Source organism: Polyodon spathula, chromosome 37, assembly GCF_017654505.1.
Source record: "Polyodon spathula isolate WHYD16114869_AA chromosome 37, ASM1765450v1, whole genome shotgun sequence".
NCBI classification, from domain to species: Eukaryota; Metazoa; Chordata; class Actinopteri; order Acipenseriformes; family Polyodontidae; genus Polyodon; species Polyodon spathula.
Window position 1 is genome coordinate 844,476 of NC_054570.1, and position 62,086 is coordinate 906,561.

Consider the following 62,086-nt stretch of genomic DNA (forward strand, 5'->3'; position numbering starts at 1 on the left):
TGGGAGATACGTGGCTGGCTTCTTGTGCTGGGGAATCCATGCTTGCGGAACAAGCTTTTCCAGAGGAGTTGAGGTAGAGTTAAAAGTTCTGTATTAGAGGGTCAAAGTACCTGTTCATCATGGTTCCTATGCTCCCAATAGCCTGGACAAGAGCCTGCCGCATCTCTAGCTCTTCATTCTGCTTGCTAGCAATGGCACCCAGGAAGGCACTCTGTTTTTGCTCCACTCTCCAGCACTTGGAAGATTGCATGCAGTTCTTGCAGTCAAGCCTCTTGGATGGCGTCCATCATATAATTCCACTCCAGAAGACAGCCTTGCCCCACCGCAGATCCAGGGTCATTTTGGCGGGGTTAAGGGCTTGACCTCTTTGCTCCCACAGCCCCCATACCCCTCCTGGCTCTCACTTGAGCTTTTGTTGGCTAACTGTTGCTTGCGCAGATTGAGGTCTTGCTGCAGAAGGCGGGTTGTGTGAAATAGCTGGTGTGTTTCTGGAGCACTTCTTATTGCCTGTGGTTGGCCTTTTAAGTTCCAAGCTGGTGTTTTGTGTTCCTCTACTTGTGGTAGGTGTTGACTGGGGGGATATGGCTCGTGCATTAGCTCCTCATTGCACAGACATGGAGCCAGCATTCTGCGTGCTCCTAGTGTCCTACCGCTACATGCGTTTGTCTGACTGTTTTGTCTTGAACAGCTTGGCAGTGATTTCAAACTAGTCTATCTGGAGAAGAAGAAAACGTGTCTAAATATCACTTCAAACATACAGACTTTGGAAATGAGTAATAGTGAAATCCAACAAACAGCGATGCAATATCCACAGGACTGATCAATGTCTTTGGAAACTGATGCCTCCTTTCCGCCATATCCTGTCATTTCAACAATCACTGTATCATCAGACTGATCTCAATACAACTGTATTTATAATTCAGGGGGTACATGATATTAATCGCATGGAAACACAATCACCAAACCCCTCGACGTCTGTTTAAAGTGTTCATGCTTTTGCAGCCTCTTACATATTAAAACTATGAGAATTGCACAACTGGAATTTAGTAAAAGATGACGGCACAATTGCCTGGTTAACAGTTCAAAAGCGATTCCTGGATAGTAAAAAAAATCTGGGCGGGTTTTACAATGTTGCTGTACATAGCTTTACAGTTTCTAACGACTTAGCGCCCTCTAGCATGCAAAAGACGTAATGGCTGGTTAGTTAACGGCATTCGAACCAAACTATTGAACTATTGTGCTGCTAATTGTGACGAATGATATCGCGTCACTGCGGTCGGAACGTGCGGTTCAGCACTGTAGCCCCAGTTATTGCTCCACTGCTTTGAAACAGTTCTGATTAGCCTTTCTGTAGAGATCTGTCAGTAATGAATGATATTATATCCTGAAATTGTGGATTTTAATTAAGATCGAAGTAACAGGTGAGTTATATATTATTTGAACAACAAATAATGCGACACATTAATGAATGGAGAGGCCAATGTGACGCACGTCTCGACTAGGTGAACGGGACGCGTTCACAATGTGTATTGATTTTTTGAAGTTATTGTTGTTCTTTGCAACATGGCACAGATTGCCTCTCTCACATCTCCACTGATAATGTCATTTGCTTGCAAACCAACAAGAATTAATTTAGGATTGCAGATTGTTTTAAACAAGAACGAGACTTCTTCCAAATGCATTGGTCTTGATTTTTAAACTGCAGCACCTAAAGGCAATGCAGACTAAAGGGCAGTCGGGTTGAGTTCACTTGTCTTATGATGAGTGTGGTGTTGTGCAATAAGATATACACTCAGTTAAACACAAACATGTGTTCGGAGCAAACTTATAATCTGAGTTTTAATAATATTTAACAGTAAATGTTCATTATCTAATGTTCTGTTAATACATTCGTTATGTAAAAGATGATATGACATTTTTATTTCCTTATTTGCAGCTCTTGTGAGTTTGCTTATGTTTGAAGACTAAAAAACAAAAACCGAAAAACAGAACTAGCAGCTATGTTGGTCAAAGGAATGTTCTTCATTTCAATGACAGCTCTTCTTGTTGTGCCAGGTAAGAATGTATTATTATTATTATTATTATTATTATTTATTATTATTATTATTATTGTTGTTGTTGTTGTTGTTGTTTACCCTCTGTAGTTTTAAAGGTTCCGAAACATATCGCGTTACCTGTCCCCACATGTTGCTGTTTAAATAACATACCTGTAATCATGCTTTTATTGTCATCCTGACAACTTTTTACATGTATAACTTTAAACTCGGTTTTGAAGCTCTTTTTAAAATGTCCGTTCCAGTGCACTGACAGTGTGAGGGTTATTGCTCACATTGTCAAACAGGTCACACAGCAATAACGATCCATGATGTGGCACAGAACAGAAAAGCCAGAGCACTTGTTGTTGTGTTTCTTTTATTTTATTTAATCGCTCTTCCTGCAGTGGTTTAGAGGACCGATCTCAAACCTCAGTGCACTGGAGCTGCCCCTTTGAAAAGAGCTTGAAACAGATTTTAAAGTTAAAGGTGTAAAATGTTCTCAGGATGTTGAGAGTAAAAAGACAAATTACGTCCACGTTAATTAAACAGTTGCAGCAACACGTGGGGATGTATAACCTGATATGTCTTTTCCTAATCACACTGCTTACGCTTTAACCTTCCTATCGTTCAATATCAGTAAACACCCTTAAACAGCACACTCGGTCTGGGTTCACTCAGCTTGTAGCCATCTCTGTATTAATTAGCTTTCCTCTTTCTTACCCATAAACTCGCTGCTTAATCTCTACATATCTGTCAGTTTAGCTCCACCTAGTGGCTTTGCCTTGCACGCTAACGCAATACTACACCATCTTTCTCCATGGATCAGAAATGTGTGTGCAGTACTTGATAGCTGTGACATTTAAAACCCTATCTGATTGCTTGATCTTTTCCAGCTGTTCAGGAGTTGGAGTTTAAAGTCCATTACTCCTGTGATCAGATCTGTGCATTGAGAGGAAGCTCTGTGGTCATGCCGTGCTCATATTATTATCCCGAGCACAGTGGGAACACAGAAGTAACTATCCAAACTGTCAAGTGGTTTTGGTTGCCTGACACTGGTCCCATATCTACTGATTCATCCATATATGTGTACCATAGTACTGAGAGCCTTGTGAGTCCTCCATTCAAACACCGGACAGAGTATCTGGGGAACAAAGTCAGGAACTGCAGGTTAAAGATGCGGGATCTGCAAAGCAGTGACACTGGAAGATATTATTTTAGATTTGAAACACATCCCCCTCAAACTAAATTTACTGGCACTCCTGGAGTGGACCTTTCTGTAACTGGTGAGTTCTAGCAGCACACAGGTACTGATGGCACCACTTGTTTTACTTGTATTTTAATCATCATTGAACAGCTTTGTAACACACACACACACACACACAAACACACACACACACATAGACACACACACACACATAGACACACACAAACAAACAAACACACACACACACATAGACACACACACACACACACACACAAACACACACACACACACACACACACACACACACACACACACACACACACATCACACAACACACACACACAACACAAACCAGACACACACACACACACACACACACACACACACACACACACACACACACACACACACACACACACACACACACACACACACACACACACACACACACACACACACACAAACAAACACACACACACACACACAAACAAACACACACACACACAAACAAACACACACACACACACACACACACACACACACACACACATACAGATTTTCTGGTGTTTGTTTATTAACTAACATGCCTTTTTATTTCATGAAGAGCCAAAGGTTATCCTGGACCCTCCAGTTCTATATAATACTGTGAAAGAAGGATCTTTTGTTTCTCTGACCTGTGGCTTTGACCGCTGCCCCCTGAGTGAGAGTAGCTTTGTCTGGTACAGGGAGGAACAACCAATCCGGAACACAACATCAAACAAACTTCAGTTCAATGTTTCTTCTAAACATTCTGGAAACTATTACTGTGCTACACATGAGAACAGCAATATCAAATCTAAAGCATTCAAGTTGAATGTGAAATGTGAGTATAGTGAACAAGGACTGATCTATTTTAATGAACAGTATTATCTACTTTCAATACAAAGACACTTTTTCAGGAATCACAGATTGAAACTGGTTCCAAGAAACTGGGAGACCAAGTGTGAGGCAGCTTTGCTGTATCAAACCCCTAGTCTCCCCTGGTGTGCCATGCAGTGGCATAAAACCTAGTCTCCTGAAACCAAGTTCCAAGCCACAAATTGCATTCATGTTCCCTCAGCTTTTCATAAAGATCTGCTCATTCTCTGCTGACTTCCAGACCTTCCAAGGAACACCTCGGTCTCAGTCAGTCCTCCTGGTGAAATAGTGCCTGGGAGTCCAGTGACTCTGACCTGCAGCAGCAATGCAAACCCACCAGTCAGCAGCTACACCTGGTTTAAGACGAGTAGAAACCATGTGGTGAAGTCAGGTCCTGAACAGAGTCTCATCTTTGAAAACATAAGCCTCCATGATAGTGGAGAGTACTACTGTGAATCCATCAATGAGATTGGAAGAAGTGTATCTCTGGTAGTGCCATTAATTGTAAACTGTAAGTACTGCCTGTCTGGCTGGAATGGGCAGCCTAGTCATGTTATTGATGATGAATCATATATCACATGGATCCTTTAGGACCGACTTGAGAAAAGTTTTGAGATCAATTAGCAACTCCTAGGAACTGGACAAGCAGAGATCTTGTGTTTCTATATTCTTCATTAACACTGGTACTGATTGCTTGTGAGTTTTTTTCTAACCAAGTCACATTAAGGGATACATTCATGATCAATCCCTTTCACTGCAGATGGTCCAAGGTACTCATCAGCCTCTATCTACCCTGGTGACTGTAATGCATCAGTTACTGTAATCTAATGCAGTCTAGCTAGATAGATGCTTTATATACAGGAGCGCACTCACTTGGGAAGTGACTCAACAAATGCATCTGATTTTTTGGCTCCCTCTTCTGGAACAAAAAATGTAAATGTGACCAAGATACCATATTTCACAAGAACAAAACCAGCCAGGTTAGAATAAAGGGTTCAGCTCAAAGAACTGATGATTTACGAGATCCTTGTGATCAGCATGAGCTACAGAACCTTTTGACAAGTGTTGTGAATCCCTGCAGAGCAGCTGGACAGGACAAATGCTCTTTGTTTTGTAATGGTGACTACCAGGACAGCAAACACATATTGTGTGTTGGAAATGTGTGTAACGGTGCATTTATCACTGGTCCCTTACTTTTTAATGCATGCATTTAAGACTGGAGAATGTACAGATACTAAAGTATTTTTTCTGTCTCATTTTCTTTTATTTCAGCTACAATGAAAACTATAGTAATTATAATAATGGGACTAATAGCAGCTGCCACTATTGTCATCCTAGTTCAGTATCAATTACAGTTTTTCATGTCAATTCAAGTACAGTTTTATATAGTATATATATAATCCCCCCCTATATATATTAGATATATATATATATATATATATATATATATATATATATATATATATATATATAATATATATAATCTTATGTCATCACATCTTACATAGACTTGTGGAGTTCTAAACAGTAAATAACTCGAAATATATCTATATATATATAGTATATATCTATAATATATATATATATATAATATATTGCAGATCATATGTACACTGTCACTGACCTTACCTTCTGGATTTCGACTTGAGTGGTAGATGAAGATTTGTAATTTTGTTTATATATAGACGTAAATGATAAATGAAAACATGTATAGAGAGAGGAGAGAGAGAGAAGAGAGTAGTCTCTCTCATATATATATATATATATATATATATATATATATATATATATATATATATATATATACACACACACACAGTAACATTGCAAATATGTATTCATTTTCTTATTTTACTTTCCAGGTAAAACATTGACCAGGAAAGCTTACATGACCTGTGCTCTCTAGCTATTTAGTGTCAGAAGGAAATCTGCGTTCAGCTGTATTATCACTTCTGTATTAAACAGATGGATTGCGTGTGCCGGTTTGGTCTCCTTCATGTATCTGCTTCTCATCTCTTCACACTCGTTTATGTCACTTTGAAAGAGTCAGAGAAAACGATTAGACAGGCCTGCATATCTTTACATAGTTTTTAATACCAGTTTCGTCACTTTGGGTTTCAATCAGATTGTCTGCATTGACTTGCTAATGAAGAGTCTAGAAGTTTCCATTTATAGATAATAGTGAACTTTAGAAGAGATTGAGAAGAATGGCTAAGATACCATGCTTTTATAATGATACAGATTATGAAAGAGTTGCATTTATAAAGTTATAACTTTATAAAGAAATGTAAAAATTAGTTTTTCTGAATAAAATACCAAACTAAAGCAAGTGGGTTACATCACAAGATACAATCCATATCGGACATCACTAAAAGCAACACACAGAAGAATGCGCTCTAGATGAAAGTGCATTCAATAGCATGTCAGTAAAACTAAAAGAAACGAGTGGCAATTCAGGGCTGCTGATGACGTCAGGGTGGAAATATTTGTTTGGCTTGGCTTCTTTTAGTCTCTGAAGTGTGAAGGGCTGCATCGCTTTGTTGTTCGAAACGGGGTCCCGTGTGCGCCTCAGCGCTTTACAGCAGCGTACTCAGTGGAACGGTCGCGGTCAGCCACAGCTCTGGTGGGGGCTCTGCTCTGCAGCTCCAGCGCTGCGTACACGATGCTTTCACTGACCTGATCATTTCCGCCCCGCATCCTGACAGGCGAGTAAACAATCTCCCCATCACCTCGCTCCTGCTTTGAGTTACTTTGCGGTTTCCTATCTTTTTGTTTTTTGTACTGGATGGTAGTGTAATGTAGGTCATCTCCACACTGTGACTGGAAATAAATAAATGCATGCATGCATAGATAGGTAAATTAATACATTCTTCTTATATAAAATGATATATAATAGGCCAACAAATTAAAACTTTATCAGGAATGGAGCTGATATAAATCACAGAAATTCAGAAATGTATCGCAGGCTTTTAACGATTATTAACATGAAATAGCAGTTTATAGAAATACTAAAAGAAACCGAATACATTCAACGACTTTGAATGCATGAAGTTTATTTTATTATTTCTGAATTGAGCGGTTTGCGTGCACAATGGTTATAGATAGTTTAATACAGTCACGTGTAATGGATGTATTATATGGCGTGTTAAAAAACAAGTATAACAACGTATTTGGAATGCCTTAGCTTAAAATAACTTTAGAAACAATACAGTTCTTTCAAAACGAATAGTAACATATTCTTATAACACATATGGTTTATAGCACATTCAGAGATGCATTATCGATTGAGTGTAACATATCAATAAACTACTGAGATGGCATTATTGATTGTGTATGCATAAATATTAAAAAGTCTTCTTATTCTAGATATCTACTTGTAATTGTGGTTACAATAAACATATATTTTAGAAACATGTATAGATTTCTATTTTATACTGTAGTAGATCTCCCCTTACCTTCCCATCTCCATTGTCGTTTCTTCTATGGGTTTTCTGATCTGCTTTAAAAGACAGAGGTGTTTATTTATTACAAAGTTTAAAGTAAGATCAGTCTTGTTCTTATTGAACCACACGCGCCATTTAAAATAAAAAATAAACACCCCAAACAAGCAATTACCTGGCAGGTGTTGGGGTTTTCTGCACCAGCGTTTCAGACCGCATGCCACCAGAGGCACCACGAACACGAGTCCAATCAGGGAGCAGTAATACCATTTGCCATGGTTACCTGAGCGAATATAAAATAGTGCAGAATGGTTCTAAAATCAAATCTCTGGTAGATTGAAAACAGCATGAAAAACTTTGAGTTTTTACATCCTTGACTTAATTAAACACTCTAGAACAGTTTCATTAATCTCTGAACTCGCTGAAGTAATTTTGAGTATTTGTCAGTTAGCAGTATTGCATTGGTTAATTCTATTCTCATAACATTTCTGTCCCTCTTTCCCTGTAAATTATGGCTCAGCGTCTAAAATATTTCGGTAGCTGTCAAACCTTCCTTAACTGGGACCCCGTATAAACACTGCTAACGGAATGTAATCTGGTATTGCGCCAGATTATAAAGCGTCACTTTATGAATCGCAGTATATATTTCAAATAACAACAATACATTGCTAACTTTTTACAGATCTAATTGTACAGAATCAAAGATCGTAAATAATAAAAAGAAAATCTGTTTCACCGTCATCGATGATTGTCTCGTCGTTTAGCCTCGGCTTCAGCACACACGCAACCTCAAAGTCTTCGTCCCAGCGAGACTGTTCAACCTGCAGGCTGGTGCTTGTATTGTAAATGCCGTCCTGGATTAACAAGGGGGGTCCCTGTTGTGAAGAGGGGGGTCCCCCAGGAGGTGAATCCCAGGACAGGGTCACGCGTGGAGGGTAGGGACTCAGAGCGCTGCAGGTGAGAGTCACAGAATCACTCCTCTCCGCCTCGGAGCTCACTGTGAGGATATGAGTACGATGGAATAAACAGATATGAAATAACTGCACACGAGCGAAAAATAAATACATACCTAAATAATAAATATTTTTTCGTATATATTATTTAACTTGTAGGTGTGAAACGCATTGATTTGAAGACAGTGATTTGAAGAGTGGCGTATACAAAGTATCCTGTGTGTCTCTGTTTTAATATTTTGTGCTGCAGCAAGTATTACTTCTGAGCAATGAATGTAATCAAAACTAAGACGCTGAAACGCGTTTCAGAGTCAGTATCACAGGCGCACTCCTCTCACGTTTCAGAGTCAGTATCACAGGCGCACTCCTCTCGCGTTTCAGAGTCAGTATCACAGGCGCACTCCTCTCGCGTTTCAGAGTCAGTATCACAGGCGCACTCCTCTCGCGTTTCAGAGTCAGTATCACAGGCGCACTCCTCTCGCGTTTCAGAGTCAGTATCACAGGCGCACTCCTCTCGCGTTTCAGAGTCAGTATCACAGGCGCACTCCTCTCGCGTTTCAGAGTCAGTATCACAGGCGCACTCCTCTCGCGTTTCAGAGTCAGTATCACAGGCGCACTCCTCTCGCGTTTCAGAGTCAGTATCACAGGCGCACTCCTCTCGCGTTTCAGAGTCAGTATCACAGGCGCACTCCTCTCGCGTTTCAGAGTCAGTATCACAGGCGCACTCCTCTCGCGTTTCAGAGTCAGTATCACAGGCGCACTCCTCTCGCGTTTCAGAGTCAGTATCACAGGCGCACTCCTCTCGCGTTTCAGAGTCAGTATCACAGGCGCACTCCTCTCGCGTTTCAGAGTCAGTATCTATCACAGGCGCACTCCTCTCGCGTTTCAGAGTCAGTATCACAGGCGCACTCCTCTCGCGTTTCAGAGTCAGTATCACAGGCGCACTCCTCTCGCGTTTCAGAGTCAGTATCACAGGCGCACTCCTCTCGCGTTTCAGAGTCAGTATCACAGGCGCACTCCTCTCGCGTTTCAGAGTCAGTATCACAGGCGCACTCCTCTCGCGTTTCAGAGTCAGTATCACAGGCGCACTCCTCTCGCGTTTCAGAGTCAGTATCACAGGCGCACTCCTCTCGCGTTTCAGAGTCAGTATCACAGGCGCACTCCTCTCGCGTTTCAGAGTCAGTATCACAGGCGCACTCCTCTCGCGTTTCAGAGTCAGTATCACAGGCGCACTCCTCTCGCGTTTCAGAGTCAGTATCACAGGCGCACTCCTCTCGCGTTTCAGAGTCAGTATCACAGGCACACTCCTCTCGCGTTTCAGAGTCAGTATCACAGGCGCACTCCTCTCGCGTTTCAGAGTCAGTATAGTCATCCTCATTTTCAGAGTCAGTATCTCATTTTTTTCGCGTATTGTTCTTCTGTTTCAGGAGCTGCTCTTCAGCTCAGACATAAAACATGAATTGATTTAAACCACTCCGAATATTTGAAACAAAATGAAGTAATCACAAAACCTTGAGACTCGTTATCAGCATTACGAGCCTCTTGATTTAAGTATTGGGTCATGTTAGCCGCGCTGCAGCATGCTTTTCTGAGGTAAACTTTGGGAGATTACTGTTGATATTTCGGATAATACTTAACAACCTATTTCACGTTATCGGGGTATATTTTTTAAAGACTTTATTTCTGTTTTTTAATTATTTCCTGTTTTTGTGAACCGTCAATTAAATGACTTAGATATAAAGTCAATCAGTGGCGCACTTTTCCTTTCAGAAAATCAATGAGTTCCTTAAAGACTGGAGCGAATTCTTCGAAAATAAGCACCGTTATAGGTGTTCTGTGTGGGCCACTGGTTAAAGAAACGGGTTTATGAAGCCCTTATAGGGTGGTTGTGTCGGGCCACTGGTTAAGGACACGGGTTTAGAACCTGGAGCTGATGCATGGCTCACACACCCTAGTGTTTCAGTATTCTTGTAAAGTCATTTTTTTATTATTGTTCTTCTGTTTCATGGTGCTCCACTCAGACATAAAACATGAATTGATTTAAACCACTCCGAATATTTGAAACAAAATGAAGTAATCACAAAACCTTGAGACTCGTTATCAGCATTACGAGCCTCTTGATTTAAGTATTGGGTCATGTTAGCCGCGCTGCAGCATGCTTTTCTGAGGTAAACTTTGGGAGATTACTGTTGATATTTCGGATAATACTTAACAACCTATTTTACTTATCGGGGTATATTTTTTAAAGACTTTATTTCTGTTTTTTAATTATTTCCTGTTTTTGTGAACCGTCAATTAAATGACTTAGATATAAAGTCAATCAGTGTTTTTTCCTTTCAGAAAAAATGAGTTAATTAAAGACTGGAGCGAATGAAAATAAGCACCGTTCACACACCCTAGAGCGATGCATCTTGTATCTTGTAAAGCGCTTTTTGATGGTGGTCCACTATGAAAGGCGCTAGATATAAACGGGTTTAGAACCTGGAGCTGATGCATGGCTCACACACCCTGAAAGTGCTTTATGATGGTGATCCACTATGAAAGGCGCTAGATATAAACGGGTTTAGAACCTGCATGGCTCACACACCCTAGTCTCGTATCTTGTAAAGTGCTTTATGATGGTGATCCACTATGAAAGGCGCTAGATATAAACGGGTTTAGAACCTGGAACTGATGCATGGCTCACACACCCTAGTCTCGTATCTTGTAAAGCGCTTTGTGATGGTGATCCACTATGAAAGGCACTAGATATTGTAAAGTGCTTTGTGATGGTGATCCACTATGAAAGGCGCTAGATATAAACGGGTTTAGAACCTGGAGCTGATGCATGGCTCACACACCCTAGTCTTGTATTGTAAAGTGCTTTGTGATGGTGCTCCACTATGAAAGGCGCTATATAAAGTAAATCTTGGACCTCGACTACGTACCGAAGTGTGTGGGATCAGAGCAATAGAACATTTCACGAAATCTCACTACCACTAGGTGATACTTTTGGATCTATATTTGCCCAGATCTATACCTGGAGCTGATGCATTCACACACCCTAGTCTCGTATCTTGTAAAGTGCTTTATGATGGTGATCCACTATGAAAGGCGCTAGATATAAACGGGTTTAGAACCTGGAGCTGATGCATGGCTCACACACCCTAGTCTCGTATCTTGTAAAGTGCTTTATGATGGTGATCCACTATGAAAGGCGCTAGATATAAACGGGTTTAGAACCTGGAGCTGATGCATGGTTCACACACCCTAGTCTCGTATCTTGTAAAGTGCTTTATGATGGTGATCCACTATGAAAGGCGCTAGATATAAATATATGTATATGTAATCTGCTGTAGTCGACAAAATCGTTCCTACCTGCATAGCTGATTCTTGTGTGACTCACTAGACATGTGATTTCAGTGCCAGTGTTCCACACTCCGTTTTCAAACTGCAGGCTGGAGTTCTTGCTATAGGTCCCATCCGAATTCAGCATGAATGATCCTTGTTTCTCAATTACTGGTTCCCGGGATGGGGAGTAAACCCAGGACAGGTTCAGATCAGAAGGGTAAAAACCCATGGCGCTGCAAATCAGGGATCGTCCACGCTGCTTCACTGAGCGAGCGAGGAGTCGGATTTCTGGGGTAGCTGATAAGAATTTATACAACATCAATACAGCATATTGGTCAATAATAAATAATGAGGATGTAATTTTAATGTAGGAAATGCAGCTCCACTCGGAATATATCAGCATTTTAATTCTACGTGCCTTTTTTGCCATCTCAAAGTCTTATCTACCAATTATCTAATGTCTGTGTGTGTGTCTGTGTCTGTATGTCTCTGTGTGTGTGCTGTGTCTGTGTGTCTCTGTGTGTGTGCTGTGTTTGTTTAAAATGCATGGCAGGTATTTAAATGAACAGTATTTTGATGGGTTTGGGTTTGATGGCAAGGGTTAGTTGCAAAGGGAAAGACTGTACTAAGTTTTTGTTAACATGGTTATGTGACAGTGATCCCCAAATATCTGTTCAATAAACCATGTCTGGTTAATAAAGTCAAATAACATTTTTAGGTGTATTTATATGTCTGTAGATCATTTAATTCACTAGAAGTAATATTTACACTGCGATAGAATTGCAATGGGGCTATAGTGTTAAATAATAATGTTTGTTGTTGTCGATGTCAGTTATTGTACTCTTGAAAATACTGTACAAACAGACACTGACAAATAAACATGAAGAAAAAACACCACTGATAAAGCAGTTGTGTTTTAAACAGATAGATATTTACCTTTCACAAAAAGTAATATTTTGTTCACAATCTGGTCTTTCGCAGCTCTGTAAAAATGTACATGACAGCTATACTCTCCTTCATCGTACGCGCTGACATTACGGATGGTGAGGATTTCGTAGCTGTGATTTTCACTCTGGAAAATAGATATTCTGCTGTTTTCTTCGAGGGGCTCTTCTTTGAAAGATCTCTTCTCCTGGTGTGCTGATTTCATGTACCAGTGGTATACAAACACCGGCAATCCAGTCTGGTTCTTCAGAGCGCAAGTAATGTTCACAGTCTGTCCTGGAGCGACTGTAAGAGACTCCGGGTACTGAAGAAATTGTACCGCGATACACACTGGAGCATCTGTTAATAATAATAATAATAATAATAATAATAATAATAATAATAAAAATACAAGACGAATATATTGATTTTCAATATTTTCTGATAAACAAACCAATAATAAAAAAAAAACTAAATATTGTATTAATTCAAAGAAATATTTAGAATAACAAGAGCCTACAACTAGAAATATGAAATAATAATACTAATAATAAAATGAATCGATATCGATGTTATTTTGATGATTAATAACAAAACATGACCATGACATTGATTTCTGTGATTATATATGAATAAGGTTTATGCTGAACATTAATATAAGTGCGCTGTGCTGGTTTAAAATCTGCAGATAAGAAAAGGGTCAATTTGATGCACGTTTATAAATGAACACTAATGATGTGTGATCAACGGGTTTGGTCATAATAAACCATTACTAATAAAATGCAAAATGCGTATGCCGTAAATGCGTATTAATAGAATCTGAAACAAAAGTCTATTCATGATTTATAAATTATTAATCCTGGTTTAATGTTATTTAAGTAGCTACATTAATAAACAATACAGTTATGAATTAAGTTATTGTCTTTTTTTAAGGCAATCATTATATATATATATATATATATATATATATATATATATATATATATATATATATATATATTCTATATTCTAGGCTAGTCAGTTATCGATAAACCAGCTTCAGGATCAGAGTATAAATTGTAAACGCATACTGAAAGTGTCATTAAGCTTGTTATAAGATGTCACAAAGCTGTCCACTAATAATATATCTTTTAAATTGCATTGTAAAGGACAGAAATACCTAATTAATATTAATCAACAATTTTAAAACATTTTGCAAATCCTAAAGGTCATTTTATAAAGCAAATGCTGAATTATATAAAAAAAAAAAGTTTGTCTACTTTATCATAGAGTAGTGTGTAAATTTATTCGAACAACCTGTTGCTTCTGGAGTTTATCAGACTCTTTTCTTGACAAAGTAGCAATTGTACAAAAGCAAGTCTGTGGATGCAACTTCAAGAAAAATTGAAAAATTGAATCAAATTACACAGACGGTTTTGAGAAAGCACACAGGCACAATGCCAAGAAGATGCCAAGCTGTTACTGATGTCAAAAAGGCCCATACCAAATATTAACATTAAACAACTTTTCGGACATTGCTGTGTTTTTAGTTTTTAACTCACTTCGTGTAAGATGTGCTTGCAATAATGAGTAATTTCGTGTGAAAAGCTCAATAAATGACAAATCTTGAGGTGTTCAAATACATTTTACACTACTGTATAGATATATAATGCACGCAATAGAAACACAACATAAAGGCTATGTATCTGCATAACACACACACACGATACTCACTTAGCCAGATGAACATGAAAAATAAGGTTTCCGCTTTGTAGCGTTCCATTGCTGTGAACCAAGGGTTGCACTATTTTCGTTGTAAACTAAAATTAGAATCTCCTCTGAGTCGTATAAAAAAAGCCTTTAGCCACTGTTTAATGAATTAGGGTGGTCTTCCGGTAAGGCGCGGCTTACATTTAGATTCATATCAAATGTGAAAATAAAACGTGGTCTCATCAAACGATCTAGAACAGCGGTAGATCTAAATACCAGCGTCCGGTAACTAATCAAATACCACCTGTCTAGCGTTCACATGTTTGTACATACAAAACGAACCCTAAAAGACTTTGTAATTTCAATTTCAGATAAAAGGAACTGACCTTTGTATTTGTGTGTGTTTCGTTTCAGCAAACAGAAGTTACGATTAGGAACTTTTTTTCTTTTGTAGATTAGGTTTTAGCATCAGGCTTCGTGAAAAAGATGGATCTGAAGTTTAGAGAGTTTTTTTATGTGGTCTGTTAATTGCATTGGAGATGCTTCTCTTCCCCTGTAATTTTGTACAGCTACCTATTATCTCCTGAAAATGCTTGTGCAGCTAATTCTTCTGCAGTGCCACATTGCTGATATGGGCACAGGCTCTGAAAGGGACAGCAAACCTCCCTGGTTCTTCTAGCGTTGCCATTGTTTGACTGCAGCACTACATGAGTTGCTGGCTGGTGCCCCAGTCACCTTAGTTCCATTGGATAGTCGCCCCCCGCCCTTTGTCAGTGTGTGGATCTCCAGTGAATCTGCCCTCCGCCAGTGTGTGGATCTGCCAGTGAATCTGCCCTCTGCCAGTGTGTGGATCTGCCAGTGAATCTGCCCTCTGCCAGTGTGTGGATCTGCCAGTGAATCTGCCCTCTGTCAGTGTGTGGATCTGCCCTCTGTCAGTGTGTGGATCTGCCAGTGGATCTGCCCTCTGCCAGTGTTTGGATCTGTGAGCATGTGAGCATTCCAGGGCCTTTGACAGAACTCTGGCCTCTGCTTATGTTTCACAATCAGTCACATGACCTACTGTAAGAAACACGGGTCCTGGTACAATGTGTTAAACACAACCTGCCTGGATAGAAACACGGGTCCTGGTACAGTGTATTAAACACAACCTGCCTGGATAGAAACACAGAAACCGTTTGGACAAACCTACTTAAAATACATGTTTTGGATTGAGGAAGAGGAAATGTCATGTAGGCTGCTGGTGCAGTCACCAGCAACAGCATTGCCACTGTCACACCTAGTCTTTAATTCAGCACCCGATTATGTGAATATCTGAATAGGTCAATGCATCAAATATCCTGGCGCTTAGACACAGTACAGGATATACCATGCATGTTTTTATTGCAGAGCAGCTGCGCAGTCTCTACAATAGCAGGGTCCAGGTCCCCGGGTCGCTCACCTCCTGCGTGTTTTCTTGTAGTATCACAAAGACCAAGAATAAAGCAGCGTTTGTAAGTTCCAATCCGCCCTGCTGAACCCTTTCCCCTTCCTGCAGTGCCAGGAGCCCCGCTCCGCCCGCCCCGCTCTGCCCTACTCCTCTGCTAAACTTGACTTGGAGGGGATCCATAACGGGACTGAATTACAGAAACAGCTGCTCTTGACACAGGCGCACTCATAACATACAAACAACGAAAATATATAATAAGTGGGCTGCGAACAAGGAAGGAAACAGTCTATAGCTTTTTTCGTTTCCAATCTCATAGAAAGGGGGATCGTATTTTTAGGTAAGTAGTTTTTTTATGCCCAGCAAACTTCTATTTTCTTTTTTGAAGTTTTTTTTTCACTCCCACCCACACACACACACACACGCAGAGGTCAATTGTGTAGCAGCTGTTTATCTGTCTGGGTTGCTTGCTTTTTTCAGTACCGTTATAAACGCGACAAGGGCAATTACAAACATGTCGTGTCTTTTAAAACGTAAAGCTATATATAACACAAGCTACTATGCACTGATTATTTACTTTTATGTCAAAGTTGAAATGTTGCATGTTAATATTTTTCATGTATTAAACAATACGCATATACACGAATAATCAATAAATAAATAAATAAATAAATAAATACATGAATAGTGTTGGGAGTTAGGAGAATCATATCATTGTACCCGACGGTTGGGATGACTCCACCCTGTAAATAAAAGAGCTCTAACTTTTCCTTTCACTTGCTTCCCGTGACGTGTATGTCTATTTCCAAAAACAACCTAAATTTAAACCAGCTGTGCGTGTAACCGAGCTGTACCCCATGCTTCCCATAGAGTGATCTTTCAACTGTTCACTACGCACACTTTTCTGGTCTGAGGCGGCAGTGTGTGTCAAGTCTCTAGAAACTTAACTTTGGCTTTACCCGTGCATTGACATGAGATGCATTTTTTCCCTAAACTTTTTTTCTAAAATAAATAAATAAATAAATAAATAGACAGGCATAGTGTTTATTTAAACTTCCAATGTTGTGAACTGTGAATTACCAGAATGCGTTTGTGAACATTCTTTCCACCTCATTCTGAATTGCATTGCTAGTTTTCCACTCGTCACAAAGTTTGTACTCATACATTTTTTAAATGTTTTTTTTCAAAGTCAGTGAATTCATTCTATTCAGTTTGATGTTAATAAAATGACTGGGGTGTTGTGGGAATCTCTCACAACAGTCTAGAAAAGTTGAGTGCATTTAATTATTTTTAAAGCCGTGTGAATAGGGATCGATGTTTTAAAGTATGGATTTGACTTCTGAGAGGTACGTCCAGAGACATTACAGATACATTCCTGTCCCGTTGTTTTGAACCTGGGCTGTGTTTCTGTTCTCTAGGGCCATGGACCTCCCACTTCTGCTGGCGATCTGCAGCTTTGGAGCCTCAGCTCTGGGTGAGTCACTGCCTGTTACAAATGTTAGAGAACTAGTGGAAATAAGAGAGATCTGTTAGAGCATTTTACAGCAACCGGGAACCCCTTGAATTACATAAAACACTTATTTTTAGTGGCAGCCCTTGTGATTCTCCAGTACTGTAAAACGCTCCAACATTTTTTTTAAAGAAAAAGGACAGTCCCCTAAAAAATTAAATGCTATTACATACAGGTTATGCCATCTCTTATGGTAAAAGTACAGTGGGAATCTGATTTTATGTAACTTGCATTTGAGACACAGCACATCAGATAGATTGACATTGGGATTGTGGCAGCCGCTCTTGTATCCCAGGCTGCTGTGTCTGGAAAGTTATTCCTCCATTTCTACCCCTGAGCTTCCCTGAAGAAATCAGAGGCTGATTGAAGAATCTTCAATAATTCAGAATCTTCAACAATTCAGACTCTTCAACAATTCCACCAGAACACTGTAGAGACAGATTCTGAACCAGTGCAGCACTAATGTGTTTTTTAAACCCAGAGCAGACACGTTACAGTTAACTTAATATATGTTAGTGCAATGGGCCTCAGTCCTAAACCAATCCATACATCAACTAAACAATCTGACTTCCTTAACATCTACAAGTATACACTCTAAATATATGTACTTGAGTTCATGTGAAGATGGGACGGTGATTAATACACAGTTTTTTTTTCTTACTCAGTTAGCAGTGCTGCAGACCTGGAAGGAGGTAAGATAAAGGTTTCTGTGCATTTAATGAAACCACACATTATCTAGCTCCTGTAAAGAATTCCCTTGTATTTTCTACAGGCATCTCTTTTATTTACTGATATGTTTTCCCGTGATATGTTGTACCCTTGAAGAGTGTTCAGAAATTGTCCCACAATGTTTATGTGTACCATTAAGAAAAATGAAATGAACCTCTAAATAATTCAAAGGTATTTTAACGCATGTTGTTGTTGTTTGTTTTTCTCTCTTCAGACCAGTCATTGAAGGAAGATGACCCTTTTTATTATAGTGAGTTAAGCACACATATTCAAAGTATAAGAAACCTGCTGATTAATGTTACGTTAACATATTTAATTACATGCTGCTTTGTAGTTTGCCCATATCCTTAACAAAAAAAAAAAAACAGTCAAAATTAGAACAATTTGACATTTCAAAATCTAACATGAAATGCTACTAGTATTATGGCTTCCGATAGACTTTTGCAATTTTGTAGTTTCTTTCATTACATGATGTTAAATAAAAAAATCTAAATGATGTTCATATAGTTGTTTTTTAAATTATGTCTCAATCCTAAAATTCTAGGTGGTGCAAAACTTTTTGCCAGAGCTGTGTTTTAGAATATTAACTGTCCACAGTTATTGATTTTGCATCACTAGAAGTATAAAGATGTAAGAGGAAGTCAGGAAGTATAATAATGAGTAACAATAATGATCTGCTGTGTTTCAGATTACAAGACCCTATGGATTGGGGGGCTGGTCTTCGCTGTGGTCTTGTTCCTAATGGGAATCATCCTCATCCTCAGTAAGTGAACTGACCCCTGAAAGAGGATCTGGATACAATCTAAATGAATGTGCTGCCATAGCCATTATATAGCAAAGCTATGGAGGCTCCATGAACTTTAATTTAATTCAGGGGACTGAATGACACATAATTCCAATGTTATTATGCATAATTACAATGTACTTCATGTGGAAATAAACTCAAGATCATTGAGCTCTGGAGGGATAATGAGTGCTCTAATCTCATTGGCTGGGAGGTTTACAATGCACTTCAATGGTAATAAGCTACAAACTGTAGCAGGAATGCACGCTGGATCTTAAAGCTTTGTAAGCACACCTTTCATTCTGAACAGATTCTCTGTGTTTTCATTGCAGGCAGAAAGTGTCGTTGCAAGTTCAACCAGCAGCAGCCGTAAGTGACTTCCCTCAGGTTCCTAATCGTCTTTCTTTAACATCCTGTCAGAATATCAGCATTGTCAGTTTAATAAATAAATATGCATGTACTTAGTGTTACTATATTGTCTGTTCAACCTTAAACATTTCAACTCCCCCCCAGCAGTGCCCTTGGTACCAAGGTCTATTTAATGAAAGTTGAATAACATTTTATTTTCATCTCATTTTTAGAACTGGTGAACCTGACGAAGAGGTGGGCAGTCTGAGAGCATCGATCAGACGTGAGTGTCGTGAGTAAAGCATATATTGTAAACAGGAGTGTCTGATAGAGATGCTTTATTGCTACAGGCTTGTGTCATTGGTACAGTGATATTGTAAAGAGATGCTTTATTACTACAGGCTTGTCCCCTGTCCTCTCAAACAAGACACATGGTTTGCTTCCTGGGAGCTGGGAGAGCTTACACATATAAACTATAACCTCCTGCTGCTGGAAGTGGTCGCGGGAACTTGTCTATTAGTCTCATACTTGGCCTTGGACACAGACCCTGTCTAACACTAACATTGAACTGTATATATTTTACCCAGAGTAACACTAGGCAGTCCAACATTAGTGTGAAAACAGATGGTGGTGGCTTGTGTTAAGACTGACTTTGCATGATGTTAACGGACTTTATTATGGTCTCTTTTAAATGCTTGTTCTTCCAACCTTGCCTCCCTTGTCATTGATAGGAATGTCTTCTAGGAGGCAGTAAATACTGGACAGGTCTCAGGTGAGTCAAATAGGCTGCATGGTCATTGCTGTGAGTCATATCCTGTGTTGCCACCCTCCTAAATCCTTCATGCAGACTTTAAGGAGGAGAGAGACTGAGTTAGATTATTATCTTAAAAACTGCTTGTCCTATTCTGATTCCACTCACTGTGGACTTAACTGGGAATTACTGATCCCTGAAGTGTGCAAAGGAGCTACTCAGAATTACCCGACTGCCTTTTGTGCTTTGTCGTGCTACCTGTATCATCCAGCAGGGGGCAGTGGTGCTTCACAATTTGACAATCTGAACGACAGAGTGGTCATACAGTTCACCTGCTCTGTTCCTAGCATGCTGCTTCTAGTTATGCTTTAGCCTGACCTCCCGTCTCTCTTTTGTGTTTCAGAAGGAGTCCCTGAGATTTAAGATGTCCCAAACAGTACACTACCTATACAGGGTGCCAGGGACAGAAGACTGCACTCAAGCAGATAGTAAATAATTGTGCTCAGCAGCCTGAATATCGACCTAACCAGCTTCAAAACTTTTTATGTGGTGCTTAAGAATGTAAAAAAAGGAAATATTTTTGTTTGTTTTTGTTTTAATATAGCGTTCCTGCAGTGACAGGCAATAAAGTTTTCAATCACGTCTATACCTGTTATTTATTAATTTGTTGATTTATTGATTTATATGTATCAATTACTTCATACAGAGTAAGGGGCTCATGATGCTTATGGATTTTGAACGCAGGATTCCCAAACCAAATCGGAATTGTTTGATTGTCCTTCAATACTGGTTAACAAGGCATATCAGCTTGGTATTACTGGAGTTTTAGCGCTGCCAAAGCTTTTACAATGTTACAGATTTGTTTGCTCTGCAAATCCACCCCTGGCACTCATTCTGTAATATTCAGAAGCTGCATCTGTCTGCTGTAAATCAGTACTGTCTGTCACTTGGACCGGGCTTAACTGAGTCCCGCACAAAAGATTAATTCTCAAACTGAACGCAGTTCGAATTCAAGGAAACACATGTACATGGATTAGGGCATGGTTAACATGTAGAAAACAGAAAGTACTGATTAGAGGAAAAACCTCAGAATGGAGTGTGGTACCACAGGGATCAATATTAGGTCCTCTGCTATTCCTAATCTACATTAATGATTTAGATTCTGGTATAGTAAGCAAACTTGTTAAATTTGCAGACGACACAAAAGTAGGAGTGGCAAACACTGTTGTAGCAGCAAAGGTCATTCAAAATGATCTAGACAAGATTCAGAACTGGACAGACACATGGCAAATGACATTTAATAGAGAAAAGTGTACTGCACGCAGGAAATAAAAATGTACATTATAAATATCATATGGGAGATACTGAAATTGGAGAAGGAATCTATGAAAAAGACCTAGGAGTTTTTGTTGACTCAGAAATGTCTTCATCTAGACAATGTGGGGAAGCTATAAAAAAGGCTAACAAGATGCTCGGATACATTGTGAAAAATGTTGAATTTAAATCAAGGGAAGTAATGTTAAAACTGTACAATGCACTAGTAAGACCTCATCTTGAATATTGTGTGCAGTTATGGTCACCTCGCTATAAAAAAGATATTGCTGCTCTAGAAAGAGTGCAAAGAAGAGCGACCAGAATTATTCCGGGTTTAAAAGGCATGTCATATGCAGACAGGCTAAAATAATTGAATCTGTTCAGTCTTGAATAAAGAAGACTACATGGCGACCTAATTCAAGCATTCAAAATTCTAAAAGGTATTGACAGTGTCGACCCAAGGGACTTTTTCAGCCTGAATAAAGAAACAAGGACTAGGGGTCACAAATGGAGATTAGACAAAGGGGCATTCAGAACAGAAAATAGGAGGCATTTTTTTACACAGAGAATTGTAAGGGTCTGGAATCAACTCCTCAGTAATGTTGTTGAAGCTGACACCCTGGGATCCTTCTAGAAGCTGCTTGATGAGATTTTGGGATCAATAAGCTACTAACAACCAAATGAGCAAGATGGGCTGAATGGCCTCCTCTCGTTTGTAGACTTTCTTATGTTCTTATGAGTGACTGGCCTCATGCCAACACGCTTTTAAAGTAAGCTGGTGTCGTACATTGTTCCATGTAAAGTACGTTGTGTGTTAGAATAGGAGGATTGTGATGTTGTAATCTTTTATCCCAGTAGTGTAGTAACGACTAGCCAGTAGACAGACTGACACGCAGACAGACAGCGTCTTCTCCAGACCTACCCGTCACTTTTCACGCATTGCATAATTTATTTTCAAAATCACACTAACATAAAATATGAATTAATTATGACCAGTCCTATACACAGTGTGCTGCGCTGTGCTATAGTGAAGAAACGGGAGAGCCATCCTCCGCGCTTCCAATGCAGGTGGCTTTGTTCAAACCATGCCATAAATTATTAAACTGAACTAACTAAACTCCTGATCAGGCCATTCAAGCATTTAATCATACCACTGTTAATCCTCCAGAGCTAGAGATACAGTGTGTGCCCCCTGGTCAAAATCTAGCCAGTCTATACAGCTACCGTGCTGTATCTCGTTTACTGCAAAATAAATCGGGGTTTTTCCATTTTTATAAGGCTTTAACTGCAGTGCACGCAGTGCTGCGCCGCGTCGCTTTGTCTTCAACCCCGCCTCGTGCCGCAAGACCCCAGCACTGCAAAGTATTGTCTAGGCTTTCCAGGATTTGTAGCAAAGCGAGGATTCCCCTTGCTAGCAGAAAGCTAGCTGGTTTCTCATCAATTCTACCCGGTGTGATGTGTCCCGCCGCAGCAGCTCAAAAACACATTTTGACAGGATTTAAATAATGGATTTGAAGGGGAGGGGCTGCCGAGGTGGTGATTGGCCAGTAGGGGCTCCCCACGGCCCATGCTTCGTAAACTGCAGATTCTCTTTTTTTTTTTTATCTAAAGAAAATCTAGCTCACAAGATTTCTCCATCTCTGCAGCGCGCTAGAGAAGACTGAAGAGCGAAAACTAGAAACTCCCTTCGTACCGCAGCCATGGCGACAACTGGAGGTAAGCAGCTGAAAAAAAATAAATAAAATAAAAATCTTTTTTAATAGATGTGTTTCACCGAAAAATAATTAATATATCTATTTATGCGTTCCTTATTTCTTAAATGAATAAATTCTTCTATATTCTTCTTTTATATATATATATATATATATATATATATATATATATATATATATATATATATATATATATATATATATATGTGTGTGTGTGTGTGTATATATATATATATATATATATATATATATATATATATAGATATTCGTCTTCATCCCCTCACATGTTACCTCCTTTTTTCTGCTTTAAGTTTTCTGACATCTCTGTCAGTGCCGCACCTTACTTTCCACTTTCTATTTCACAAAAGAAAAGAATACTCTTCCTTTTAAACCCGGTACAGGTACAGAAATGAAGCAACCTCACCCAGCTTCAGTCTACATGGACCAGCCGGCAAATGCGGGGTTAACATCATCGGTGTGCAATTCTGGGCTAGATCTCATTTATAGCTTATACATTGGAGAAATTATATATATATATATAATATTATATATATATATATATATATATATATATATATATATATATATATATATATATATATATATATATATATATATATATATATATATGTGTGTGTGTGTGTGTGTGTATATATATATATATATATATATATATATATATATATATATATATATACTATTATATGTTGTTGAAAAAAATTTACACATAAAGATGTACTTTCTAGAATCATGAGTCATTCTTATCCATACATAGTAAAAAATATGAAAGGATATGGGTGACAAGTTAATTTTTCAACTACGCAACTGCATGCAATTAAAGTTGACGCTGTTGACAGTAGTTTTTATGCTGGGAATGCGGAGGGGTAGGGGAACTACCACTTTCCACCTCCCATCCCCCACTCCCCCATCCCCAGGATCTAGTATCACACAATAATGGCTCGTTTCACACACCCCGATCAAAGTAGTGTCTGGCACTATCCAAAATTATTTTAGGCAAGGTAATCCTAATCGGGGTTTCTGAAACCTGAAAACTGCTTTTCCTGATTTCCCTGCAATACGACACTGCTGAATAATTCTGTGTGTGTGTGTGTGTGTAGAGGTTTACTGATTTGTCAATAATACGTATGCATGACAAAAGAAAGTGTCGATACAATTAGCTTTCCTTTACAATAAGATTCCCTGATACGGTACTATGAGAACAGTTACAATTTAATAAACAGATTTTTCTTCACTGTGAAGTTCTTACACGCAATTAATGATGCTGGCGAGCGACAGATCGGTGCAGAATTAAATTGTCAGAATGAGGTTGCCTGTACAGATGTGCTGAGCCAGACGCCATGCCGGTGCTGTTAACAGAACCATATCCTGCCTCCGGGAGGAGAGAGATGAAGAACTCTTGAAAGATTGGTGCCGGCGTGCTGTGAAAAGAGATCGCTTTGATGTATGATACCTATGAATAATGCATAGCCATTGCTTTCAGTAAATACTCGTCTTCATCATCGATCAGATTTGCTTGCTTAAGTACAGGGGTTCATTTTTTTTAATTTCAGTCTGCAACATACAGAACAGCCTGCATTAAAACCTGCTCACGCTGCTCTGCTATGGGTGACAGAAAAAGAGCGCCCCCTAGTGGTGGGTAATGATAGGGCGGTATGGTAACCCCGCCTCTGAGAAGACGTGTCTGTGTGATCCGATCTACCTGAATGGGTCAGTGTCTCTCACACTCTCAAGTTGCCTCTTGTCTCTCTTACAGAAGTGATAACTCACGACCAAAGCCGGTTTGAATATGGTGAGTTTGATCAACCCTAACCGTAAGGGAAGTCTAGTGATTTCCCTTTAGTTCCTTGATGCTTCTTACTGTTTCTTGACCAGTTCAGCTCTGCTGCTTATGCGTTTTAATGTTGAATTTTATTTATTTATTTACTTTTTATTTTTATTTTTTTACTAAAAACAAAAAGTGACATTAAAAAATAAGTAAAAAAACCAACAACAAAAAACACTGCCAACCGTGGCGGAAAGTGGTAATGCAAGCATACTTTTTCATCACTTTTTAAGTTTTGTTATAAAAAAAAAAAAAAGTGAAAAAAAAGGTAAAATTCAACATTGTCAATTTGCCCTGAAATATGGTTTGTTTAGCTCTGCAGACTCCTCACAAGGGACGGCCTGTGAGACCAAAGAGACAGGGAGTAACCTGTACAGACACGTCTCTCAAGTCAATCTTTAGTTAAATCTCCTCAAAGCACTTTACCGATAGAGAAATAATAATACTATACAAAACAATTTAGAGAAAATATCTATTTAAACAAATAAAATACCCGTTTAAATGAAAGTAATCTTGTGCCTCGTCCTTTCTCAGACTACGACACGCTCAGGACAACCGGCGTGATTCTAGCAGTCGTCATGTTTGTAGGAGGGATCCTCATTGCTCTGAGTAAGTACGAGGCAGGGTCCGACTCTCTCTGCTTCAGTCGAGCAGTAATGATTCACACTGAGTAAATGCAGGCAAGCGTATCTGCTTTGTCAAGTTTTAACATTTAACAAAAAAGTGCAACTGTGAGACCAATAAAATGTGAGTAAAAAGATGGAATGCCACTTCTTTTCTTTCTTTCTTTCTTTCTTTCTTTCTTACACAAAGTACTCCGGTTTTATTTGGCTTTTCATTTTTGCAATGCGAACGATTATTAAATTTTTTTTTTTTTTCTAACAGGTAAAAAAATGAAATGTAGGAAATCTTCAAAGTAAGAGCGCCTCCTTTCCTTTCTGCGCATGCGCACGCCGAATGCATGGTCTCTCAGAATGATACCGTGCGCGAGCACAGTGATGCACTGTCCCCTTTGCACACTACAGCACTACCATTAGCCATCCAGACTAACAAAACAACGACCCCTGGTTGTGGAGCTTGGAATGGAGCATCAGCAGAGGAATAATAGGTCGGCTTTTACACTGTGGGCAGATTGCTCACGTCATATATCTGCTGTCTGGGCCTTTTGCCTGCAAGTTGCCCTTCGTGGAACATAAAGACCAATTGGTACATTGAGTCAATGGCATGCTGCTTGTCAACGATATTATCCCTTCAACACTTACTTCTAAACCCTGTAACACATCCTTGGACAAAAGGTATTTTTTCACTATTGTTATTTTGTTCTTTTTCGCTGCTCTTAGGAGAGCTGCGCACTCATTCCAATTGCATCGTGTCGTTTTACCCCCATGAAAGTAAATCAACAGCTTTCGGTAGATAGTGCGCATCCCCTGAATTTGTTGCATGTAAAAAAAGAAGGACTTGAGAGGAAGGATACATAGACAGCAGTTACATACTGTAATAATTAACAGAAAAATTACATATATAAAAAGCGTGTGCATGAGCTGCAACTTTGTGTGGACCTGTCTGAGTATGTCACTGTTACGAAGCTCCATTCCTGAGGAGGTTTCACTTGTTTCTCTGCTATAAAATGTATTTTCTGTTGCAGCGGCAGTCCAGTGGAGGACAGGCAGGCTGCAAAGACAGAAGGTGAGTCACTGAGCTGAAAAAACATGCACATGTTAATATGGGCCGATGTATAAAGGGATCTTCACACAGGAGTGATAGCATATTCACAGCAAACACTGTCCACCAAGTGTAAGCTAGCTATTGTACAGTCAATGTTTGTATTATATTAACAGAAAACATTGCATAACAAGTGTAAGCTAGCTATTGTACAGTCAATCTTTGTACTATATTAACAGAAAACATTGCATAACAAGTGTAAGCTAGCTATTGTACAGTCAATGTTTGTGTCACATGTTACCTCCTTTTTTCTGCTTTAAGTTTGCTGACATCTCTGTCAGTGCCACACCTTACTTTCCACTTTCTATTTCACAAAAGAAAAGAATACTCTTCCTTTTTTCTATGCTTTCCCGTTGCTTGTTTTCAGTTCCACCTCAGACTGTATAGGCAATGGGAGGAGAGCTAGCCGGCCCGCTGGTGCACAAGAGACAGAGAGAGAGGCGCGGGACGGCTATGAAAAACTGAATCAGCGCAATGTTCTATCAGATCTTAATTGGACCTGCTCACAGGAGCACCTTCAAAGTGTTGACTTTCTCTGAAAATGCTTCCTTTGTGAGAGAATAAAATCAACATACTAATTCGGCATGTGAAAAAATGTAGAGCTTGGTGTTTGAGATGTATTGAAAACTAAGAAGTTGCCTGTCCCATCGTTCATGGCAACTACATCTACAAACTGAAAAAAAGAAATGTCTTTGTACCGAACAGAAATAAAATCTTCAATGATTACACATGTGCTTTTTCTGTGTAGATTTTGTAAGTGACAGGGAATGCCACACTTCTCAATCAACACAACGTTACTGTGTTTTCTGAACAATGAGATGCCCAATGACTCAGCTAGGAGTCGGCCACATTCAAACCTTCAAAGAAAACATCTTACTCACTACCGACATGAATCATGCAGGCGTTCAGGTAAGCCCCCCAAAGCACAGCATGCTTGGCATTGAGGTGAATCTTCTCTTTGTATGTCTAAATCGCATAGTTTATCAGTCATGCATTTCAATAAGGACAGTGAGGACCAGCAGAGCCCGTCTATCTTTACTCTTCTCAGAACTGGTCACATTTATCAAATGATAATCCCCAATTTGATTAAATAACAGCATGTGCCAGACATGAGTCAGTTTGTAGCACCCTCAAAAAAAACAAGTTACTCATCAGTGATGTTTGTTTTAAAGTTTACTCCTACAGACAGCTTTTAACAGTAGGAAAGGGACCTTTATTGTAAAAAACACAATTGATTTTCCTAATAGAATTACCTAACAATGTGTAGTGTGAGTCACGGAGGCGTCGGACATAATAGACATGAAACTGACATTGTTGTGTCTCCCAAGAAGCCACTGCTCCTGAAAAGAGGGCTTTGTGTTCCCTCTGCTTTAACTCTGCTCTTCTGATCCACAGTGTAGAGGTAAAGCAAGTCTACAACAGTTCCCATCACACCCCCAAAAATATCTCTATACAACAAATTGACTTAAATGTTAGATTTTAATGCTTACAGTGGAGAACAAGCAATCCATTAATATTTGCACAGAAAGTTTACATTCAGTTCGATGAGTACAGCAGTTTTGACCGTCACCTTTACTGATAACTGTACTCCCGTAGGACCTTGCACAATCGTAGATATAATGACATACACTCGCAGTACAACTTGTACAGTTATGATGTAGTTCAGTTTTTTGGATATTGAGTACATCTGTTACATGTAATAAATGTGTGACACAACTCTTAGACATTCCTAGTCTTAGCCCTTTAACCTTTAACCTTTAACCCTGTTGAATGTGATTTTTGTTGACTTAAATTGAGTGCAACATAAAGTTAAATTGAGTCCAAGTAAAGGAACTGGATTGAAATATGTTAACATTGTTCAAATAGACTTACACTATACTGGATTGAAATATGTTAACATTGTTCAAATAGACATACACTTTACTGGATTGAAATATGTTAGCATTGTTCAAATAGACATACACTTTACTGGATTGAAATATGTTAGCATTGTTCAAATAGACATACACTTTACTGGATTGAAATATGTTAACATTGTTCAAATAGACTTACACGTTACTGGATTGAAATATGTTAACATTGTTCAAATAGACATACACTTTACTGGATTGAAATATGTTAACATTGTTCAAATAGACATACACTTTACTGGATTGAAATATGTTAACATTGTTCAAATAGACATACACTTTACTGGATTGAAATATGTTAACATTGTTCAAATAGACATACACTTTACTGGATTGAAATATGTTAACATTGTTCAAATAGACATACACTTTACTGGATTGAAATATGTTAACATTGTTCAAATAGACATACACTTTATTGTAAGTAACATTAAACTAACATACGATATGCTGCTCAACTTTTGAATCCCTTTTGATGAAGATTAGAAGTTTGCATTTGTTCTGTACTAGTGATGATGATGCTTTAGCGATAGAAATGTAGTTACTATGTAATTAAACAGCAATTGAAACTTAACCTGTAACATCTCTTTGGAAACAAGGAGGCTGTATAGAAGGAAACATAAGACAGCTCCCTAAATATTAGGGATCATCTATGAAAAATTCTGTAATAAGTTCTGCCAAATTAGTGGAGGAAACACTCATAGCAAATCAGGTAAATCTGTATGTGCCCCTTTTAAAAAATAGATGAGATCTGAAAATATAAAGATGACTCCCTAAGCATTAGGGATCATCAATTAAATGTCATAAAATAAATTAAACATTTTAGAATCCAGAACTGCTTCTTTAAATTACAGATGCAATTTCTGACTGATTCCCTAAATCACCTACAATATAGCAGATGGCTCTACAAAGCCTTTAGACTACTGCTTAAAGGAATGAGGGGTCTTTTCAAAGACACTGGGACTGTAGACTTTTATGTAACACACTGTATAAAGTTCAGGGTCACAGCCTAGTTTTGGATGGTGAGAGAGTTATCAGTTGGTTATTTTTTAGAAGACTGGACTAAAATTAAAAAGTGACATACAAATTGCTCATCACGATTTTAACAATTTGCATGAATGAACACTTCTGGCAACCCTCTGTTCATGCATGAATGCACACCTGACACATGTGATCAACATCATTTGTTACAAAGAAACATGGAATGAATGCAGGTAATTAAATCCACATGAATTAACAGGGGGCTGAATTCAAAATGAATGACTGCAGAACTCAGAGGAAGTGCAGAAGATATTCAGGTGTTATTCCTGTGGGATTCATTAGGGATTCACAGATGAAGTGACATCAGATTACAAACCAACAAAAACAACTAATACAATAAATAAGATTAAAATAAGAAAACACAAAGTCCTATTTGAAGCTTAACCCCTATCACCGCACTGATACAGTTACATGAATCACTCCCATCATGACCAACATGGTCCTAGCAGGGAGGGGAATTTGGGGTTTTGATTAAGATAGTTATTTATTTACTTGATTCTTTTTCACAAATAAGTCACTGTCTTGATGTCACACCAAGTTGCTGTAATGAAACGATTTCACAGAAATCAGATCTGTTCTGGTGAGGGGGGAAGTCCTCATGGTTAGGAATATATACCTGTGTAGTCTGGCATGCAAACCTTGGGGGTCACATACTGATTCGTAGGGGCTTTAAACTGCCTGGGAATATCAGATTTCTCCAGTAGGGGCACTGTGGAGAGAGCCTTCTAACAGCGAGAGCTCTCCAGGCATTACTTACACATAAATATTAATACTAGCAACATTTTTTTAGTGGATCTCTCTTCATCCAATCCAGTAGTATCTCCCCCTCCTCTGTTTCCTAATGGTGAAGCTATTTTACTACAATGCAGAGATAATGAGCACACTGAAGGCCAGTTTTTAAAGAAGTGAGATAGCTGGTGTGTATTGTATTTAGTGAAGTCAATAAGGAGAGCAATACAGGGAATACAGGGATAACCTCCACACGTCCCTTATATCCCACTTAGATCATTATTTGCCAGGCTTACTAACTATTCCAGAAAAAAAAACATGCTTCTTAAAAGACTCCTCAAGTGAGGTGCAGGAGAAGCATATTAGCATTCTGTTGGGCAACAAAGCCAGGATGTGAAGACCATGCTTCCCCATGTCACCTTCTCATAATCAGATAGTATAGTTGGCAAGTTTGGCAAATGATGATCTGAGCAGAATTGTACAGAAGAGAATCGTACTGAATGCTCACAATAGGATAGTAAACCGATAGGAAATATTTGGAAACAGTATCATCATTGTACCTTCAGTGTGTTCTAACTATCAGCCTGTTTGCAGAATAACTCCACCATGGAAGAGGTCTTGTAAAAAACATCAAACTCAGCAGTACTGTAATCACCAATCATCTCTCTGCAAGCCAGCTTGTATTAGAAAATGCAAATCCTTCTCTAATGCTTCGCCGGGTTTGTGTAAAAGCAACTGTTTTGGACGCGGTACAATACATGAAGATTCCTTTCCAACAGACGCTGTTAACATTTAAAACCAGCTTTCTAATAAAAGCAAATGGAATAAACCTGACGATAAAAAAAACCCACAAATATTAAATAGCATAACTTACTAACTTGTACATAAGCAGTTTAATAAATAAGAAGATATTACTATTTGAATTCTGAAGCTCTCGTTGGGAGATACGGTACATTCTTCCAGGAGATGCCGGAAAATACGTCGGGGACTGAAAATAGTCCGGGTCAATGTCTGTCCTATAAGGAGACGATTCTGCGACGAGAGGATGACATCACTCTGCCCTTTTTCAGGATGTGCTTGAGCTAGAAGGGAGGGAAGCACAATCAATCTCACCCACCCCTTCAATATAAACCACCCCTTCAATATCAAACCCATTCAATATCAACCACCCCTTCAATATCACACCCCTTCACTATTAACCATCCCCTCACAAACTCACAGTTTCTGTTAATGTCAGATGATGAAGGCACATGTTTGACCACTCTGGGGTGAGCCACAGTTGGGCTTAATAAGAGGATTTCCAGGACCAGTAAATTCAACTGGATTCATCAACCACTTATTATTAGGTGCACCCCTTGGGCAAGCATGCATAGATGGTCATTGTGTGACTGCATGATTACAGTACTGTGTGTGTGTTCTCTGTTCTCACTCTGTGACTGCATGTGTACAGCACTGGGTTTCTGTGTGTGTTTTCAGACTCACCTGCTCCCCCCTCTCTCCAGGCTGCAGCAGGTGGGCTGCCTGGTCATTCTCCAGGTTGCGGATGCTGGGATCGGCCCCTCGGCTCAGCAGCAGGCGCACAATATCCTCCTGGTAGCAGTGACCATGGAGCCCAGCCGCCATGTGCAGTGCAGTGTTGCCATGGGCCTGAAGAGGGAGACAACGAGTCAGAGCTGAGCCAGTGAAGAGAATGCACCTGAGCCTGCACTGAGCTGTAACCCCACAAACCTGAACCTGCACTGAGCTGTAACCCCACAAACCTGAACCTGCACTGAGCTGTAACCCCATAAACAGGGTTAGAACAGAACTGTTGCATTCCTTTATACCTCCAAACACCAGTTAAAACAAGCACAGTTATAACATGGTGAAGCGCATGATAAGTCCCCTGTATAAGCATAAGGAAAACTACAGAACACACTGTTCAAATGTGCCATGGTAAACTTGTATTGGGCTACCTGTATCTATAGTGCCCACTCTGAAGAACCTCTGTATCTAAGGTTAAATCACCTGGTACATATAAAGGGTGCCCTGACTCTTTTTTTTTAACTGGGGTCATCAGTACTGGAAGTAAACCATTACAACTCAGCAGCAGCTAGAACAGCGCACGTTCTGCCCTGGAAGTATCTTCATGCCTGATTGTATCCCCCATGATTGAGAGGTCTGTAGGGAGCGGAGGGGCCCTCTGCATACCTTCATGTTGACAAAGTTGTACATTTCCGGATAGTTGAGCTCCAAGAGGAATTGAACCAGAGGCAGGTTCCCCTCCTTCACAGCCAAGTGAAGCACAGTCTTGTTGCTCTTTATATCCTGACATGACAGAGAGAGAGAGAGAGCCATAAGAAGCACAGTTAGATATGGTAAGGAACACACAACAGTCTTTAAATAAATATGATGTCAACTTTAGGAATTTGGAATTTCCATTTTTTGCAACCCCTAGTCAACAGTTATCCTTGAATTATGACATGAATTTGGGTTGAGATGCTGTCAGTTTGGCCTGTGGTTTGAAAGACAGAAATTTTGTCAAATAGAAGAGGAAAATTAGGAACATTAAAAAGGAAAGAAGATCATAAGAAAGGTTTTTGAATAAGAAGAGGCTATCTGGCCCTAATTGCCCTTACTAAGGGGATCTAATATAGCAGTACAGAATGTAACAGTGAGGGATATCCAGATTGCATCGCTCTCCTCACCTGGCTGATGGGTGAAGCTCCGTGCTGCAGGAGCAGGTGAATGCAGCTCAGCTTGTCCTGGGCCTGGCTCTGCATATCTGGCTGGGAAGCCAGGCTTTTCAGGGTGGAGCTGTGGGAGATGACAGCACAGTGCAGCGGGGTCAGGCCTGGCCAGGGACACAGAGAGACACACAAAGGGGTTATCCCAGAACTTACACTTACTACTCACTGACATGCAGAGTGTACGCGGGACTGTTTCTGAGATCATTATTAAGGTGCAGAGTGAGAGCACTGGAAAGCAGAGAATGGAGTGTCTCATCTAGTGCCCATATTGAGGTGCAGGGTAATGACTGTACTCAAAAACTGAGAATTGAGTTTTTAGACTAATGTCATTATTAACACACAGAGATGGAGATTTGGTTCTGGAGCATATTATTTAGTTCCAAACCTACCTTCAAAGTTGCGAATCTCCAGATCAACGGGCATGCTTAGTCCTCCATACAGAACAGCCTGAAAAGAAATGCTGGTCAGTATTTGGTAAAAACCTGGTGACACACGGCATCGGCAGCAGTGTTTATTCTTGGTACTGTCGCAGTGTTGGGATATCTCACCCGCATGACGGAAGGGAAGCCATACGTCGCCGCGAGGTGGAGAGCCGTCTGCCCCTTGATATCACAGGCATTGACATCAGCGCCCAGAGAAATCAGGTCCTGAACGATTGCAGGCTGATTGGCTGTGACCGCTACCAGCAGAGGAGTCTGGGATAGAAGAGGACAACGACAATGCTGAACGGAAATGTATGTGTGTATGTGCCCACAGGATAAATCAAAGCTTACGTTGTTGCTTCTTGACTACAAAAAAAATAATCAGTTACTTTGTTGACACTTTGTCAGTGTTTAACAGATGATATAAATTGCACTGATATTAAAGAATAAGCCGTATGAACTTTGGTCACTGAGAGTATAAGAAACCTGATAACATGCAAATTCAAGCTGAGCAGCAAAGCAGCTGAGAGTATTCATTACGCATCATACATCATTCATGTTTCTTTCAATGCTGACTGAGACGACTGCAAACCCTTTCAAATCTCCATTCTCTTCCAGTGCTATTTTGCAGACTCCTGTATTCAGCCCATTCTCACCTTCCCCTTGTGCTCTTTAGAGTCCAGCTTTCCCAGCTCACGGAGGTGCTCCGCAGCTGCATACGCAAACTCTCTCAAGCCCTTTGCTGTGTAGATGTGCAGGATCCTGCAGGTCAAAGATAAAAATACATTGAGCTTTACCTGACACAGAACACAGCGTGCATCATTAGAAACATGACGGGGGCAATGTTACTGAAAAACTGGGCTGACAATCACGCTGCAAATCAGGAAAAGCAGCGTCCCTGACTAAACATACTTGAGCAGTTTTTGAAAATGGACGTCTTTAGCAATGTCACACAAAGTCTTCTGCTACTGATCAATACTCAAAATGACTGACACCAGAGGGCGCCAAACTAACGTTCACCGTCCGTTTCTAAATACAGCCGTCACGTTTTCTTGTACATACTTTAAATATCTTCAAGCCAAATGTAAAGGTATCCACTCACGTGTCTCCGTCCTCGTCCTGCCACACCTTCTTGCTGATGTCCAATCTCTGGATGAACATCCTGGCCGCCTCCAGCTGCCCACTGTCCATCTGCATCGCAGATGCCCCGAAGAGGTGGATCCCTGCGGTCCCCTGGCACTGCCCTCCTGTCTGCTGCGGCCAGTGGAAACTGGAGGCTTGAGGCAAAGCCATAGCCACCAATGGAGAAGACACATGTTCATCCTGGAACCGAGAAAAGCAAGAAGCAACACACTGGTCAACTGGTGATCTACAATAACGTGTAATTGTCTGTTATCATCTTAATAGTAGAGGATCAAAATACCATTTAGATTACTCAAACAGGACTCTCTCCCATACCATGTTTGTATAAATACATTAAAATCTCTAATAAGCCATTATATGCATCGAATCTCCTTACAAAATTATGCAATTCAGGGGGCGTCTGCACAGGACTGTAGCTGCTGCTCATGGGCGGGTACGCTCCGGGGATGGGGGGGCTGTAATGGAAATATTCTTCCTGGGGGTAGTAGTTGTGCTGGGTGGGAGGGGATGGCTGGGACTGTTGCCATTCATTAAACCCAGTCTGGGGGACAGGACCAGCGGCACCCATGCTCTCCGGGAAGCTACTCTGACCTGAAATGTTCAAGGAAATACAGTCAGTACAAGCACACAACACTGAGGACTGCTGCAGCAACTGGCTACTAATAATAATATAAGCAGGGCATTGCAAACTGAGGAGATGCTTTAAACTGCTCATCTGCAAGATGGATTTAGTTAATCAACACAGGGTTTAACAAATGTATTCTCACCTGGTTCGATACCTTGAACTGGTGTTGGCACCTGTAGACAGACAATGAAAAAAATGAATGAATAAGTAATACTGACACCACATTAAGTGTATCTTAAAAATGAAAATGGTGCTTTTCAGAATGCTGTATATCTCATGTTGTTTAAACAGTTCCTCCCAGCAACACTTGGACTCACTGAGGGGCTGGCAGCGGGGGTCCCAGTGCTTGCAGAGATGGTCTCTCGCTTGCGCTTCTGCTCCAGCAGTTTCTTTACAGTGGGCGGAGGGTAACACAGCTTCTCCTTTGGCGCTGAGAGAGACAGAGACAGAGTCAGCCTTTTCCTCTTTCACACAAAGAACACTTTCATAGATGTAAGCAGTCTGTAAAGCCCCAGAAAATGTTAAATGTTGATAAACTAAAGTGTGACTGTTGAATAAATGAGTGTTGTACATTTTGAAGAATCCTGTGTTCTGTGCTGTTTTCAGACTCGCTCGCTCAGCCCCTCACAGCGGACAGGGAATTCATCTAGTCTGGCTCTGGGGTATTCAGAGGAACAGCCTTGTGACTGTATGCAGGTCTAACTCTTAGCAAAGTGGAGCGAATATCAAGGTAATAAAACAACTCTTCACCTGGAGTGCATTTTCCTCCCAGTCACTCCCTCCATGCTCTCTATCTCGCTCTTTCCCTTCCAGTAAAATAGAGACAGTGGAGATTTCCTAGCACCAACCAAAGAGGTAGTAGCGGGGAAGGGGGGAGGTTTCTCAGAAAAAAGACTTGAAATTTCCACCCGAGAAAAAAAATACAAAAAGAACTTGAAAGAGAAAAAGTGTGCGAAACGCATTCCATATGGAAACAGGTGGCAGTACCTGTGATTATCTAGAAAGCCGTCTATGTGGAGTGATAATGTTTTTCTGTGACGCTCTCAATCTTCCTTCCTGCTGCTGTCACGCTGTGCAGCGCGCTGGCTGTGTTATCGACTTCCTGTGAGAAACACGCTTCCTTTCAACGACTCACCGCACTACTACACAGAAACCAGAAAATAGACAACAGGCTTCTCTTTCATTGCTAGGCAAGTCTTTCCCATAGTGAAAGAAATACAGATGTTCAGTATGACGCCTAGAGTTATTTGAAGTTAGGACAGACGAATGCACTCAGAACTGCATTTCCATTTTACCCAATTCAGACCCTAACAAGAGTTCTCCATAGTAACAAGTTAAAGTGTGATAAAACACAGGTAAGCTCTGTACAGCACAGGGAGGTATGGCAAAAAGAACATGGCAAATCATGCAAATGCAAAGTATAACCATGAGAAAGCACAGGAAGATTCAGAACTACTGTGCAGATTTACTGTTGTAAGCGTTCAAAAGGTACCCATTAAACAGCTTGCCTGATCACAAACCGGCAGTACAATTTGTCTCGATACGTCATGTGTGATATATCATGTGTTAGAAGCTTTTTTTAAAGCCCAGTTTAACTCAGTGGTATTGCTTTCAAATTATTATCAATATGTGGCTTTCGCTCTCCATTCAAATTGTCAGAAAGGGAAGCTGAAGCTGCAGGTCTTTCTACAGCAGGGGATTCACAGGGTTCCACTAGGCTCTCCCTTTCTGTTTCCTCTTCTTACAATTAGAAATACATTTATTATTTTACAATTTCTCTGCCTGTCATCAGGCTAGAACCCCCCACCCCCGTCTACAACACTGAAGGAAACCCAGACATCTTCGAAATTCTGCCGACACCTGCTAACAGAAACCAAAGTCTGGACACGGGGAGCACTTTCAAGAACTCCTCCTGGCTATTTCAGGGTCATATATATTCATTATCATGACTGTAACAAAATGAGAGCTATTGGTGTCACAAAAATCAGAGCACTATGACCAACAGTGCAAGTGTGAGGCAGGCAGACAAACACACACACACACACAGCCTGTCAATCTCCATGCAGTACAGCACCCCCACTTGTGCAAAAGAATGTCGTTGGCAAGTTTCGTCTCAATTGAACTGACGCTTCTCTAGATATACGCAGAGCTCTGAGGAGCGACAAACACGTGCCCCGACAGACACACGTGTTCAATCTACCCCCCATCACTGTATGCGAATTGAGGGGATAATGAAAACCAAACATCATTCTAAAGCATTGCAGGACTGATGAATGTTCAGCCCAAGCCTCATCACAATACAATGACCAGCCCAGAAGATTGAAAGTTTGCACAATGGTTTTCAGGAAAGCTTTAGCAGGGAGCCGCTGGTCTAACTGCATTGACGTGTTCAATTTCACTTCCCTTACCGCAACCCAGCAACCCGAGTGTGGGGGTGAAGAGATTTCCATAGGGAAAACCTTTCTGAGCAAGCCTGCTGGTAGCCATAGGCAACACACCTGACATTGTGAAGCATGCAAATGATCAAACAGTGGTCTGTTCATTCTATTCTGTTCCACTACCCTTCGTGACACTCGGCAAGGCCAGACCAATCATTTTTATAGCCCTATTTATGAATGACTCCATGAGATCAGGCCCTTTTTTTAAAGGGACACTTTAACTTGTATTATCCTAACATGTCAGCAAATGGTTTTCATGTATGCATTTACTACAAAGCAGAATTGCTCCCCTGTTAGTAAGGTAGTGGTTAGCAGGTGTGAAGTGAGAGCCATTAGGACACACGCGTAAAGGAACTTTTGCTTGCTTCCCTACATAAGTACGGTTCTCCTGTTATTTCTCAGCCTGAGAAATGAAACACACTCGGTGCAATGCAGCTAGCCTGTAAATGCCCAATAGTGTATGGGTATATGAACAACTGCAAAAAACACAGGACCCTAATACTTACTGATTGAGAGTACAACATATATTGGGAAATAAAAATGAAAATAAAAGCACACACACACACGCATGCACACATGCACGCACGCACGCGCATAAAACTTAATCTGGGCTTTTCTGAAGAAAATCAATAGATGAATTGTTTTTCATTTATTTTTGTATTTTTTTGTGTCAAGTTTAAAGTACTGAATCGGTTAAGTGATGTCATTGTTTGGATGATTTTCGATCCCTTTAGTCAAAACGGGACACAAAACAGAATGAGTTTGGGGGAGGCTAATTTTGACCGAGTATAACTAATGGGGGGGGGGGGGGGGGGGGAGTTTTTGTTATGAAATACCAATAAACACGCCCACGCATGCTTACAGTATTCTCTTAGTCACTCCATTGACACAGACGCTATCTCTGTCACGACAAAGGATCACATTGATTTAAGAAGCTTCTGCGTCAGTGCATGTCTTCTACAGTGTTACCATACACCACAGAGGTATGATGGGGGTCTCAAGTGTTGTGTGGTCAAACAACATGACAAAATGCAATAAAGAGCCATTTCTTTCTATTTTGAATTCACTTTAGAAACACAAATATAAATAAATAAATAAATAAATACACAAATACATACATACATACATGTTGCACAGTTATCAAAATGATTTTCCAGGGTCAGGTAACTGCTATAGAAGCTGACGTTTAATAAAAACCACAACAGTAAAAAAAAAGTCCATCTCACCTTGAAAGCACAAGACGGAGTTTTGGCGATGACTGTATATTGGTATTAAAGGAGAATTAAAACATAGACGAATGGGTGATTTCACAGTGAAAGGTTATCTATTCCACTCATTCCTGGAATTCCAGGATACAATTAACAGTCACAATTCCATATAATTAATTGATCTATATAATATATATATATATATATATATATATATATATATATATATATATATATATATATATATATATATATATATATATATATACACACACACACACACACACACACACACAAGTGACATTTTATTGTTAGCTTATTTGTACATTATGACGTCTGGACACGCAAAAGCTTGGCTTTGACATTCATCGTTTAAAAAAGCGTACAGAATGTATCTGTGGGTTTGAACGGTGCGATAAACTTTATAAAGCAAAGGAGATCGCTAGCAATGTTGCAGCGACCCAGCGGTCACCCAAATACCGAGAGTGGGACGGAAAACCCTGGCGCTCGGTGACTCGTTTGCGCGTGGGAGGTGGGGATTCCAGCAGCGACCTTTCCAGTTCAAAGCAGAACACTTGAGACAGAACTTCTCAAAAAAGGGGGGTCGGGTGGGCCTCATAAAGGGGTTCCCCGTTTCCCTGTGGTTACTTTTACCCCCCTTTGGGACCCACCTACACACAGACCCCACCCTCCCTTCAAAAAAGAGGAACAGATACTGGCGACAGCTGCAGGTCTGCCAGGGTTTCCCCACATATGTCTCAGTGTTTTTGTTTGGCCGTACAGCCCTTTAATTAAGGATACAGTATTTAGAAGAAAAAACAAAAAACAAAAAACAACGTAATAATTTCAATGACAAAGGTGTGTGCAAACCCTGGACTAGCTGGAGAACAACAGCACTGAGAAAATATTCCTGGTGGAAACGTTTGCCATGAACATGTCGTTAGGTTTCATTCAGTATTTAGAAATCGAGCACCGTTGCGCGTTTAGTAGCTATGGATGCTGTCTCTATACATTTATAAAACAAATACACACCGACCTGTTTCTTCACACACACATAACTATCTTAACTGAAATTTAGATGTATTTTATTAAAAAAAAAAACATCAATATTGCTGCCAAAGTACAGGTGTCTGTCAATTCAGTCGTCTGTCATAACTAGTATTTCTCAATCTGCTTGAAGCAGCAAACCTATACAATATTTGTCCTATGATATTTAATTATATCTAAGTGCCAGACTACTGTTTATCAGTGTATTCATCTATTCAAATACCTGTACAAAACAACAACAATAATAATATAGATATTTCTTATACACTCACGTTTCTGCCAGTGCATGTCAGACTCCGCAGCAATCTCAGTATCCCTGGAACACTGTCACTTGATAAATATGAATCTGTCCTTTATTTTTTCGTTCTTCTGTATGGTACGCTTGGAGCCTTGCCCTGTGGGCGCCGCGCTGGACAGCTTTGACGCTTTGTTTCACTCTTTCCCCTTCCTGCTCTTATAGAGAGGAGACACACTGTCGCTTGCCCCGTTGCTGCTGCTCGTACCTCCTCTTGTTTATTGTGTCGTCTGAAGCACACGTGCACTGAACTGACTTGACTTTCCTCCACAACTCTCCGCCCTCCACTCAAGTTCTAAGCCACGCCCCCAACTCGTCTAATCACTCAAGATCTGAGGGAACGAGAAGATTCGGGGGACATGTGCACATTCATTTGAGGATTATTAAGAAGGAATATGTTTATTGAAACAGCTTCCCATAGATAAGAATGATTGATGCTGTGCTGAGAAGTGCGATGAGATCAGCGCACACGTACCCGGGGCCTGACTGTTCAAACTCCTGGGTTGGTTTCAACAGTATACCAGGGCAGTTCTGAAACCCGTATTGGGTGCTGCGGGGCTTGTGCGAGTGGTAATCTCTGGGTGTATTTGGTCTGTATGAAGAAAAAAAAAACATGAAAACTAATTCCAGATTCCCACTGCTGGCTCCCAGTCCTCAGCTCAACCCATTAGATCACACGGTTTTACAATAAAGCCATTCAATGTTCTGTAATTAAATGGACAGGAATCTTCCTTTCTTTTGCAGTTTGTTCTCAATGGACAAAGACGTTTTTCCGCAAATCCATTGCACAGCCGAATGCACAGACAGGTTAAGGAGCTGTCATAGTTAAAAAAGACTTTGACACGTGTCCGTTGCCATGCCGACAGAAAGGGAAAGGTCTGCTGAGGTCTGCTCCCATTCTTTCGGTTTTCTCATTGGCGGTCAAATAAGAAGGCTGTGGTATCACCCAATCAGAGACCAGTTATCACTGCCTGTCCCTCCCCTCCACTCACGTATAAGCCGGCAGGGCTAAAACACGGAGATACACATCTTTACCTCAGTGGCAAGACTTTAAAGCAAAGAAAGACAAGCTTTTACTGCGTATTCCTTCCAGTCCTCCGTAATCTTTTTTTTCTTGTGGGGGCTTCAAAAGCATGTTTTTCCAAGAGTAAGTTGATGTGAGGTGGAGGATGTTCTGTACCTGCTTAGCTACATTATCAAAACTTCGAACAAAGTGTTAAAAGCACCCATCACTGTCAGTGAAGCTAGAGCACGGGACTGAAATGTGTTCAGATGTATGCGGACAAGTCACGTGTCATGCTGTAAGGTCTCTCATTTACAGAACCTCAAATTCGTTTCTACAGTGTGACTCACTACACCTAGAGCTGTGCGCAACTATTCAGCAACCGTGACGAGAATGCTGAAGGTTCTCAGTGACTACACAAGGGGCAGGATAGTGGGTCATGACGGATCAAGTGTGCTATAGTGGCTTAAATCAGACCGACACGCCGCTGAGTACATGTAATAAATCGCATCTCTGAGTAAAAAAAATACATTCATGTTACACTACTGCCGCCGTGAGGTGAAGCAACGCTTTCTCACATGTTTTCTGAGGGTTTAAGTTTATCAGTGGGTTTGGTGCCACCTGCTGGATAGATGTGGCATTGCATTCTTTCAGAAGAACTGACAGATCCGAGTGCCTGAATCTGAGTTCTTAGAACAGTAAGTGATGGGATGTTGTTTCTAAACATGGAACACAGAGAAACTGTATGAAAAATTATATTTCTGAAATCCTATTTGGACACACACAACTCACAAATATTTTATTAACTAATATTACTGATGCATTAAAACATATTATACGTGTAACATAATTTACACACGCTTTATAAATACATACACGTTATACGTGGGGTCACATTATATCTAGTTATAACACGTTAACCTGATATTGTACCAAATGTGATGATGCATTCCAATGAAAACGTGTACTTCTTTCTAAACACATTCGAGACCGACAATATTTTGTAAGCGGAGCTGTGTGACAGGTGAGATTCAAAGAATATCTTTGCTATCTTCAATCACCAATCATTGATATTGAAATCTTTTCCGTCCACTGATCATGACCCGGTCGCCCGTAGGCGGCGTGCCTCTGAAAGTAGTGTAGGTGTAGACAGACAGGTCCTGTTCCACACGGCTTGGTTTCTACAGGCAGGTATCGTTCGATCTTACTGCAGAAAAGGAGGAGGAGAACCAGCGATATGGGCCGAGACTTGCAAGGATGTTTGCATTCAGCTTGTGTTGCCGTATGACAAGTTCATATGCAAGACATATCGATAGGATTCCGCAATGTCCGAATATACAGTAGTGATCTATGTGTGCATATAACAATGGCCACTTCATTAGCCAGACTGGCTTTTTGTGTACCTCCGGTACCTATAGAAATAGAGCACAAAAAACAAAACCAGATTGTGAATAATTGTACTGGTTTTAGTATTGCTGTATTCTGTATGCTGCGCCTGTGGTATAATCCAATTCCATGCGTTGTGTGTAGGGAGTCTCTTATTGTATATCACCTGCTGCAGTTTGGTCAAGGTGGCAGGTTCTGACTACTCAAACTGTGCAACGTGCTGCAACAAGAGAGTAATCCCAGAGTGTCACTGATAAATTTATATTTTAAAACCTTGACCCTTTTTTTTATCATAGAATAGGCTTGCTATAGTATAATCTGGTTGACTGTTGATTTTGTTATATATTTAAGTGTCTCTTAGAACAAAACCTCATTTTGCACAGCTTTTTGCTTTGTGTTGATGTCATCTCCCTTCTCTATCTAGCAGGTGTTGTTGTGGTCACACAGCTCAACCTCTCTCTGCTCAAATCTTTGGTGAGCGGAAATTACTGTGGGCTAAACATTACATTAAAATCCAACGAAGAGCGTAGAAAGATCTCTCTGGAAAGTTTTAGAGCAGAGAGAGAGAGAGAGAGAGAGAGAGAGAGAGAGGAGAGAGAGAGGAGAGGAGAGAGAGGGAGAGAGAGAGATGAGAGAGAGAGAGGAGAGAGAGAGAGAGAGAGAGAGGAGAGAGAGGAGAGAGAGAGGAGAGGAGAGAGAGGGGAGAGAGAGAGAGAGAGGGGTGCAAAATGCAACATTAAAATGACGTTTTGATGGAATGTATTACTCATTTTTGAATTTTTTTTTGGTTTTGTTAAGAGCTTCCCGGTTTGTTTTTAGTTTGTAATTTGGAAAGTTGGCTCGAATTGCTGAGAAGCAAAACCCCATGCACTTGACGGAACGTGCACTGAAAAAAAGTAAAGCCCCAAATGAACCCGACACAGTCGGTCTTGCTTCCACGGTAAAAAAGAATTTATGCATGTCTATATTTCATGAAAAGATAGTTACAGGGGGGTTCAGCTCTGTGGTTTAAGCTGCTATTCACTGGGGAGCAGTTGAGATGTTCTGAATATTAATTAACAATGTGTTTCAGGAAGTATTCAGCTTGTGAAATAAACAGACATAGCACAATGCCAGTCTGGTAATGTGAAGAATGGTGCATGGTGCAGGCAGGCCGTTGAGGTTAAGGTGGGATTTCCACCGCTGAGACTCACTCGAGATGAGGGGGAACAGGACAGACGTCAGTAGTCAAGATTCTGAGTCCTGATCTGGTGCTGCTTTTACAGCTTCCCTTTGAAGACCAGGCTGCAGTGTCCAACAGAGACTCTACAGAAGGTAAGACTCGTCAGTCAGATTGCTTTGTTTTATTATAAATACATTCTTGAGCATTTACTTTAATGAAAGCAAGTTGGATAGGAAAGCAGTGTGTCCTGTTCTTTCTTTCTTTCTTTCTTTCTTTCTTTCTTTCTTTCTTTCTTTCTTTCTTTCTTTCTTTCTTTGTGGGGGTTTCCCTTATAAATGTCTGCACTGTAAACGTGCAGTTTATCAGGATTTAAATACAACAAAAATGCATTATTCATTCTGCACATAGTTATTAAACAACAGCAATACCCAAACAGAGACAACCATGAATAGGTGTGGACTGTATCATGAAACAAGGTTTATTTCATACAGAACAGATGCAAAGTAATCTACTACTGTACGTAGTTACTATGTAATTACATGCTTATCAATGATGCTAATAGTCTGCTGCCAGCAGGTTTAGTGTTTGTAAACTTTCTCGATGTGTTGTTTAAACGTTTCTGATGCTTTGCCTCTTACGTTCTCAGTGTGAGATCAATACTCTCAGTGCAGACAGGACTTGTAATATTAATATACACTGTATATATATATATATATATATATATATATATATATATATATATATATATACTATATAGCATTATAATGTTGCAAACTGTGAGCCATTAACTGTAAAATATTAATGCTACACTGCTGGTACCATTTCGATAACAGTTTGGGTTCAGCATTTGTACTTGGGGTATGGGGGGGGTAAAACGGGGGGGACAGGTAAAACGACATGATGAGCGACTTCAGGTCTGATGGAGGTGTAATTGGTTCAATTAAACAATTTAGAACAGGATTGGAAAAAAAGACCAGGCGTGGAAGAGTTAACTTTGGCCACGCCTACTATAGCAACTTACATAGGCTGTGGGGGACACACATGATCCCTCTCTGGTTCAGTTTGTTCCCCAAAGCTGTAGGAACACAACAGCCCCCCCCCCCCCCCCCACACTCCTCCCTTTTGTAATACTGGAACATCACCGGCAACTTGTCATATGAGTCTGGTGCTGCTTGCTGTCGTGGTGTAGGAGGCTATAAATGACACGGCTCAGGAAGAGAGATAGAAACTAGAAAAAGGGGATTTGTTCCAGCTTGATATTACAGGAAATGTATACAGCTCTGAACTCAGGCTTCGAAAGGTAACAGCCTTCAGTCTAGTATTTATCTATCTTTCTGTCGATATATCCACAGGTTCTATATGTCTACCTATGTAGCTCTACCTGTCTCTCCACTGAATGTATCTAATAACCTGTATTTGGACAGGTGGAGAGCGTTGAACAGGAAATGGCAGACAGGGTGATATTCTCGGTCCTCGCTGTGCTGCTCTGCTTCTCTGGTAAGTGTTCGGTCGTAGAAGCCTCCGCAGCTTATCTGTCCGGCAAGCGACCAGAACCACTCCGCTCCCTCCTGTGGGCTTCTCTCCACACACTGCCTAGTGTCTTTCAATTACTAATAAACGGGCTGCTAGGACAGTAAGGCTCTGAACCTTGCACACGCCCCAGTGTCTGATTTTGAGTTTATTGGTTAACAACATAGCATATGTTTGATCTAGTTAAATGTTAAATTTGTACTTTCATTGAGGATACTTAAAAAAAAAAAAAAAAAAAAAAGTTTTAGGCTTTTGCTGCAATGCAAGGGTGTAATTGCAATCGTTTCTTGTTGAATGAACAAACAAACAGATAAATAAGTAAGAATTTTATCTGCTTGGCTAAGACTTTTGTTAAGGGTTCCATTACATTTTCACTCATTGAAACCTGGTGATTGGAGTAAATGGCTTTGAGAGTGTAGCCCATACTGTTGGCTACACTTACTTATAGGAACACCATACTTAAGATATTTCTCTTGTACAGTTCCAGTACAGTACCTGATTGTTAATGATTTCACATGTCTTTCTCAGGTGCAGTGCTTGGACAACAACAGCCAGGTATTATTGTCTTTATTGAGTAATCAGCATGGCATCCACAGATATTTAGAAAGTTGCCCACAGTTTCAGTAACAGGTTTAGTGAATTGAGGTTTGTGAAAAGAAAAATCTATTTTGGTACGGTGATATTAAGATGATTAAAATGGACCCCTGTGTATTCTTTAGACTGCAGTCACTGCTATAAGATCGAACCCAGGGTCATGGCTGGGATCATTGCCACGGACGTGGTTCTCACTGTCCTCATCGTGGTCTTTGTCTATTACTTGGCGAGCCGACAGAGGGAGAAGAAGGAAAAAGGTATCAAGATGATCGTAAATATTATGCAAACGCTGTTTTCTGTCATTGTGCTTTATCGTACCAGTGATATCAATGCCCTCAAACAGCGGCCCTGTTGCTTTATTCTTGTCTGTTCCTCCAAAAGCAGACAAGGTCTACATAAACATGCCTAACATGGAGCGGAGACCCTACCTGAAGCCATGAAGACAAGACAGCTTCAAGTCCCAGCGTCACTTATCCTTAAATCAAAGAGGTGCCTGGCATGAGGAGGGCATCCTACTGTACAATACATCTCTGTTTCTTAAGCACTATATTGCATTTCTTGACTGATTTTGTTTTGTATAAGGATTTAGCATAGCATAGGGAAAGCAAGGTGCAAACAGCAAAACTTGTAAACGGGCGCTATGGGCTCACCTAGACTCCTTGAAGAGGCTGTTCAATTCTAAGTTTTGAATATTCAGCATGCTTGCACTTTTTAAAATCTAATTTGTTTGGGTAATTATCTATTTTTTATGCTGTTTTTGACATCATTTCCAGTGGTGTTGCCAATCACTTAGTTCTTCCAATGCTGAAATATAAAAGCTGTTTATCTTCCAACGAACTGCAGACCGCCAGCTTCTAAGCAGCTTGAGTGATAAAGTATAGAAGCTTGCAGGGTGCCACGGAGTAGAATAGCTCTGCGTCGGCAGTCCCTTGACAAGCCCACAGCCAGTAGCTACAGATACAGACAGAGCAGGAAACAACTATTAACCCTCAATAACGGAGCAAACCACAATCAGAGAGTGTGCAGACATAATCAAAATGAAAGTGAAAAAAATGGCATACACAATACTCTGCATTATTATTATTATTATTATTATTATTATTATTATTATTATTATTATTAGCGTGTGTGTATATATATATATTAATGAAAGAATAAATAAAGCAACATTTGCTGCTGCAACTCCTGTTTTTTCGTTTTATTTACCCACGTGCTAATCAATAGCCTCTAGACTCCAGGTTGGGTGGGGGGGGGGGGGTTTGCATGCTGCTATGGCTGCACAATGCTTATTAGTACATACAAATCCTCCACAAGGTGCACAGTTGACAGATGTGAATTAAGCAGTTTCCAGCTGGGTGACTCCTTTTGTAACACTGCCCTCTTGTGGATGTGTCGAAGATCGTACTCTTTTTCATGCTGATTTGAAAGGGAGGATGAGCAAGTCTTTTTAAAGAAACATGTTCTTACCTCTCTCCTTGCTACTGTCTCGCGAATCTCTTGTTCCTCTTTGAAAAGTTTGAGTTTATTTTCATGTGGGCTCCTGAAAAGTGAGAGTTTCATTTTCACCTCCCATGAGCATTCTACAAAATTCAGGTCTCGCTTCTTCATAACTTTAGAAACGCAGACATCTGCCTTAATGGTTCAGATACTTTCATACACGTTAAAAACGTCTTATTAAAAGAGGTGCTATTCTTAACAGTTGTGCAAGCTTTGAAAAACCAAGTAAGATCCTGTTAAAGATTCTTGTCAGATGCTTCTGTGTTCTCATACACACACAGGCACACACATATGAGAGCTGTGGAAATATGAATTTAGAATGAGGAAGTTCAACTCTGGTCGTAGGTAAAAATAAATAAATAAATAAATAAATAAATAAATAAATAAACACAGACATTTTGTGCCATCAATATAAAAATAAATACATAGAGAACATTAAAACTACAGTGCCATTGCAGTGGACTGGTATAAGCAATTTAACTGTGTCATTAGTGTCTGTCTGTCATCGTGTTTAAATGCTGGGTTTCTCTCAGATATCACATTCACATTACTCAAGTGTGGATATCCCACTCCTACCATGGACTGAGGGGGAGCGGGGGTGATTCATTAGAGCCTGGGAGATCCAGCAGATCAACCTAAGAACTGGTGTACTGAGATTATACAGTGATCCAGGTCATTACAGCCAAACAGTCACCAGAGAAGACTGGTGTATCCCATATACGACACATGCAATGTCTCTGTTAAATGCTGATTTAATGTTAATGTATTTCATTCAAAATCCAAATAGATTGAAATGAAATGGAACCAGTATAGATTATGGGATTACATTTCTTAATTGTTCCCAGGACTTCTGCTTCATAATCTAAATTCGTGGCTACACAGATGTTTCAACTAGAAATGCAAGCGTCTTTGGTGTTATGACAATCAAAAAGGCTGTGCTACTGAATCAATCATTTAGCACACGTTAAAGTTTTTAAAGAATTAGTCATCCCTGTGTTAAACAGCTTTCATGAAGATCTTCAGTCTTCCAGTGGTGCTAATTACACTTGCAGAAGTTCTGTCTCGGTCAGTAATGAAATTATGAGAAAGCTACAGGGTAACAAGTATCAACCCATCGCACGTTTTCAATGCTCAAATCAGTCAGTTGTAACTCTTTGGGTGTTGGCAGCAGTAATTCTGCTGAACTTTAAAAGCACACAGGCTGCAAAGAAGGATTTCCGCTGATATCGAGGTGCTGGCGTGCTGAATTAAAAGAGCTGGTGGACGGAAAGTCACATACAGAGAAATAGATTACAGGTAGCGGCTGGACAGGTTGTGGTCTGACAGCTACATTTCTGTACTATTGTTTACCCAGTGTTGTTGTTGCTGTTTTGTACTTTTTAAAGCCATTCTAAATGTATAAAAACAGGGTATATAGTAAATTCCTACATAGTGTCTGATTCCCCTCTAACATGCAGACAAGACATGGCTGGACTGGTTAGTGGGACCTGATTGGTGAAAAACTTAAAAAAAAAAAAAAAAAAAACTAAACATGGGAGAATGTGGTTAGGCCGAATTGGCTAACTGATTACCAATTTGACCTGATCACATATGAGGAGGAGTTGAGTTAATTGATTGGTTAGTTGGTTAATTGATTACCAATTTGACCTGATCACATATGAGGAGGAGCTGAGTTAATTGATTAGTTAGTTGGTTAATTGATTACCAATTTGACCTGATCACATATGAGGAGGAGCTGAGTGTTGGCTGCAAACATCATCTCTGTTCAACATGCCAGTGCAGCTGGATGTGATCTCAGTACTTGTCGCACCATGACAGCAAAGCTGGAGTGATTGTATTTATTTGTTTGTGTTGTCTTGTTATTAAAAGTTGCTACCACCTGCTTTCACTGCAATCACCTGACTCCTGCAGCTAGCCGGCCTACTAACACCACCCTTTCCAATAAGGCACTTTCTATGAACATGATTTAATTAGAGAACTTAATGAATCATTTATAAATGCAAAAACAAGATTCAATGACAATAATTCGATTTTTGCAGGGGGGTTTGTTTTCCAGTGATGTTCAGATTGAAAACCAGCCTCCATGATAAAGCCTTGTGAGTATGTTCTGTACTGAGGTATAATGTAAAGTTATTTAAAGATGGTTTAATCAATAACACCCCTCCCCCCACAGCAGGGTGTGTGTGTGCGCTGTTTTGTGAGAATGAGGCTACTTGTGGTCAGTGGACAGACTCTGTCTCAGACAGTCAGATTAGAAACTGATACTTCCTCATTTTCTCTTTCCCGCAGTCACAAGCCATTCCATCAGACAAAGAGAGAAGCAAAGTTGTCCATCTTGGTGTCAGAAGAGTAACAAGCTCTGCTGTCGTTATTAAAGCATAACAGCAGACGTTCGGGGAATGGAAAGGCGAGGTTCCTCTTCAGCAGTGCTGCTCATTCTAACGGGGCTGTGTGGTGAGTAGCGCAGCTCCACGAGTATTGAGCTGGTTATGCAATCTGTTTTCCAGAAGAAGAAAACAAAGGAAAAAAATGGCATTTTCAAATCTATTGCTAAAAAATATCTTGTTGAAGTTCTTGGGTCTCAAACTTGGGATGACATTGTGCAAAGAATACCGTGATAATAACTGTAATAAATATGGGGTCTATAGGTCTCTACTCTGACAGAGAGGCATAGCCGGAATTTAAAATACTAACGCATTAAAGTAACAACATTTGCAAACTGATTTGTAAATACTTGGAAGGGAATTTTAAACTAAGTTCCTGTTATAAATCATTAATGACACGATCTATGTCTTATAAATTACAAGAGTTGACAGTTTATAATAATAATAATAATAATAATTGTATAATGAAACCTGATGACATGTGTTATAAGAGCACACGTAAAATAATACAATTGTATTAAACAGTTATTGCTTAGTAATAATTTTAAACACTTTAAAAAACACATTTAGAAATGATAGAAATTATTAAACAAAACTGTGACCTTTCTATTAAATTTGGACTCTGGCCTTCTCTCCCTGTTCTTATCAAATGTCTATTCACAGCTCTTTTGCATTTTTCATTGTGTGAAAGAGTCTTGCTTTATGTTAACATCCTACAATCCAGAATATCAGATCTCTGAGTAACCAGCAGCACAGTGGAGCTGCAGACTACATGACATTTCATTTAAAAGAGGAACAACAATAAAAGACGATGCTTCTTGTTTTCAACTCAAAACGAAAAGCAAATATTCTAGCCGCCCAGGTGGAAAAATGTCCATTTGCACAGTTTGTACATTGGTAGTTCTCGGCGAAAACATGATGGTTTTTGGGGTATTATTTATATTATTAATAATATTATTACTTTCTGTCTTTCTAGGTTCTGTGCATGGGCAGCAAAGTAAGTGCGTTTTTTAAACTGAATGTGATTGTTATGAGAAGAGTTTGGTTCCTGACACTTAACCACTTCATATGGTCTATCTACAACTAATCAGGAACCAGCAGTTTATCAATAGAATTGCATTCACATCCTGTTTTCACATCCGCTATGACAGTAACAAATACTGAACACTGAAATCCTCAATTAAAGGGGGTCCAGCAATAATGTTAATAACCCTCACTAGACGTATTACAGTGGATTTTACTTTACTTCCAGCCTTGTAAACCTACCCTTTCTGACATATTCATCTGAAAGCACGGTTTCAAAAGTGAGTCTTCTTTCACCCAGTGTAGTACCATACATCACATTATAAAATTAAAATAAAGGGTTACTAGAACACGAGTTTCTTTCACATTTGAGACCTTTATAGTGAATGGAATTCCTCAACCGGTTCTGTATGGAACTGTTCTATAAGCAACAACCGCTCTGAGACAGAATCTTGTCGACTCTCTCCCCCCGATCTCCAGACTGCAAATCCTGTTACCAGATGGACATGGGCACCATTATTGGGATCATCATTGGAGACATCATCCTCACCTTCCTCATCGCTCTCTCCGTCTTTTGCTTCGCCACCCGCATCAATGAGAGCCGCCTGGAGGCACTGAAAGGTGAGAGTTGCAGGGAGGGGTTTCAGAACTGTCTTGATATAGAAGGGCACTGAGAGGGAAGGACTGATGCAGAGAAAGGGTTATCCAGGTTCCCTTAGTGGGGCTCTTTACATAGTTTACACATGATCTACCCTTTGGGCTGTAATAAAGCCAGCACTTAGTGGCTATCCAGCACAGACAGCATGTTGACTGTGGCAACAGCCAATAAGCTTTGCACGCCTTTATTGTGCCTAAGCAATACTGTCTGGGAATCAAGACTTCCGCTAGGATTGAATTCCATATGGGTTGAAACAATTGAATGATAGCAGATAGTGGCTCAGTGGCTTATGTCTTTCCCTGTCATTGTTGTTTACCATGCGCAGAGACAGTTTGCATGTAGTCTGATATTGGTGTGGCGAATGGGTACTGGAAGGAATCACCAGATCAGTGTTTGGGTTTGTTCCCCACCGTGATGCCTTTCTGCCAATGACAGCCTCATACAACTGTAGCTACCTCTGTGCTAGCATTGCCCGTTAGTAGAGAACCATTTCCATTGAAGATCATTGGGTATGGTTAGTCTCCTATACAAACACACACATTGTTATGAGGACTGGCATAGTGGAGGAAATACAACTCTCGGCTCCAGCACTGCGCCACTTCCTCCTGAAAGAACAACAAGCTCTTTCTTCCACTTTATGACCATTGGTCAACTCTGTATTCTCTGAATACGTGTTGCAATGTGCCCATTTCCTCTTACACAACACACAGGCAAGCAGAAAAAAGAAATATTTAATGCATAGTATTTCTACAATAAAAAAAAAAAATGCTAAGCAACTAACTTAATTTTTGCTAACTGCTACATCATTTTATTACAGAAAATCCATATATAAAGCACATGATTACATTTTAAACCCAGAATGATGTGGTTTACTCAGATGAAAGCTTTAGCCAGAAAAAACAGCGCAGATGCTATCGCTAGACAGACAGATGTTTTCATCATGCAGTTTTCTGATAGACCTAAAAGCAGTCTCCAAGTAATAATGAAAGGTGTTTTTCTATGGCCACTCTGTTTTTTCCTGATGCTATCTTTCCCACTGGAAAACTAAGAAGATGAGGTCAGTCGGACAGCCAGGGCCAAGGGGAAAAGTGACATCAAGATGAAAGGAAAGGTGTCTGCAGACACAGAGTCCCCATACCAGGTGAGGGCAGCACTTACTAGGGTATCGGGAGGGGTTTGGCTGCTGAGAATGTTCTTACTTTGAGTTGTAACTTTATACTTAATCCAGGACACAACACATCATGATCTGCAGGTCACAAGATCACACTTTAATCTACATGTGGTAACAGATTGCTCTATCTACAGCTATGGTTAAAAGTTTTGCATCACCTACAAATGTAGCCATAATAAAAATGAAAAGAAAAACTATATGAACATAATTTAGATCTTTTATGTAACATCATGTAATCAAAAAACTACTAAATTATATCGCAAAAGTCTACCGGAAGCCATAATAGTAGTACAGTAGTTCATGTTAGATTTCAAAATGTTTAAATGTTACTTTTCCTTAAGTATATGGGAACTACAAAGCAGTATATAATTCAATATGTCAATGTAACATTATTCAGCAGGTTTCATTTAACTTTATGATGCAGAATTAGTTAATTAAACACAGAAAATGCTATGAAGGATTAAACTTTTACACTAGTTACATGTCTTTACAATATTATTTAACATGCTGTTCTTTTTTAATATTTGCTAAACCCTTTAACAGTTGTGCATTTAATATTTTTAGAAAGATAAAAAATCAACCATTGACTAATTAGTGAGAAGATAAGCCTTAATAAGAGATAGGTGGAGCAATAATTCAAGCCAAAATAAATTGCATCTCATTTGTCATTAAATAACCATTTAGTGGACTGCAAGTATCAATGCAAAGCTTTTGGTATCACAATACACACCTCAGATACACGATTAAAATGATCTTGTAAATAAAACAATCGCAGCGCATCACTAGAGTGCTTGCTTCACGACACTGACTCCTATGATCTCACATTTGATCTGGGTTCTTCGCACACTTGTTTCACACAGAGCTAATCTGTTAATCTAATATGTTTTTTTTTCTGTAGGAGCTTCAAAGACACAAACAAGACATCTACAGTGACCTGAGGCAATGCAACCAATAAGGAGAAAAAGCAAATAAATAAAATAAGATCAATTTCTCTGCATAATCAATTTTTAGATTTGCCCTGTGCAAGCAACAGGGCTTCCCATGCTCATTTATAGTGTTATCAGGTAGTTTTTTTGTGTGATAGCAGGTGGCAAAAAACAAAGCTTGACTTTTCATTTATTGCAATGTTTTACTTGCTCTCTTTAGACTCTGCAGAGCTTGTCTTGAAAGCAGTCCCGAGATTGAAAATCTCACACCCATACAATGTACTTTTCTATGCCAATATGAGTAAGTACTATGTCTTTAGTGCGTGTATAAACCTGTAAAACTGCTCAGTTGGAAGAGAAACATTTAAATTAACAACGTATAAATGTTCAATAAATGAACCTCACACTTTGCATTTTACTAATTTTGTAACAAGCTAAGGAAACACAAAGACACTTTTAAAGGAACAGTAGCCCTAGTTCCAGGAGACCAGGACTTTGAGGCAACCTTGCTATATGTGTGCCATGGAGTGCCTGAAACCAGCCTCTTTGCATTTGATTAACACCAAGTCAGCACACTTTAATCGGACTGTTTTATTTTATAATGAGAATAGTCAGTAAATGTTGCATATTCCTTTAAAAATCTTTTTAGATCTTTGCTCCTGTACATACACAGAACAGAGAAATAGGGAGGCTTGTGCTTCCTGTTGCAAAATATTATTTATAAAGCAACACTGTTCCCTTTTCTTCTGTGAAGACAAGTTTCCATTCCCTGTACTCAATCCAAGAGGAACTTGGCAGTCATAAAATAAATATACATATAATAAAACAAATCATCTTTTCCACGTCATGTCTTCACTCATCATCCCCCAACTGTCAAGAAAGCAGAACATCTTGTCTAACTTGTGGGTCTTCAGTCTGCCTGAGGCAGAAGCAAGCTGACATTCAGATTGGGCATTTGGAATTGGGGATAAGACAGGGGATAAATTCCCTTTCACAAGCAATCTAAATATAAAAACGCCAGGGTGTCCCACTTAAACGATTTAAACAAAGCTGGTTTTTATTTAGATTGGCCATGTCACGTTCGATTGGATTAGTTGTGAGAAAGTAAGCTCTTGTAGTTTGATCACTTATAAAATGCAGATAAACTTGTCAGTGTAGATACACTGTGGAGAATGTGTGTCCGGTATAGGGTTTGGAGGCTGGCCCTGGGCTATAGTGATCTGTCTTCAAAGAAATATGTTGGGGTTGTTGAATAAGGCAAAATGATTCAGGCATTGCCCGAAACAAAAAAATAAATACATTTAAACATTTCTCAGGGATGGTCCAATGGAACTGTAGCTAGTTTGATTTATTCATTGAATTGTGTCTGAGGGAGCAATACAGCTGAGTTTTCTCCCCACATACACAATGTGTTCACATAGCTTTATCAAGGTTGGGTGTTAACCAGTAGAGTTTTGTCCAGATGCCAAGGCAATCTTGTATGTGTTCTTTGTCCTTGTCAAGTATAAAGTGACTGCAAATATTAGTCAGACAGCAGTTCTGCATGTCAATAGTTGTACATTCTGTGCATGACACACAATCCCAGTAAACACGGACTGGCCAGAAACAGAGAATAGCCCTATTAAGGAGTTAGTCCACATTATTATGAAAGGTCATTTTACAGCTGAATTTGCTGGTTGGGATGAGGAATCTCAATTTAATTCAATTTTACTTCTACGGCTGCCCAATACATTTACATTGCAATTTTCCGCTGCTGTTTGCAGCTGTCAGAGTTTAGCATTTGTTCTGATCACACAAGCAAGAGGCTTAATAATCAACATCCCCTATTCCAATGCGCTTGGTGAAGGTGCTGTAAATAACTTTTTGTGCACTCGCTAGCTGATCAAAAGATAACCAATGAAAATGATAAACCATTTTTATATGAGATGTATTGTGTGCTTTATTTTTTTATTTTTAGCTCTGGATCCTGTTAGAAAAAAGAATGATCTACCTGGCTGTTGATTGATTTTATTTGGTCTCTGCAATAAGCCACAGTCTGTAGATTTTAGATCTACACATTCATACCAAAATTGGATTCACCTTGCAAAAAATTAAAAGAAAAAAAAACTATAAACACATTTACAGAAATGAAAATAAAATACTTTCTATTGTAGTCTGAAGTTGTTTCTTATTATTTCTTTTACAATTGTAGAATTGTAGAAGGGTGCTTTTTCCTTTCAGGCAAAATTATCATTTGGATGTGTTTCATTTATTATTATTATTATTATTATTATTATTATTATTATACCTGACTTGCCACATGAGCTGCAGTAATGGTCGTTATAGTATTTTGGCGGTTTTATGAAGCGGTTTCAAGGAACCTTCTGTGAGGGCCGGCTGTTTCATTAAAGCCTGTGTTGATTAATGAAGCTATCCAGAGGGTTCAATCTTTTTCAAAGCGCTGCTCAACTTAAAACATGATTATAAACATTCTTCAAAAAACATTCCTTCAAAAAAAAAAAAAAAAGATAAAACAGTCTGTAAAGTCTATGTCTTTTCACTGTAGTTGAAGCAGCGTACATGATAGCCATATTTTATATCATCAACTTGTTTCAATTAAATTTATTAAAATAACCTCCGCTCATCTCGCTGGGATTAGCTATTATTCCTATGGTGATCAACATGAATTCATTACAAATCTATATACATTTTCTGGACAAAAATAAACACTATCTTTTAATAGATCGCTGCTGCCCCCTATTGTGCAACCCCAGAAACTGCAATGTTACATTGCTCAACTAAACTGAAGTACTGAGCACAAAAGCAGGGTGAAGGGGTTTAACTATGCGTTAGACCACTGGCACAATCAGACGATACATCATACCCTTTGTAAGGACACTGCGGATGACAGAATGCTTTCATTCACTCTTTAAATGTAGAGAAGCTAGAACACCACAATGCTCTTTTTACTCCCTTTCAAATAAACTTCTGGCAAGAAGCGGTATGACTGTAAACCGATTACACGCTGGGCCGTTTCGTCATTTACTAGCCATAAACTTGCGCAACACATATACACGCCTGCTTTTCCCTTCTCCAGGCAAGAAGTATATGTACTGAGGGAGAGGTATTAATTAATCGATATTCAACTGGAACATGTATTTCTGGTTGTATCACTCATGTTGCTTGGTAACCTATCGTATAAAAAATCGTATCTTTAATGGACGAGAATGAAAACCACGTCATAAAACCAGCTCATTTTCTGTTAACAATTAAAAAAAAAAAAAAAACACAATAGCGACGTCTTGTTTCTAACGATAAACTGTTTTAAATCTGGAGTCAAGTTTGCAGTTAGCCTCCTGGCTCCCTGTCAGAAACCTGTTGCTCCAATGCAAACTGTGAGTGGAAGACAAGAGGAGCAGCAGAGCTACGAAAGTGTTGCATTTAAAAGAAAAAAAAACCCGTTTGTTTGTCAGTAACAATCGCTCCAGGAGTTTTTACTGAAACTAAGCTTAACATTATCTTGCATATCTTGCAACTTTTGTTGTAAAACAATTGGGCTAATAGGGCTTTCATATTTTAGCAGTCAGTTGTCAGATCTTAACTAAAGAATGAAACCGCAGTTGCAGTTTAAGTGCTTTTAAAGGTTTGTTAAACCATCCAGTCCATTTGAGGTTTAAATGGACCTGCTTGATCAAATCAAGTTACTTTGCAGGAAGGACACCCCAAGGTAGCTAATTAAATAGTTTTGATGTATAATACTGTAAATACAGCTGGGTATATTAGTGCATTCAATTAGCTTGCTGGTCTCCTGCTTTGGAGTGGAGCTGCATTCCATAGTACTAGAGCGATCTGCTGTGTTAAATGAGTTAATAAAATCATTGAGGAATCTCAAAATATGAAGAGAGAACTGGTAACCAAAAGTGTTTTTGTATTTTATATTTCAACTGTATCAGCCTCACCTACAGCAAGCATTCTTTACTTACTTGACTGTCATCTGAATATTATGTTTTCACAACCGCATAAATGTATGATCAGAGCCAAGTTTAGGAACAGGCAATGTGGGGTGTGGCACTGTCACCACAGTCCACACTAGCAAAGTAAAAAATAAATATGTACTTCAGGTGATCTATAAATGTATTGTTTTAAAGCATCACCACTTAGTTCTTAATCCGCACACTGGAAGAGAAATTAAGTAATACCTCTTTATTGGCTCATTCAGCCTCTGCTCTCGAGGTGTAAAGAGGCAGTGGGTTTGGTGGTGGGATCGGAGGACGCCCCCTGACATCAGTTCTCGTGGGGGACTGCTGCAGTGAGGGAATGTACTTGGACAAAGAGTACGTACCCGAGATCAACTGTTTTTTCTGTTTTGTTTTTTTGTTTAATAAATATTCATAACTCCCAAGTCCAGTTTTCATCAATGTCAAATGAAAATCTGCTTGGCTACATTACACAGTGAAGGCTCAGTGACTCTCTAGCCTGGCACGTCTTCATGATAACCCCCTACTCCTAGGCACTGCTCCCACACACTCTGCAAACTATACAATGGGCCTGGAGGTTCACATCACAGGAATGTGCCACAGGGGAATGCTTTAGCAAACTGATGTATTATATTGTGCAACAGAGGCTTTACTTCTGGACTGCAGAAAATTTTAAATTCAATGTGTGGTATAGTATTTCATGTATTCGTGTTTGAGAAACCGGTACATCAAGATAGCCCTTACTAATTCAACTTAATGTTTCAACGGATCACTGCTTATACTTGGCACAGCTCCTTACAGTTTATTCTGCTATCCAGTAATGCATGGGTACTGTTTTTACAATGTCTACATTTCAATGTATGAGTAAGACAAGATGATGGAAAGCAAAACCTTACATGGAAGGATTAAGCTTTCAGCCAAGCAAAGCCTTCAAATGTTTCAGTATTTTATTTTTTTTACCTACAGAGTTCAATAATTTCAATATTTTTTTTTATTTTTTTGAACATGATTTTAAAATGCATCATTTCATTTTATTTGATGATATGTTTTAGAATTGATGGAGATGCTGATTAGGTAGATTTTGGCCTGCTTTTCCAGTTTTTCCACATCATTACTCATCAGCCTGAAGGGATCAGGTAAATATCTCATTTCTTGACAAGTGATTTCTATATAACAAAGAAGCACAAGCAACTAAATCCAATCCAACTAAATTCACCTAGTTTCTTCATCCTTACATAATACATTGAAGCAGTGAGTACTGTAGCTTCAAATCTCTTTTTCAAAGGGAGTTTTTATTGTTATTTTGTACAGTCCTCGTTTTTTTAAGATGTTTGTAACTGTTATAAGTGGTTATTTTTTTATCTAAACTTTTTGAGAAAGTCAGCGTTTAAAGTATGTTTGACCCGAGTCTAGTTGCCATCCACAGATAAAAATAATGACCATCTAGCAAACACCTACTGCACTCTGTGTTGCTTGAAATATTAAAATTAAGCTGTAGTTTTTTGGAAAGTTAATCAGAATGTTAGTTTTATCAAAGGTTATCAGGCTTCTATGGGGCAGTCAGTCAAACAGCACTATTCTGACGTTTCCTGAAAACTGTCTTTTAGAAGCACAATAATCAATGCTGAAATCACTTATCTATTTATAAATAGGAAATAAAAGAATAATGAACAAAGAGAAAAAAACAAAAAGGGCTGATTAATAACTCCAACTCAAATTGCATTTAAAAGAAAAGTATTGTGTAACATTTCCAATGAATCTGCCTTAAGAATATAGGTCACAACTTGTTCTCAGCATTGTGATTGAGGCTTGGCCCTGCTGATTAAATAACCGATTTAACCTTTTCTGATTTGCATGTTTCTTTAAAACTTAAAAGGCAGCAGGATATCACCATGGTTATGTTAAATCACAGCTATTAATATTACACGTAAATTTAGCTGTTACTGTAGGTGTAAAACAGAGCGGTTTTGCTGTTTTGCTGTTTTTTTATTGAAAAAGAAAATGCAACTGTTACAGAAACAGCAAGATGCAGGTCGGGCACATACAAGTATTTTTTGCAATCTTACATTCTTGTGGTGTTCCACTCCTACTTCGGTTCAGGAGTTCCACCCCTTCTAGGAAAGTGTTGGTATTTAAGAGGCATGGGCATCCAGACCAATAGGTGCACCTGCAGGTAAGACAAACTTTTTCTACCCTTTCTCAACCTTCATGTATCATTATTATCATTAGGGTTAAAGTACTTTATAGAAGGGTCTGCTTTTAATGCAAACATACAGACACATAAATCAGATAGCCATAAAAAAAACTACAATTAAAAATGATGTGGAGGGAAAATTCACAACCATGTCAGTTTTCAGCTGGTATTAGGAAGCAATAATAGTTGCAAACAATAATAATAACAATGTTGCAAATGAAAGTGTGGGTCACCAGGGTTGAACAGGACACCCCTCAAAGAAAGAAAGAAATACCCCTTATATATTTAATTGTTGTTATTATTTTTATTATAATTGGGTTGTTTATTAAAGAGATGTTTTAACTTTACTGTTTGTTAAACAGGTTGTTCACCTATTTTAGAAAGGATTCAAAGTCTTTTTTGCTCTCATTTTTACAAAGGCCCGTTTAACCTAAGAGAAGCTTTATATAAAACAAGGCTCCTCAAACTCAATGTATTTCTTAAAGTTCAGTGAATATTAATTTGGGATGCAAAACATGTACAGCTGTGGCCAAAAGTTTTACATCACCTAGAATTTTAGGGCTGAGACATAATTAAACAATAAATCTTATAAAAAATAAAAAAAAACAACTACATCAACATAGTTACATATTTTATTTATCGTATAATCAAAAAAAATACAAAATGATTTTGGAAGTCTACCGAAATCCATAATAGTAGTATTCAATTTCTGTCAGTTATTCATAATGTATCTGGAAAACTGCAAAGCGGTGTATAATTCAATATGGTAACGTAACATTAATCAGCAAGTTTCATTTGACTTTATGAAGCAAAATTAGTTAATTCTACAGGGTGATGCAAAACTTTTGGCCAAAGCTGTGTGTATTATAGCATGAATCATATAAAAAAGCATATATACCTCTGAGGATATTGTGATGTATTCTGACCTTTTCAGCCGGAGTCCGTGTTGTTCTTTCAGACAGGTGTCTGTCTCTTTAATTTTTACACGATACAATGGAAGGGCTCTTTAAACACTGTGGCGTACGTTTATTAGCAAACTGATGTTTCAAACAAACAAAAACACAAAACAAAACCTAGCCCTTCTTTAGGCGCTAACTAAACTGGTTAATAGTAGTGCTATCTAATGCAGGGCAGGGTAAGCCTGTTCCCCTGTTTAAATTAATACCATAAATCACCTAATCTAAATCACATTCAAGCACTTTTGTCAGAACCCGTACCTTTGTTTCGTTAACAGAAAACTCTTTCTTTGTCCGACATACCTTTCCACTGTTCAGTTTCTTTTCTCTCTCTCCCCTGAACACACCAACTGAAAACCTTTTTAACCCCAACTTGATCACTCGCATCTGATCAGCATTTGCCCATTAACTATACAATTAAGCAATTGTTACATTAACTATACAATTAAGCAATTGTTACATTTGTCATCATACAATGTGTGTGGCTATCCCCAGGGTCCAAAAGCCTCCAAATTGACGTTTGGTACATACACATCATCACAATATATAGATATATATATATATAGATAGATATATATATAGATATAGATATAGATAGATAGATAGATATATATATATATATATATATATATATATATATATAGATATATATATATATATATATATATATATATATATATAGATATAGACACACACACACACACACACACACACACTGCAGTTTAACACTACAATGTAGTAAAATTCCATTGGAACTGAAGTTTAATATTACATTTAATAGAATGTTCTAACTTTGGTGAACAATGAGCAGTATGGTAAACCCTTGCTCTCAATTGTAAAAACAATTCTTTGTATGAATGTTTCATGATTTTTTTTTGTTTTATTTTTAAGATTGCATATTTTAAAACCTATGTAGATACAAACGATCAGCGTTGTTTTACTAATTTTGCTAGAATTACTGAGTCTGCACTCTTTGCATTAACATGTCTAATACAAGGTGGTAAAACCCAGAAGTCGTGCATGGAACACCTCCACCCAACTGGTGTACTTTATAATGAAAAAGCAAGGAAATTCATTGCATAAAACAATGCTAATGCAGCAGTCAAGCCATTCCCACCTCCACACAAGCAGCCAAAGAAACCACACAACATAAGCTTGCGAGACAAGGTTGTTTGCATGCTCAAAAAGCTCTTCTTTTAGACTTAGTGTGTTTGTTTCTTGTTTTTGTTTCAGCAAATAATGCATTTTGTTTTAAAAATCAGATGCATATAATTATTAGCAGTCTAATAAAGAGGAGATTTTTGAGGGTGCGACCAACCTTGGCCCCAGTCTCTTGTTCCATTCCTGTAAAACTATTGTTAGTAACCAATTTATTTAAAAAGCTAGACCTAAATTAAAACCTGGTCTCATTTATTACATTCTTTGAGTTATTTCATGCTGTGATATGCTG

The 62,086-nt window shown here is 39.3% G+C and overlaps 5 protein-coding genes and 1 long non-coding RNA gene across 8 annotated transcripts; 4 read left to right on the plus strand and 2 right to left on the minus strand.

Moving 5' to 3' along the window:
- The first annotated feature begins 1,289 nt into the window (after positions 1 to 1,289).
- On the plus strand, positions 1,290 to 5,454 carry LOC121304237 (sialoadhesin-like). The gene is made up of 5 exons (XM_041235258.1): positions 1,290 to 1,421; positions 1,937 to 2,055; positions 2,930 to 3,319; positions 3,845 to 4,102; positions 4,379 to 5,454. The coding sequence occupies exons 2-5, from the start codon at positions 2,001 to 2,003 to the stop codon at positions 4,726 to 4,728; spliced, it is 1,053 nt and encodes a 350-aa protein (XP_041091192.1). The 5' UTR covers positions 1,290 to 1,421; positions 1,937 to 2,000; the 3' UTR covers positions 4,729 to 5,454.
- Positions 5,455 to 6,114: 660 nt separating this feature from the next.
- LOC121304225 lies at positions 6,115 to 15,978 on the minus strand. Of its 3 annotated transcripts, none has more exons than XM_041235235.1 (7): positions 15,912 to 15,978; positions 12,797 to 13,144; positions 11,888 to 12,157; positions 8,314 to 8,574; positions 7,753 to 7,860; positions 7,593 to 7,636; positions 6,115 to 6,957 (listed from the first exon to the last, which is right to left on the minus strand). In XM_041235235.1, exons 2-7 carry the CDS (start codon positions 13,008 to 13,010, stop codon positions 6,706 to 6,708), a joined length of 1,149 nt encoding a protein of 382 aa, XP_041091169.1. In that variant the 5' UTR covers positions 13,011 to 13,144; positions 15,912 to 15,978; the 3' UTR covers positions 6,115 to 6,705. The 3 variants fall into 3 exon arrangements, with proteins under 3 accessions (XP_041091169.1, XP_041091167.1, XP_041091168.1); XM_041235233.1 differs by lacking the exon at positions 15,912 to 15,978 and adding an exon at positions 14,498 to 14,842; XM_041235234.1 differs by lacking the exon at positions 15,912 to 15,978 and adding an exon at positions 14,498 to 14,841 and having other exon boundaries at positions 7,593 to 7,633.
- Positions 15,979 to 16,109: 131 nt separating this feature from the next.
- Positions 16,110 to 20,662, plus strand: LOC121304269 (phospholemman-like). The gene is made up of 9 exons (XM_041235304.1): positions 16,110 to 16,236; positions 17,315 to 17,370; positions 18,072 to 18,098; positions 18,350 to 18,385; positions 18,824 to 18,898; positions 19,252 to 19,288; positions 19,501 to 19,550; positions 19,999 to 20,039; positions 20,422 to 20,662. The coding sequence occupies exons 2-8, from the start codon at positions 17,319 to 17,321 to the stop codon at positions 20,019 to 20,021; spliced, it is 300 nt and encodes a 99-aa protein (XP_041091238.1). The 5' UTR covers positions 16,110 to 16,236; positions 17,315 to 17,318; the 3' UTR covers positions 20,022 to 20,039; positions 20,422 to 20,662.
- Positions 20,663 to 25,809: 5,147 nt separating this feature from the next.
- On the plus strand, positions 25,810 to 27,344 carry LOC121304272. The gene is made up of 3 exons (XR_005947932.1): positions 25,810 to 26,182; positions 26,533 to 26,573; positions 26,977 to 27,344. It is a non-coding gene; the product is annotated as an uncharacterized LOC121304272 (long non-coding RNA).
- Positions 27,345 to 29,768: 2,424 nt separating this feature from the next.
- LOC121304224 (NF-kappa-B inhibitor delta-like) lies at positions 29,769 to 40,395 on the minus strand. The gene is made up of 12 exons (XM_041235232.1): positions 40,174 to 40,395; positions 35,526 to 35,638; positions 35,351 to 35,381; positions 34,960 to 35,174; positions 34,543 to 34,763; positions 34,097 to 34,202; positions 33,567 to 33,713; positions 33,408 to 33,465; positions 32,977 to 33,122; positions 32,480 to 32,596; positions 31,772 to 31,936; positions 29,769 to 31,371 (listed from the first exon to the last, which is right to left on the minus strand). Exons 1-12 carry the CDS (start codon positions 40,187 to 40,189, stop codon positions 31,306 to 31,308), a joined length of 1,401 nt encoding a protein of 466 aa, XP_041091166.1. The 5' UTR covers positions 40,190 to 40,395; the 3' UTR covers positions 29,769 to 31,305.
- A 2,968-nt stretch (positions 40,396 to 43,363) lies between these two features.
- Positions 43,364 to 54,360, plus strand: LOC121304155. Its single transcript, XM_041235119.1, has 11 exons — positions 43,364 to 43,525; positions 43,851 to 43,899; positions 45,172 to 45,244; positions 45,806 to 45,832; positions 45,997 to 46,128; positions 48,373 to 48,433; positions 49,746 to 49,822; positions 50,729 to 50,749; positions 51,256 to 51,396; positions 52,483 to 52,574; positions 53,503 to 54,360. The coding sequence occupies exons 1-11, from the start codon at positions 43,494 to 43,496 to the stop codon at positions 53,557 to 53,559; spliced, it is 762 nt and encodes a 253-aa protein (XP_041091053.1). The 5' UTR covers positions 43,364 to 43,493; the 3' UTR covers positions 53,560 to 54,360.
- The last annotated feature ends 7,726 nt before the right edge of the window (positions 54,361 to 62,086 follow it).

What these genes read in the sequence shown, in the direction of transcription:
- LOC121304269 (XM_041235304.1), top strand. Translation starts at nt 17,319, where the DNA reads ATGGACCTCCCACTTCTGCTGGCGATCTGCAGCTTTGGAGCCTCAGCT. An exon ending in TGCTGCAGACCTGGAAGGAG is followed by an intron (nt 18,099 to 18,349) that starts GTAAGATAAAGG and finishes TTCTCTCTTCAG; the next exon opens with ACCAGTCATTGAAGGAAGAT. An exon ending in AAGTTCAACCAGCAGCAGCC is followed by an intron (nt 19,289 to 19,500) that starts GTAAGTGACTTC and finishes TCTCATTTTTAG; the next exon opens with AACTGGTGAACCTGACGAAG.
- LOC121304225 (XM_041235233.1), bottom strand. Translation starts at nt 14,546, where the DNA reads ATGGAACGCTACAAAGCGGAAACCTTATTTTTCATGTTCATCTGGCTA. An exon ending in CACAAGAATCAGCTATGCAG is followed by an intron (nt 8,575 to 11,887) that starts GTAGGAACGATT and finishes ATATCCTCACAG; the next exon opens with TGAGCTCCGAGGCGGAGAGG. An exon ending in ACGACAATGGAGATGGGAAG is followed by an intron (nt 6,958 to 7,592) that starts GTAAGGGGAGAT and finishes ATTTATTTCCAG; the next exon opens with TCACAGTGTGGAGATGACCT.
- LOC121304237 (XM_041235258.1), top strand. Translation starts at nt 2,001, where the DNA reads ATGTTGGTCAAAGGAATGTTCTTCATTTCAATGACAGCTCTTCTTGTT. An exon ending in AGCTCTTCTTGTTGTGCCAG is followed by an intron (nt 2,056 to 2,929) that starts GTAAGAATGTAT and finishes GATCTTTTCCAG; the next exon opens with CTGTTCAGGAGTTGGAGTTT. An exon ending in AGTGGACCTTTCTGTAACTG is followed by an intron (nt 3,320 to 3,844) that starts GTGAGTTCTAGC and finishes TATTTCATGAAG; the next exon opens with AGCCAAAGGTTATCCTGGAC.
- LOC121304224 (XM_041235232.1), bottom strand. An exon ending in GAGCTTCACCCATCAGCCAG is followed by an intron (nt 32,597 to 32,976) that starts GTGAGGAGAGCG and finishes CTGTCATGTCAG; the next exon opens with GATATAAAGAGCAACAAGAC. An exon ending in CTGGAGAGAGGGGGGAGCAG is followed by an intron (nt 31,372 to 31,771) that starts GTGAGTCTGAAA and finishes CCTCCCTTCTAG; the next exon opens with CTCAAGCACATCCTGAAAAA.
- LOC121304155 (XM_041235119.1), top strand. Translation starts at nt 43,494, where the DNA reads ATGAACCCGACACAGTCGGTCTTGCTTCCACG. An exon ending in CAACAGAGACTCTACAGAAG is followed by an intron (nt 43,900 to 45,171) that starts GTAAGACTCGTC and finishes GTATTTGGACAG; the next exon opens with GTGGAGAGCGTTGAACAGGA. An exon ending in TGTGCTGCTCTGCTTCTCTG is followed by an intron (nt 45,245 to 45,805) that starts GTAAGTGTTCGG and finishes TGTCTTTCTCAG; the next exon opens with GTGCAGTGCTTGGACAACAA.